Source organism: Copidosoma floridanum, unplaced genomic scaffold, assembly GCF_036245765.1.
Source record: "Copidosoma floridanum isolate Cflo_tuat_1 unplaced genomic scaffold, Cflo_Japanese_pri ptg000007l, whole genome shotgun sequence".
In the NCBI taxonomy this organism is placed as follows: domain Eukaryota; kingdom Metazoa; phylum Arthropoda; class Insecta; order Hymenoptera; family Encyrtidae; genus Copidosoma; species Copidosoma floridanum.
Window position 1 is genome coordinate 13,813,173 of NW_028321884.1, and position 72,089 is coordinate 13,885,261.

The 72,089-nt window shown below is 33.6% G+C and overlaps 2 protein-coding genes and 3 long non-coding RNA genes across 5 annotated transcripts in view; 3 read left to right on the top strand and 2 right to left on the bottom strand.

Annotated features, from left to right (window-relative positions):
- Positions 1-16,962: 16,962 nt before the first annotated feature.
- On the bottom strand, positions 16,963-48,523 carry LOC149375415 (uncharacterized). The gene is made up of 5 exons (XR_016292842.1): positions 48,342-48,523; positions 32,659-33,117; positions 32,363-32,540; positions 17,628-17,673; positions 16,963-17,413 (listed from the first exon to the last, which is right to left on the bottom strand). It is a non-coding gene; the product is annotated as an uncharacterized LOC149375415 (long non-coding RNA).
- On the top strand, positions 41,413-44,797 carry LOC149375416 (uncharacterized). Its single transcript, XM_089589101.1, has 6 exons — positions 41,413-41,626; positions 41,695-41,896; positions 41,954-42,183; positions 42,677-43,137; positions 43,684-44,059; positions 44,140-44,797. Exons 1-6 carry the CDS (start codon positions 41,556-41,558, stop codon positions 44,795-44,797), a joined length of 1,998 nt encoding a protein of 665 aa, XP_089445227.1. The 5' UTR covers positions 41,413-41,555.
- Positions 45,606-46,516, bottom strand: LOC149375417 (uncharacterized). Its single transcript, XR_016292851.1, has 2 exons — positions 46,378-46,516; positions 45,606-45,849 (listed from the first exon to the last, which is right to left on the bottom strand). It is a non-coding gene; the product is annotated as an uncharacterized LOC149375417 (long non-coding RNA).
- Positions 48,524-50,913: 2,390 nt separating the features above from the next.
- LOC149375418 (collagenase-like) lies at positions 50,914-56,825 on the top strand. The gene is made up of 11 exons (XM_089588799.1): positions 50,914-50,966; positions 51,048-51,133; positions 53,066-53,210; positions 53,301-53,402; positions 53,500-53,801; positions 54,357-54,414; positions 54,555-54,640; positions 54,723-54,858; positions 54,922-55,026; positions 55,121-55,437; positions 56,219-56,825. Exons 3-11 carry the CDS (start codon positions 53,121-53,123, stop codon positions 56,235-56,237), a joined length of 1,215 nt encoding a protein of 404 aa, XP_089444925.1. The 5' UTR covers positions 50,914-50,966; positions 51,048-51,133; positions 53,066-53,120; the 3' UTR covers positions 56,238-56,825.
- A 13,975-nt stretch (positions 56,826-70,800) lies between these two features.
- Positions 70,801-72,089, top strand: part of LOC149375419 (uncharacterized) — a 1,768-nt gene continuing 479 nt past the window's right edge. The window contains exon 1 of the long non-coding RNA XR_016292854.1: positions 70,801-70,906. This is a non-coding gene — a long non-coding RNA (uncharacterized LOC149375419). The remainder of the gene's footprint in view (positions 70,907-72,089) is intronic.

Sequence of the window (72,089 nt, forward strand, 5' to 3'; positions counted from 1 at the left end):
ATGAATATAATGTAAAATCTTTCAAAAAATTGCATAATTTAACAGCAAAAGTTTTGAATGTGGAAGTTATGGACCTTATAAAACTTATTGATGTATAACAAACGAAAAATTGAAGAACACAGGAAATATTAAATCTGATAGTTACTTTAAATGCAATAAAATAACAGAAAACTTGTCAAAACTAGGCTGTGTCCCATAATCATATCATCATTAGTCAATTGGACATGAAAAAAATATTTAAATTTAGATTTTGTACGAGAATACAGCGAATAAAGTTTTTAGTTGAATTAACAGCTAATTTGGAAAATTTTTGTTTTTGCTAATAATTGATTACATTACCTTAATTTCCAATACAGTGTTATCCTGAGAGTTAAAAAAGTAAGTAAATAGCTAGTATCTCTCTAAACATCAGAGAGGAAAAGCGTTTTGAATCAACTGCTTTTTTCACTACACCTGTTTTTTGAAAAGCTGTTTTTCGTTAGGCAACCAAATTATTCATTCCCTGGAATAGTAGTTCTACTACAAATGGAAAGATTTTTTTTTTGTACGTTGAGGCACTTAGGCTTATGAATTAATAAAAAATGATAGCAAAACAGTAATTGACTTCTTTATGAAATTAGTTTCATAATACTCAGCTTGATTTTTTTTTTTTTTTTTTTTTTTTTTTTCTAAATTGAGACACTTAGGTATATAAATTAATAAAAATGACAGCAAAACAGTAATTGACTTCTTTGTGAAATTACTTTTACAATGCATAAAGCTTCGTTTTTTTTGTTGAAGTCACGATTCTTTATAACTCCTTAATAATCGTTATATATTATAATCGATCAAGATAATTTGTCTATTAAGGCAGTGCACAATATAAAATTCAGTTTTCATTTCTTTAACGTTGCCACAAAGTGACAATAACGATATATTCTTTACAGTTCAAGAAATAAAAAAAAAAATAGTGATGGGTCCTAAAATATGGAAGGCTACAGTGGGGTCAAACGGTGTAGAAAGTAAGCAACTCTGTAATGTAAATTAATAAAAATAAGGATATAAAATTTACTTGAAAGTTATGGCCTTGTTTACTTTAAAAAATGTGTTTCACAACGAAGCGTCAAAGTAAATTTTTACACTGTTAAAACCAAAACATTTTATTTTCAATGGTCAATATCTTGAGAATTACGCGTAAAATAACGCTTTTTATAAAGAATTTCTTAATATTTAATTTCTAAAACACACTGTGCATTCATATGTTTTGAAATTATGCTAGTAACTACATCCTGTCACAGTTCTTTACCGTAACTAATTTGGTTTTAGTTTACTGAGTAAAGTAGTCTACAACGAAAATTGAAAAAATCTATCGGTTATAATTCAGTGACGCAACTTGTACATGGGTGGGTATCATTCTCATAAATAAAGAAAAAAAAGATTCTTGTACATCAGTGCAAAAAATTACACAATATTGTTAATAGAGTATACATTGTAATAATGCTTTTTTACTCAAAACAATGCACAGTTAATACAACTATTTAGCAAATATATGATAAATGTATAGTTAACACTAGGGCAGCTTTTTAGTTACAATTTTTTTCTTAGATTCAAAAATTATCAAAGATACTGATTAATGATAGTTGTTAGTTAGGAATAAAAAAGAATAGCTCCGAGTGTATAGGCAGAGCCTTGGCAAGGATACAATGAGGGGTAAAGCCCATTATTATAAACAACTAAGGTGTCTTCAATGATGTTAGTCTTACGTTTTTCTTTTTTTGCAATTCATTTTTTTATAAATAACGTATTGTACTAAAGTTTTTACAATGTGCTTTAGTGGTACATAACGTCAGGAGGGCACAAAGTACTCACATGACCGCCCAAAGGGTACTATTGTTGTATGTTGGTGCCCAAGTCGCGTATAATGTTTTTCTTACCAAGGGCGAGTGCTATTTTGTGCCCGTGGATAGACTCTGCAACCGCGTGGTAAATAACGTGGGACCAAAGTGATTACAAGGGCGCAAAGTGTGACCCGAGGGCGCAAAGCGGCAGTTGCACTTTGGGCTCATGGTAAGAAAAACATTTCTGCATAAACTACACATTACAAAATTTTAAAATACTATTTAAAAAATTACCCTTTAAATAAACAAGTGTGCTATAGTTCATTAAACTTCTTGTTGGACAAGTTTATCAAATGCCTTGCAATTAACATATGTGTATAAAATGGTAGCTTTCGTTGGATAAGTGCCATCGTCTCTGGGACTATTTTGTGGCACGAGGGACCAGCGAAGCAGGGCCCGAGGGACGTAAGGTAGCCACGGCGCGATGGCGCTTATGTGGCAAATCCTATTTTTCCTACCGAGGGCACACCAGCCTTTAAAAAACGCCCGAGGGAGAAAAAGATTATTTCATTTATAATATTAATTAACATGCTATACAAACAACATCGATAATAATATATAAGCTGTTAGATTTAAATGAAATTAAGAGAGAGAATACTCCTAGAAATATCTGTTTTTTTACCTACATCTTAAAAAGCTGTTTGTTGTCTACAGGGACTTAATGGTTATCAAAAATAACAGAAAAACAGTTATTCACTTCTTTGTCAAATTAACTTTTTTTTTTGGTTTTTTTTTGCTGAAGTCACAATTTCTTATAACTTACTTAGTAATGTATTATCATCAAAGTATAGATATGATTATGCTTGTACGAAATTAAAACAACTTGACTGTTAAGCAAGGCAGTCGCAGATCACAAACGATTCAATTAAGTCTTTAATGCATAGCCAAAAAGTGATAATATCGACGTTTTTTTCACAATTGAGGGAACCCATAAAAAAATAACAGCGATGGGTCGTAAAACTATGCGGATTGGAATAGTATCAAATGGTGAAGAAAGTGAGTAATACTAAAACGTTAATTGATAAAATTGAAGTTTTGCGTTTCTTAAAAAAATTTTCTGTGTCTACCAATGACAATATCTTGAAAAGAATGCATAAAAAAAGGATATTTTTGTTATACTTTTTGACTGTCTCAATTGATCTCGTTAGATATGTTTTTAAGGAGTTTTCAAAGTTTACTGTACATTCACATTTATATTATCTAATAAGAGAAAGCTAGTAAGTTGTAAAAAAATATTATTTGTAATTTTATAAAAGATTTTGCATGAGTAATACAGAGGAGCACAAAAAAAATTTTTCAAACACTATTTTCATTACAAATATATTTCCATGTACTTATGGACTCGCTCAGCACTAACACAAAGCTCCTTCCATCACTTCACAGTTAGTATGGTAGTTTATCACTAAAATAAAAATATCTTTATTTCTAATGAACATTATTTTTATTTACAAGAAAAAAGCGTCACGTGATGGAACAATTTAAAGCTTAGCTTCGAGATCTGTGACTGACCGCATATGGGAGGGCGTTATTCTTATAAAAGTACATATAAAATTTTTTTTAGTGTGTCAGTGTAAGATTTTACAAATTTTTAAAGTAGTAAATACCGTAACACTACTTTTTACTCAGATTAACTGCACAATCAATTAAACTATTTAGTAAAAAGTATGACATATATAATTAGAGTCAGAACAGCTTGTTAAGTATAATTGTTTTTAGATTCGAGGAACATCAATGATAGAAAACGAGAGGAGGCAAGACAGAAGGCTTTAAAGGAGTATGAGAGAAGAGTTAACCAAAAAGCTCTGAGCGAAAAAAAAGAACAAAGTGGTTTAAAACCAGGCAACACAGTAAATAACAACGAAAAAGTTGGACGCTAAGTAATCCACAAATGTATAATTAAGTCTGAAATTAAATTGACAGTTTTACAAAATAACAAGTGATTTTAACTTTGTGTGCTAGGTTTGTGAATCTTTTTTCCTTAATCAAATTAAGTTAATTATTCGTAATGTACATCATTTTGAGCACGTTGCATCAATACGATTTAAATAGTAAGTTATACTTATTAAAAGCGATGAATTTCCTTATTTTGAACAAAAAAAATACTAAACAAAAGTGTGTAGTAGTTGCTAGTTGGGAATAAGAAAAAAAAACGCTCCTGAGAAGAGTGTATGCTGCAGAGGGAATACTATGAAGGGTAAAGTCCCCTTGGCTCTAAATTAAGATAAAAATCATTCTTAGAAACAGCTACCTCATCACCAATGGTGTAAACCTTGCATTTTCATTTGTAATTCACTCATGAATTTATTTGGCCATATTTTTTCTCCATGTCAAAAAAAAACACGTTTAATGTCTATCAAAATTTCCTGAGAAATCGTGGAAACTTATGACGTATAAAAAAAATAGCATAAAGCCTAAATAAGAAAGAAAATTTCTAAATACCCACATCGTACAATAAAAGAACCAAGAGAGTGATAAAGTATCGTCGACTGCAAATGAAAATGAGGACTTCTTAACTTTTTGACTCTATTTTAATATCGATTTTAATATTTTTTTTAGTATACTTCAGAAGAAACATAGATAAAACTTGACAGGTACAGTATTCCACAGAAGATTTAAATCTTGTTCTATCTTGTTCCCTTACTATCACTTTTGATACTACTGGTATATTTCCTTTTTACTGTTAATTTTGTCGAAACTCTCATAAAATCTAACAATACCGATGTTCGTATGTCTTCTAAGTATATTATCAGGATAAATCATGGACTGTTCATGAGTCATGGCAGTTTTAAGAATCAATGGCCATTGATATCACAGTATAATTATCTTTATCGAAATCATTAATTACTCATACTCTACGAATCCAAAAAATAAATATAAGGCGACGTGTTGCATCGGTTCCTCATAGACGTGGGAATTGACAGCGAATAAACCAACGACTGCTGTTACTTTATTGAATATATTTTGTACAAGAGAAACAGTGTGTGTCTGAGTAGTGGTCCAAGCTTTTTCTCTTTATCGTCTAAACTTTATTCCTGCCAGCCCTTGACCTCACCCTTGACTCTCCTCTACTGGTCTACTGCTCCTTTACTATTTCTCCTTTCTAACCTGCTACCGTTGTGGGGCAAGATGGGCACACGACAAACAGCTATGCTATCGTACGTAATGAAAGCTGATAATGAAGTAAACGATTGTAAAATTAACTTTTTATCTGATACAGAAATCACTGTGGCAGAGTATTATAATGTAGTTAACGCAGTAAAAATTGAGTTTTATACACACTATGTTAATTATTCATAGAAAACTCGATGAGCAAATTCCTTTTACTTATTGATAGCAAAGTTTAAAGAAATGTTAAATTTTTATATCACTTCTTAGCACATGAATATAACAAAGAAGTCTGTGTTTTTGATATTCATATGTATCAGTTTTGATTTTTTGGGCAAAAGACTAGAAATCTCGGAAGGACTGCGATGGAAGGAAAGTTGATCTTAAAAAAAGGTTAACAAAGGTATTGCAAGATGTCAGAAAGTATTTTTTAAAAAGTATTTTTTTTAAATTACTAGTATAGGGTCAAAGATACCTGATAATTTTAAAAAACCATTTATTTAGGTACACAGAATATTTTTTATTCTAATTTAGAAAATCTGACAGCTACAATTAGCCATGAGTACACAAGTGCGGTTTCATGCGTCATCTGCTGCTCAAACTGGCATATATTAAATATAGCTCTACGTGTAACTTGATAAAGAGAGATTTCATGGATTATTTTCTTTGTGATAAATTTTATCGAAAATAGCTGAGCCTTATTCACTTATTCAACAATTTATTCATTGATATGTTAAGACATTCGTGTGAATTAGTTTAGAGTTTGTTTAATTTCTTTCTTGATAGACTGATCCAGAGTTCATTGTTCCAGTTTTCTCAGTGACAAGCTTCTGTGCGTGTCGTCTTTCTCGCTCTTGCCTGAGCCTCTCTGCGGCATCTCTACGTTTTCTCTCATTATTGACTTTTGAAACTGAAAAAATAGTACTTTTTATAAAAATTTATACACTCTATGGTGAATCCAATAGTGTTTTTTAAATTTCTAAACGGTGCTGTATTGTATTGCATAAATCGCCATGGGCACTAACTACATAACCTATTGCGAACCATTTAATTATCACAGTCATAAAATTATTGTAAGCAAAAAATTTAGTGCATAATAGCTTTAGTGCATATTGTAAAAAAAAAAAAAAAAAAAAGAAGTGTTTTGTTAAAGTAAAGTCAAACTACCGAGACAGTTGACCAGCTTTTATTTATTAGGAGTTTGTAAGTACTGTAATATTGTTATGCGTTTTGTAAAGAACAACAATTTTTACTATAAACTTAAAACGTGTTTATTATGTAATTATTTCTAGATTTACATTGTTATTATTTAATTACAGTATCAAACATCACCTATCAATGAATGACAAACGCACAAATTAAAAACGTTGTACTTCTCGTTTGTTAAGCTATTGTAGTAGACAAGCAATTAAAAATTTTTTGTAATACAATAATATAATTTTAGCTGTGCTAATTCATAGGATTTTATAACTATCCGTAACGAGCTAGTATAGTAAAGTATAAAGACTTATATTAAATTTCTCCTATTTGATCATTATTAATGTGAAAGTACCTACCAGCTGAAGTGTTGCCAGTTTCTGAAAGGCCTCTCTGTAATTTTAAACCTCGACCCATAACTACTAGCTGTTTCACTATCAAGTTTTATAAAACCAACTTGAATAACATAAACAAATATAAATTTATTGGTGCTTGTAGGAAATAATCGAAATTATTATTCTTTAACTTAATATTCTCACACTCAAGCCACGTTGAAAAGTTGTGAGTGATTACTAAAACTCATATCGTAGACCCCTATTGAGTCCTAACTGAGGAATGTATATGTGCACGTTTGTATATCATAACTGCATCCATTAGTGTAATGCAGAAATAACAGTGATTTAATAGCTCGCTCTTATTTGATAGGTTTCTACTATTTAACACAAAAATATCAACTGATGGAAGTATCAACTGTATTATTGCAATAGAGATGTACTTCTTGTCAAAAATAATATAAAATTGATAGAAGGTATCGGTGACAATAAATAATTTGAAATGACAATACATAATATGATATTATTAATGCGTTAAAACCAAAGTTAACAAATTGTTTTTTTATACATATAAGAATGAAATTTTTAATACTACAACCACATTGAGAAAATAGACCGATTAATTAACATTGTTTGTTTTGTATAAGATTTTTCACTGCATGTTAACAATTGACTGTAAAAATAAATGCCTAAGCATTTTTTAATCAAATAAAAGTATTTGAAATCCATAACAAACATTAAACATTTAAGTATTTTATTTTAAAACACTTATTGGATTTGGATTTACAGTGGAAAAAATTCTATCCTTGTTATGAAATAATCCAACAACTTTGGATTTAAGTTTTTTTGCAAACGTTATTCAGCCTATATTTTCGAAAAAATAGTTATGTATGTACCTAGTGGCGTGCATGTCACCAGGGTAAGTACCAGGACCAACGGACCCCTTATGCTTATCCTGGTCAGATGCACACTAGGTGGCAGCCCTATTTTTTTCGGCTCAGGGTTCAGTAATGCCCAAAATTAAAAAAAAAGACCAAAGTAGTGAAGAAGTCTAATCATCTCATTGCATTTAATGTTTAATTTACTTCAATTTGAAACACTTCTGCACGAAAGAAGTCACAAAAGTTGCCTTTCGTGTTTCGTAGACTGATAGGACATGCGATGAGCTGATGTCAACTTATGATACATGCAATTACAATGTTTCTGCAATAAAAACTGGAGTGACACGAATAAAAGAAATTTACATGTAGTATTCTCTAAAATATGTAAATAAGCAGACATGGGCCCACTTATCTCAGTAGTAACGAGTTAATAAAGTCAAATTCTGATATTTTCCAATTCCATATAAAAATACAAATGTCTACGTTATTCTTTGAAACGTTAAATCTCAAACAAAACTTTACGTGAAACTTTTCAAAATTTGACTTTATAATTCAGGATAATTTAGGAGAGAGTGAGTGACGACTGAAGAAAATCAAGAAAGAACGAGACCGAACAAAGAAAATATGTAGAGAAGAAAAAGAGAAATTCACCGTCTTCTCACCTTTCTCGGGACCAGCAAAAACTTCCCTTCTCTGACGTCTTTTTTGTCTCGCTCATCAGACGACATTCCCTACCAACGTTGCTACCTTCTTCAACTCCCCAGACGGACTGATAGTAAATTCATAATTCAATATTGATCCAAGGAATCGTCACTTCCTTCACTCCTCTTCGTTTCCTCTTCCCACCATCTCTTCTTCTTACGGGGATTCATTGTCGAGTATAATGTCACTCGAGCTCACCGAAGTATGTACGCGTGGTTTGCCGAGCTTTTAAACAATTAGCTGTTGGAATAATTGTAACGCACAGACGGCTTGACTAACCTGCGCGTTTAATTTACGAGGAAAAGGAGATACTGGAATAAGAAATGGATTGGGTGAAAAGGGTTCCTTGGTAATGAAAGTTGGGCTAGAATACTATGGATTGACTTTAAATTGATGATGAGCTGTTGACTTATCTTTCAGGTGCTTGAATCTAGAGTAATGATGAATATTTTGTTAAATTACTAATTTTTGTTATGCATCAGAAAAAGATGTTTTCTATACATTTACAAGCCCTACTTTTCTCATTGTTAATTACTTATTCTACGTCAACTTACCTTCAAGAAATCTCAGGAATGTATAAGCAAATTATTCGAGCCGTTTCCTCATTTCCTCGTTTCTCGATTAAGCATGCATTTTTTAGCTGATCGTAAAGGAAGTCGTCGGACAAGTCCACTTAACGATATTTCAGTGCACGAAATAAGACATGACTATTTAAGGTCAAAAGGTTAGTTAAAAGATTGATTAGAAGAGTCCATCGAAATTGTCTATAATCAAAAAAAGAGAACACCTAATGCGTTTGCAAGATAATTTAATGAGGAACCAAGAGCTTAAGTTTCAAAAATTCCTCAAACGAAATGAAGATTACATTGGCAAATACTTATTTTTCTCTTGTGCTTGAGTCATTCGTAATGAGTCGATTTTGTTGGTGCCTTTTATTTTGAAATACTGACAATGTATTTCAACTACAACATAACATATTTCATGTTACGCAAGATTTTTTGCATGTCACATGATACATGACACTAAAATAATTATTAAATACTCTTTTTTTTTCTATTCCAATACAACACAATACAACGTACAGTTAGTTAGTAGCATGAAAAATATCAAACAGAACAACAATAGTTACAATATATTTTAAAGACCACTATGCTATTAGAATAATAGTTCAATAATTTTATATAAGTAGCATGATGTAACCTATATGAGATCCACATTAGCCTTGATGTAACAAAATTTATTGTCAATGTGCATCTCAAGGTACCTAAGTAGAAAATTACCTTTTTTCTTTTTTTTGTATAACTTGTTAAGCATACTTTTTGTTAACAGGACAGTTTTCTTCTAATAACATCCAAAACTTTTCTCAAACGAGTGACGAAAAGCAACGAACAGGAAAAATATAAGCCGGAGAACATTGAATTTCTTCTTTACTCAAGGATAGGGCAAGTATTTTCTATGAGAAATTTCGGTACTGCTATGCATTCCACCTTCATTTTTTGACTGAGTTGATTCAGAACTTCCTTACAGCTAAGACAGCCAAGACAGGATCGGCAAGCTAAGCAGACATCGCTAAGCAGGAAAGCCGGTTCCAGTAAATACAGAAATTTGGCTCTCATACACAGGGCTGTTTTATTAGATTTCCTAAGAGAAAAACCGGACCACGTGTTGAAAAAGGAGAGCTCGCCCTAGGTGCTTCGAGAGGATTCTTTGCTGACTTGAATAATTTAACGGATTAGATATTCAAGTTTGATATCACTCTGGATGTTACTCTATGAGGATTTGAAGGGGAGCATAAAAAGAAGTGAGTCGCTGGTGTTAATCAAGTCAAGATAGTTTGTCTAACGAACGAGAGGCTTACGGTGTATCAATATATTTGCATGTAGAAAGAAGAATCTTTAGTTACTTAGGTGTATCGTTTACGCGGTTGCGTTGTTTATTTGTCGTTTTGAGATTCCGTAAAATAAATTACATTTTGAAGTTGCAATTAGCAATGTCAATCGACCATCGATTCCAGATTATGTTTTTGATTAGTTACTGGAAACAACATGATGAGAGCAGCAAAAAGTAGGGACATTGTAATTGTTTCAGTTACAATGGTGGGAGATCAGTACGTGATAAAATTACAAATCAAAAAACTACTTTACCATGTTAATGATTGTTCTTCAAAACTAAAACGATGTTACAATTTAAGCATCAACCAGAAATAGCAGTGGACAAGTAATCCTCCAGTGTGTTATACATCCAAACAAATGTTTCGTTGCATCCTCGCAAAACTATAACATACAACATGGCATACGTAGCCAAGTCCAGCTGTGTGGACCTAGAAAACCCAAATAATAGTAGCAGCTCAGTGGGGAGTGTATGCAGTAGAAAATTGTATGACACAGAGTAGATGTCACATAATTTTCCGGCTACGGGCTAGTAATCGTTCCGCGCTGGCAAACGCTTGCCAAGCGATCTGGGGCTCAGCCCCGCAAATCCTCAAGATGTCGAGGAAAATAACATACGAGAAAGACGGTGTGTTTAGTCCATGGTAAAAAAAGGCCGAGATAAATCTCGAAAGCGCACAAGAGTGAAACAGGAAAACACAGGAGGAGGTACGTCGTCGTCGTCGTTTGATGGTTTCTCTTGGCTCGCGAGTGTACCAAGAGCTTGGATTGCCCAGGAAGGGGTCTCTTTTCCCGAAAAAGACACTCAAGAGGTATTCCTTTGAAAAAGAAAGAGGAAAGTTCCACATAAGGCACTTGCAGCTTTTTGTCGTGCGTGGACTTTTTTTCCTTTTTTTTTGTAAAGCTACGTTTGTGTACAAATAAGTATAGTGTCATGATTTAAAGAGAGAAGGTCTACTAAGTACAACTTCTGAACGTCTACTGTTATTGATTTTTATTAAAAAATTTATGATTTAGTACCAGCTAACTAACAGAGCTCTTGTATATAATCTCTGTATATTTGTGATATTATCGTGGGTTTTTTTTTTTTTGTGTAAACTTAAACACTAGTCTGAAATTGTACTGTTTACTTAATTGTAAATAAAATGGAAATAAACTCAAAAAATCATTAACGGAATGGAAGTGCATGAAGTTTAGCTATAACCATACATTCCTGATTATACGTACGAGTACATCCGCAGAGTTTGAAGTAATCCAATACTAGTATATCGGTGCACTCCATCACTTTATCCAATTCTCTTGGAACCTATGTAAGCAACTCCCACGAAGCTTTTACGTCCAAGCTAATTGAGCATTCGAGCAATCATCAGAAAACAATCGGAGGGAGCTTTCACACGTGGCATATATGGAAACTGTTGCAGTAGTTCTGTTGGTTCCGGACAAACTTCACCAGCTGTGACTCCAGTGGCTTTGATACAACGTTGGCATCGATTACGTGGTATAGCTTTGTAACACACGCTGGTGGTACATTCACGCTCCCGGGAACAGAGAACCGCTGACCGAATTTCCAAAGTCGAACGGGTGCAGCCTCCTGTATCCAAAAGGCTAATTGAACTCGAAAGGACACGCGTGAGTTTGTTTGTGTGCACGCGCGTGGGCGTATACAAATTATTAATTTGACGGCTGCCGTGGTTTAGAGGAGATACTGGAGAGTTGCCATACGAGTGGGAAGGCTGTGAGGATTTCGCGTGTGACACTCGGCTGAGTTGCGCGTTTGTTGTATATATACACGCGCGTTTAGGGGAAGTCGATTGTGTGCTGCGGTTGTAGAAAGTTAATAGACTAGCCTCTTGGGGTTGCGCATTGTTAGTGCTTGCTTTTCGTGGAATTTATGTTCCACGCTACGACTGTGAATTATCATTGAAGATAAAATTTTTGTTACCAATCAGAGATATCAATTAAAAATTATACTTTCTATGGTCTAGATATAATGTGACGTAAATAAAGAACTAAATGTTACAATCGTTTGTGATAAGATTATAGGGGCTTACACCAAAAAATTGTTTCATAATCTCATGTTCAAAAGTAATAGTTGATGTAAAATATAGAATTACATGGGAGAATTACAAGATGTTTGTTTCTAAAAACATTTGCTCGATCACATGCCACATTGAAGGCACTTAAGAAATTAAAAAAAGGTATGTTTTCAGGACGTCATTTCTCGTTCAACTATTTGAAAGTACCAACATTTTTATCGATATAATTATATTTCTTTTAGAATGGGTACTAGATTACTTTGGAATTTGGTACCCCCTTGAATAACTACTGTACTTAAAAAAATTAGAACAAAAAAGTTTATAAATACTACGAACAAACTAAGATTTAAAAATAATGAAGATGTGGTGTAACATATTTGTGTTTACAACCATAAGTATACGTGTAGGAAATGAAGAGCCCATACGTACTTGATATAATCGAAAAAAAATTCCCATTCACTCATTAATCTCCAAAAAAAAAAATTCAAAAACTAGATCAAGTACACATAAGAGAAGACCCCGGATTCTTAAGATCGAGGAAAATTTCCGAGCACAGTTGTGCTTGCACGTGCCTTGAAAATCGAACAAAAACACCCCCATAGCGAAGCAGCTTGTATTAAAATAAAGTCGGTGGAATATACACGATTCATCTGCACAATCCCTAAAAAGAAAAAACAGAAAAATTATAAGCCATAGCTGACAAAACCGGATAACGCTTCCCGCAAGCTATGAACACAAGGACACGTGAAATAAAGCTTCTCGAAATAAATATGTTACCTGGTTCTTTTTTCCAAAGTATAGTTTGACCTTGTAATTCCATAAAAGATCATGGATATCGGTTCTCATCGACAACGCGATTACCTATCGTAGTCAACTTCGTGTCTTGATTGTAAATAAACGGTCTGTCACTACGCTTTTTATCACCAGTACCAATATTATAGGAGATTATCTACGTTCAAAGTATATTTCAACAAGCTAACATTACCGAAAAGTAAGCATACCTCGTAAAGTACTCCACATACGTATAGACGTGCATTCTGCAAGGACTTCATTTTCAGTCAGTGAATCTTAAAATAAATTTTCTACTAATGCACGGTATATTGGGAGGCAAAAGAGAGCCTGCACGGTAGAAATAGTCGAAAAAGCGGACACTGGAACGAGAGACACAAGGACACAGAAAATGTCTCCAGAGAGGGTGGGCGTTGGGGTGGTGAGGGGGGAGGGGTAGTAAGCCCCTAATGCGCGAGTACAGGACGACTGACGGGCGCTGCTATTCCTTCAGAAATTCAAGCGTGTGTCTATACGTGTGCAAGCGCTCTATGCACTAGTGTGGATGCCGAAGAAGAGGGAGAAAGAGCGAATTCGCGGTAAATGGCGAAAGCCCAGCAATCCCCTCCCTTCCCCCTTCCCCGAGTTGCCAGGCAGGGCAAAGTTGTAAGTAGAGCTTTCACCCGTTTGATTGCATTAGCTTATTCAGCCGAAATGCGGACGTGTTCCACGAGCTGCAGCAGCGGTATTATACATTATACGTATATACATATATATTTGCAATAGCAGTTAGCGGAGAGGGGGGGGGGGGCGAGGCTGTTTTCTATGGCTCGACGCGCCAGGGCGTCCTATTGCGGCTTTGCCTTTTCCTTTTGCCACTTTTCTTCACCACCTCGATATCTCTCTCTCTCTCTCTCGATGCTTATGTATCTCTGTTTTCCGCTTTTCCCTGCACGTAGGGTCTTTTTTCTACTACTTCTCCTCGTCAATGCATTTCGTGGGTATCCTAATTTATGTGTTTTTCTTTTTAACATTCAAGCTGCACAAGTTGATTTATTCTTTCGCTTTGATCTGTCTGTCGTCTTCTTTGACGAGGATGAAGTGATTTTCAAATGGCTGTGACGCTTTTGAGGTATAATTTTCTCTAGTGCATTATGATTTTTGCTACAAGCTCCTTTTGAGGTACGGCTGTCGAGTATAAACCGTACGGAGGGAGTTTTTCATTTACTTGTACTTGTAACAACTTATCATATTATGTGGAATATGTGGAAATTTTGCGTAAATATTCGACTCGCATTACATCACTATCGACGAATAAATGTAAGAACAAGCTCGTAATGTAAAGTAGATCCTCCGATAGCGTTGTGGGACATTTCTTACACGCGTTCTAGCTCTCGACTTTTAACGAATGGGTTTTTTGGCGCTTCTCGTTGGCACCTTGGGACGTGCGTGCCGTGCTCAGAATCAAAAACAAAACATATTCCACTCAAGCACAAACGTACGGTCATTGCACCCTTTGGACTCGAAAATTGTAGTGCCATCCATGGGAAAAAAATACAGGGTGCTCCAAAATGAGGTGACATCTTTTTAAAAGCTTAAGTTAGATGAGATTTTCTTATAACTAAAGTTAGTCTCAGGATCATTAAATAATACTCAGGTGAAAAAATTTTCATTTCCAACTTTTTTATTATAATTTTATCTTACAATTAAACGAAACAATCCATAGTATACATAATTTCAGACTTCTAACCTCAGAGCTCATCGTATAAAAAATTGAATACAAGTCAAGTATTATGTAAGGTGGATGTCACAGTACTCGCTCACTTAAGCAGACGAAATGTCCAAATAGTTGGTCACTTTTTTTCTTTTATGGGCCTTCGTTATATTTTCAATTGGGTTTATACATTAACTTTTATTGAAAGAGTAATTGCTTAGTCTCTGAATAGCTACCCGATTTATATATGTTTTGAAAATTTATAGTGAAAGTAACAGCCAGATAATCGACTATTGGGACATGACCGAGTACTGGGACATCGACCTTAAATAGTTCGCTTCAAGTCGGAATAGTAGCTTAGCTCATACTCATTATTATTTCTTTTGTTACATAAAACTGAGACATAAAAAAGTAAAATGAGTTGTTATTTTTTTCGTGATCCAAAAGCAGGAATTCTTTTTTTTTTACCAAACTAATAAAATGTGGTCTTTTTATTATAACATTTTAAAGTTGAGAAAAAACAGAATATGGAAGGTATTGAGACACGCTTTATACAACGAGTAATGAATCTCATAAATTCAGAACTAACAAAAGACGATCAAGCATAACTTCTTTCGTACGACGAAAAATGAGAATTTTCAAGAAAAATCTAACATTAGTTAATGAACATTGAATTTGTCGTGAAGAAGAATACGTAAAATTAACAAATTTATACGTGATTTTGGAATAAAAGAAGAAAAACTAGGATTTGGAAATTTTGTCGTTGTGATGAAGGCAAAATTTGGAATTAATGCTAGAGCCTGTTACAACTGTAGCTGTTAAAATGGTTCACGAGGATGCGGTAATTAATTTTTACCCGCGCGCTAGAAAGTGAGGTGAAGACAATGGTCCACATGGGGTAGCACTTGCATGTTGTTAATATTCTTGGAGCATGTACAAGAAAATGTGATTCAATATAAAGATATACTTAGTACCTGTAGAAAGGACTACTTAAGTGAACTTCATCTTTCCAAGGTTGAAAAATGTTTTAGATGAGTTAACAGTTATCATGAAAATCCGCAATTTTGGGAATGTGAAAGACTGTTTAAGATATCATCGAAAAAAATTCATCGACCAAATCAATCCATCTGTAGTGGTGACATCAATGTGTCTATTAGAAATGAATTTTAAGAGTAAAAAAATGTATAACTTATTAATACGTAAGATTACTTTCAAGATCAGATATTGATTGGGTCGTTAAATAAGTCGATATACATTTAAAAAAAAAGAAAAAGATTCTTCAAGAAGATTATAAATTCAAAAGGAAATGAAAAAGTTTTAAAAAGTGAATAATTTATTGTCAAGAATAAATCATGAGAGAATTTTAAATATTTTTTAGGTGACTGGTGAATATACTCCTTACTGGCACCTACAAGCTCGGCTTCAAGTATCGACTCTTGAAACTCGATCGAGCTGAACGGTGCTTTTAACTACTGATATTCAGTTAGGTTCAGACTCCAGCTACGAGGGTAAACATGAGGAAGAAAATCCTAGACCGATATGCTCTCAAATCTTCATTTCTTGGGCTTATCAGGTGGCTAATGGGATGGAGTATCTGTCCTGAAGAAAGGTACTTTTAATATCTTTCTAGTTTCCTTATGTGAATACATAGATTCATGTAGATTTTTCATGCTGACTTGGCCGCAAGAAACATCTTATTGGCACAAGATTACGTTGTAAAGATTTGCGACTTTGGTTTGGCCAAAACGATTTACAAAGACGGCTACTACAAGGAACAGACCCAGGATCCGATACCTATAAATTGGATGTCTATCGAGTCAATAAGAAACGGAACTTTTTTGACAAAGTCAGACATTTGATCATTCGGTGTAGTGCTTTGGGAGTTTTTCACTCTTGCAAAAGCCCTAGGCACGTATCAAAAAGTTGTGCATGGATGTACAGGTTGGAGCAGCCACCAAGCAATGTAAGGAAGAGAAGGACAGTTGCTGGTACTTTTTAATTCTGATATCTTTGTCCCTAAAAAATTACACTACACTTTTTATTGTTTTTTAAGACACAAAGTTGTGCTCTGGTGCTGGTAGGCTGAACTAACTCTAATGCCATCGTTTGCACAATTAGCTGAAATGATTAGTAAGCTTGTAAAGGATAACGTCAAGAATTACTTGATAAAACAGGACCACGCGTACGAAAATGTCAACAAACCAAATGGTTTCGAAAATGATTACCAAATGACGTTACATTGATGAATAAAGAATCGAGAATACATTAAGATAACATAAGAAACTTACTTAGACTAGCAACATATTAATTTTAAAATTTGTTTCACATCAAGAAAAAGCATATTTATGAGTAGTTACAAGTTTTTTCTTGTCAGCAAAATAAGGCAATCCCATGTATTGGTTGTATTAAAAAAAAAAAAAGAAGAAATTTTTATAACTATAAAACGCATTTTACTCGAGACAACAGCAAAAAGCAATAACAAAATTCACAAAGCTCGGTGCTTGCGTTCCCGAAAAATACTTTGAATGCTTCGTCAATTAAAATTAGTGACGTTACAAACACGGACGCAGACAACAGGTAGCACACGGGGTAGTATTACGTCTGATTAATTTCCTTGCATCATGAAGGAGTTTGTTGGCTGGGAGTTGGTAGGTATAAACGTATGGCAAAGCATAGCTGGAACTCTCATTAATCCACCAAGGAATGTCACTTGTACATGTATAAAACTGTACCTGTCACGGACACACACAGGCATCTATGTGCTATTGCTTTGTACTCCTGTACGTCTATAGCTGAGAGTGAGATGTGCCACACCCGGTGGGTCGTCGACATGCCGGTACCTTTACACCTCGGTTGAGCGAGCATTTGTTCTTGATTTCGTTCCCAGCACACATTTTTCCCTTAATTGGACCCTATGAGCATATTTTGCATTCTTTATGTGAGATGAAAAGTGACAACTAGTAAAAGCACGTATGTAGGAGCCCGTGGGTATTATTAACATTTTGCCGTAATTACAATAATATAATTATAGTTTGATGAATATTGCTCGAATAATCAAATGAAAGCCAAGTCAAAAATAATTATCAGAGTTTTTCATTGAGATTCGTATGAATATTTCCAACTTACATTAACCAAGTTGTCTTTGATTTATCACAGGAAATTGAGGACTTACCTGAAACAAAAATAAAACCATTCATTATTTTTAAAAGCTTTAGTCATAATAACAATAAAATTCCTTATACATAGATTATATTATTAATAATACATTTTACAATTCTTATGTTTTCAATATTTATACCCTCACGAAAAATACAGCCATTGTCAATATACTAGCGCGCTCTAACAGCCTTCTGTATTAAATTTCAGTACCATGTTGGAACTTTATTTAAGACCATGTTCAGCATTCACTTTAAAATCAACGACACAATGTGATGAAAATATTGTATTTTATAATAAAATATTTCGTGCTTATGACACAATATATATATTTTTTTTAGTTGGCTTCATATCCTTTGAAATAACTATTGAAATGCAAAAATACCTACATTTCATGAATTTTTCAGTAATTTTTCCGATTTCTACTGTGATATTTGTTTAAAACTGAAAGATTAAGTACTAGCCAAATACCATTTTATTTTTGTTTTATAAAATTCATAAAAGTAATAACAGCATTCTAACGTAAATAATCTATTAAAAAACAATTTCTCTTCAACAAATGAGGTATTACATTTTTTAAAATGATTATTACAATATATTACAATGAAGACTTACAAAATAAGATTTTTATTTATACTGAAAAAAGGTAAGTTACATTTTTTAATTTACAATAAATAAATACTCGTCAAAATATTAAATCTGAACGATACAATCTTTTTTAAATAAATTACAAGAATCATTCTATTCTAGAACTCAACGATAAGATGACACTTTATCGTCAATAATAGGATGTCATTATATTGAGATAGCTTAAGAAAAGAGCTTGCCACGTGTAACGAAGTATACTCGGGTTGGGTCACGAAGGATAAGATGACTCAATTATGTAGCCAAGTTGGGTCCTGGTTAAAGCCCATGCAGAGTGAAGTCTAATGATCATAGGCTTCTTACTTTCTGAATCACTTATCGTAATTTTTAAGTATGTATGCTACAAATGGATACAATGACTTTGTTGACGATTATAATCTATTATGTTGCTAATCTGTTTCTCTATAGTAGCAAACATACGCACACACAAATTATTTCCTTCCATATTAAACACTTTAGTTTGTAAAGGTGTATTTGCAATATATAAGATACTCAATTCCTCTAACTAGTCTTCTTAGGTTAAAGTAGTGATTGGATGGTTGAACATTTTGTGGGATGATTTTGCATTAAGGGTGGCGTAAGCACAGTCTTTGTATGTTTTGATGCCTATAGTCACAGAAAAATAAGTGAAAAAAATACTCTTGCAAAAATCTAGAAGGCATAGAAAAACGTCAGAACAACAAAGTTGTTGATGAATATAAGATAGTTAAAGGATTAACCATGAAGAAAAGTGAACAGATTTCAGAGAAAAAAAAATGATTGTTGCCTCAAGTTTGCAAATTAAGACTTATAAGTGGCACCATTTTCTTTAAAATTATTTACAATAGAAAAAGAAACTTTCTTGACTAATGTACAATTATATTTTGTTTATTGAAAGTCATACTTTTTTTAGATCTCAAAATAGTACAAAATAATTAGTTTTAGAAATTCTTAACCAAAATAATTTGTTAGGCTCATCACTACACTTATTTCTTACGGTTTTTCATCAGTAATATCCTTATTTCATCACTAAAATTATGCAATGGATACGTAATAGTCTCACTTTACTAGAAAACTATAAGCACACTAATCATTTCAACATGAAATAGTCTAACTAGCTTTCGATGATGATGTCAGTATGATTATAATGAAAGACTAAAATCTTAGGTCACATGACCTAAAGAGAGTTATCTGTTTAACGTGTCAAATAGTTTGATTCGACAGTAATAAATAGGAAACCAATTATAAGACATCCTTGTGGAAGTAACAGTGAAAATTGTGGTTATAACTAAAAGTTTCTATGGAACATTGTGATCTTTCCAAAAATTCATCGTACAAGATAATAGAAACGTTAAGTTTTTGTTTTTTTGTTACGCTTTGTAACGATTAAGCCATTCAAATATAATGCTAAGACAACCAACTTATTGTTTCCAAGGACTCCAGACGTTTGACCTATAAAACGTGGCCTAACATGTTGGACAACAAGTCTAAGTTTAGCAGATATGTTCAACGTCAGAAAATTTAACCCAACGTTTAATGTACTCATTTAAAAACGATTGATTACCTTACAATGGCATAATATTTAGTAAAGCTTACGTTTATGTGCACGCCACTGGAAATCTATCAACGCAATAATTTCTTTAGCAGGGGCTATTCTTAACAGTTTTCATTCGTTGTGTCATTATAGTGGGACACTGAAATCTTAGATCTAATAAATTAAAGACTGTCCACTACAAAAGGTGTGAAATGGTTTAATTTGACAGTAGTGAATCGGAGATCAATGATAAGTCATTCTTCTGGAAGGAACAGTGAAAATTATGGTTGTATCTTTAGTTACTATGATTTTTTCAAAAATTATTCTTAAACACTAATTAAATTTCTAAGTTTTTGTTATCATTTGATACTCTGTAGCGATTTCACCATTCAGATAAGATGCTAAGATGAGAAAATTTTTTTGAAGTAGCTCCAGACATTTGGCCTCTATATTATGGCCTAACGTGTTGGTTAACAAATCTAAGTTTAGTAAAAATGTATAATATCAGAGAATTTAATTTAACGTTTCATGTACTAATGCAAGAATAACTGAATACTCCACAACTACATAATCTTTATTCTAGATAGTGGCCTAACATGTTGGACAACAAGTCTAAGTTCAGCGAAAATTTATAACAGAAAATTTAACCCAATGTTATACGTACTTATTTAAAAATGGTTGATTACTTTACAACTGCATAATATTCAATAAAGCTTATATTTATGTGCATGCCACTAGAATACTATCAACATTGTCATCCTTTCAACAAAGTCTATCCTTAGTAGTTTTTGTTCGTGTCGTGACTATAGTGAGACACATAAATAATTTACGATAAGTTACTTAACTTTTTGTACTCATTAAAAGGTTTCCCTTACTTTATATTTAATATTTCATACTACAAACTAAAAATAGCTCACGAAAAGTAAAACAATTTAAAAAAATTTAGACATGCTAACTGTAGAATTTTAAGAAAAGTGTAAATACCACAGCTCAAAGTTAGGCATCTTAGGGAACGGACATTGAGCTTCTTAGTCAGAACTGTAAATTTGTAAGCAATAAGATGCGTTGATTCGTCTACTCAAACAAAACCAAAGCATATCAACCATTGAAAAATCAAAGTTTCTCATTTCACAAAAACCTTAAATAAACGCATCACATTGTTCCCACAAACTAGTCATCAGTCAAATCACAGCCAGTTCCATTTCCTGCATTCCTTTGTCTCGCTCAAACATACACATACACACACAAACTCTTTTTTTTTTCCCTCGTCGTTATCGTCTTTTTTCATCTCGGTCATCTTCTCCCTGGCTCCCCGTTCCTCCATTCTCTAATGTTCTACCTCCTTTTTTCCCTTTGTTAAACGCCAGACTATCTCGTAGACTGGTCGGCAATTACGCAGAGCTTTCCCGCTTTTTCGCCCGAGTCGTTAAACGCTTTATCCGGAAGAGCTGGTGAGCGAGTCAGTATACGTATAGTTCCTCGGAGGCGTTGGGGACACTGAGTCTGCTGACCCACCCCCTTAGCCGGATAAGAATGAAATATTTAATAGAAATCTTCGAGGTACCTCGACGAAACCCTCCTAATTCCTTTTTTTTTCGAATCATTGATTTTTCATTTGCGCTGTTTCTGGGTCGCAGCACAGTTCTTAAAAATAAGGTTGGTATATTTGAAATGATATTTTATTTTTACTTCGTTCTGGCACGATTTCGATCGTAAAATTCTTTATTTAATATCTGCGGAAATTGCAAAAGCTCACCGAGAAAAATGACACTCAAAAATTACTGATCTAAAAGTACAAGTCAATGGTGTCTCACCACGTTACAAGAAATCCCACTATTTATACCGTAACATTAGTTAAAATCACCTTGCAGCAGTAAAAAATACACCAATTTAAACTTTTCCCTTCTAAAAAAAGCTTGTAATGTTACATCATTGAACAAAAAATATTATTATTTTAAATGTAAAAAAAGTAAAACTTATCGTGCTAAGCAGTATAAGATTTTCTCTTCAATTTTCTCAAAAACAGTAAAAATACCCTCATTTACGGAAATAGCACTAATTTATAGTCCTAGAAGAGAGTTATTTCTTACTTCTAGACCATCCACATGATTGCCATTTTTATAATCTATGTAAATTAAAAAAGAAAGCACCGGCAAGCTATCAATAATTTCAACAGCTAGCATATATATACTTTGACAAATTCAGCACCACTAAAGCCCCATTAGTATGGATCCTTGCAATTAAATTTGACAGTCACTCTCAGTCGTCTGCTCAGAGGCAAACACTGTTCGATCGTCGCGTAGTCCAGAAGAAAAACAAGGACTTGAAACACACGAGCCACCCTTTGAAGTAGCTCATCCCTTGATTGCTTGAAAGCCCTTTTATTCAATGGGTGACATAAAAAAATTTCACCCTTTGACTTAAAAAAAAAAAAAACAAAAGCGCCTGGAACGAAATGATCCTAATCCTCAGGCTATGAAGGATTTTTACAACGCCAATCTGCCATTTTGGACATTAAAATTTAGAAAGGTGGGTCTTAAAAACCTTACGAATCATTCTATAACGTCAAAATTATTTTTGTTTATCAGCACAGTTTCAACACTAACTTCTAATTATTCAAAAAATTTCCGGCTTTTAGTATGAATCCGATTAATTTTCCTTATGCATCAATCAAAGCTATTCATTACCAACACACACTTATCCTAATTAGAGTTTGCTCGGAACAAATTGCACGGTACGCGCTATCCTAATTTCAATATACTCTTTAAATCGCGTCACATTGAAAATCATGTATATGCCACGCATGTGCTGTATATGTGAATCAAAAAGAGCCAAAAGAATTCACGCCCTCCACATTTATTTGAAAATTCTGGTTTTTTGTAAACTTATCGTACTCTCAGGGTTTTTATTTCGTTGGAGAGACACAGAACAGCTCGTATGAAATGGGTTTTGACAAAAATATATGCGTGATAATAAATTTTTTTATTTACATACCACGACACTCAAGAGGTCAATAAATCAGAGTCAAAAGAGGATGCACGAAAACGAAGAGCTTTGGAAAACAAATGTAATGGGCGTTTGCCTTTTTTTAAGGCCATTTTAGTGGATTTTTATACGAAACCCATGAATTTTGTAATGTTACGAAAAAAGTCTAATTTTTTGTGAACCATTTTTAAGAAAGGAATATTAACGTTAATTAATTGATATAATAGTATTTTTATCATAAATTGCATCGCGTAAAGCACGATTTTTTTTTCAAGTAGAACAAGTCAAACTTGGTCAGACAACGATATTTGTATGACTACAATGGTTAGATGCGTGAAAGAATAATTTTTTTCATACCTTAATTCAATTAGTTAGTTTTTATAGATGACTGATTGTACACTTTTGTGTGCATACAAAATGATTATATGAAGATTACGAGTAATAGGAGAAACCTGGCAAACCATGGCAGGCTGATTTATAGACTCACAATACGTTTTTCGATTATTACAGCTGTCAGACCGGAAGTATAGCTTCGTCTATCTACTTCTTCACATTCAAGCTAGACACGTCCATACCTCAGGTATCGGAATCATCTAGTCACGGTCAGCCTCCTATTCACACGGCAGAAGACAAATTCAACTTTGATCTTGCCTACGAGCTCTACCGTCTTTGCAGCCGTTACTTCGAGTGTTTCTAGTGCCATCTTTAGTCCTTGAGGGCTTACTCCTAGGAATTAAACCTTTAAGTCTTAATTGTAGATTCCGATGACTTTTTCAAAAAATTCCTTGACTTATCCATCTTAAACGATACTGTCCAGGTCTTACACTGCAAGCGTCGTTTTCCGTGCAATAGTAACCAGCTTTATTTGGCCAGCTTTACTGGCTGTCTAACATGTTGGAAAAATTCTGCGGCATTCTCAACTGCTCTAGCATTTAAGAGCAAGTCTCCTTTTTTGATGGCGACCACACTGTATTTTTCATTGACGTTCTTCATTGTGGTATCTTTTTAGTGACATAATGACCAGAAAAGATCAGCACTGCCCTTTTTTTTGCGAAAACTGAAATCTGGAAAGGGTTAAAACCAGCACAGCAGTCCTTCCATTTCCAGAGAAAGGCACCATGCTCAGGCCATCTGGCAGTCACCACTCTCCCTCAGTCCCACCAGCGAAGACCCGGCGTTGTGTAAAAAGTGTGGAAATGGAGTTAAAGTGTAGCGGATGTAGGTATACGACAAGTGCCCCAGGAAGAAGAGCCACAGGCATACGAACCCATGACCAGCACAGAAGATCCAGCATAACAAGGCTGGCGCAAACAATGCACCATATAGTCTCATCAGTGGTAGTAAACCAATATTACTCGGCCCACCACGTCTTTTTTGTTTACGAGACGTACAGCCATATTAGATGTGGTTACCTGGAATTACCCAGGCCTCATCATCCGGCTTCACTCTCCACCAGGACTCCCATGCCGATCCGGGAGATATGCCGCCGCTCGACACCAAAAACAGCCCGTACGTATACATGTGTCTATTTAGTGTGAGTATAATGCATGTATCTGAGAAGAATGTTATAACTGTCGCTTGCTTCTATACATGACTGGTGTGACTAGTTTTTGTTTTTTGACACGTTCTTCTGTCCACCACCTGGAAGGTGCCCGATATGGAGAAACTAGCAAAAATCCACGCGGGCGTTTGAATATAGTATGTGCTCTTTTACTTTTTAAAGACATGTACGTTTAGGTCAACTTGAGTGAATGCGTTAAACTTGTATCGTGTACCTATAATTTCACGCACGCATAAATACAAATAGTTTGTTTGTCAAATGTAAGAAGTAGATATACATCACCATTAAATATGACAGTCACAGCTAGACAGTACATTAACTTGATTTTAAATGGATTCCATACGAGTCGTAGTTATAAACATCCGTCACAGGAGCATGGTAGCTGCACACAGATAAGCAGCGAACTGACTGCACTCATTTTTGACATGGTTGGTGACATTTACCAATCATTGATGGATCCGCTCTGGCCTTTGCAGCTTAAAATAATGTAACGAAGCCCTCTAGAATCCACTCGTTAAACAATTGGACGATTTCCAGACAGTAAATCTATTGCTATCATTTCACAAAACTACAGTTCGAGAGTCTTGGGGCAAAAAAAAAGAGTCTGTCGAGCACCCTGGGGATTGTAAGGACGACAGAAATAATAGGAAATCGAGAGAGAAAAGTGGGAGTGAGTCTGGGGTGGGGAGGGGATTTGGAGCTGGTACGATGGTGCGGGTTCTTAAGCGTGTTGAGGCTGCCGGTACTACTGCCACCGGCACTGGCCATCGCTTCCACTGCCCCCCGAATGAGAAATAGGCGTGCGCGTGGGTCTCGCTTTTGATTTAGCTGAATATGCCTCTGGCACTGACGACTCACTCTTCCCCTCTCCGCGTATCAGCCATTAGCCAACGTATCGCCCAGAGTTGAACGGGTCTAGAGCTCCTCCCACCACCACCACCGGCATTCGGTGTATGTCGGTTCCGCGGCTCCTAATTAATGGTCACGCGCTTCCCCTCTTCCTCGACCAGCCGGCGTGCTCGAATGGCGCGAAAAATTATGCCCATTTGAATACAAATGAACCCGAGCGAGATATCTGCCCACCTCACCCCACCCCCTTTCCTCGACGTGTTTCAGAGCCCATAATTCCTCGCCGGGAAAAATCACACCAGCTTCTTTTAGGGCGTATCTATATTTTTTTTTTCTTTTTTTTTTTTTCGTTCCTTTTGTCTCTTCCTGTGTCCAGCATCGATTAATTAACGGCCAAAGTTCGAGAATTCTGTGCGTTTGACTGCTTTTGACCAGCTTTTTTTTCGTTTGGAGCAGGTGCGAGTCTGACTTTCGATCGGGGCTCTATTAATTAGACGAGTCTTTGATTCATTATCACTGGAAGAGTTCGGGGCTATGGGCATTGACGTTTTGGTTGAATGGGCCGGCTGTTAATTTTAACTCGGGGATCGCTTCCAATCGCTACGGCTTTGGCCAATTGTCTTCCAGCCAGAGCCGGACACCAGACGCCAGAGCGTGTCTTCGTTTTTTTAGACTTTTTCACTACAAATTTATAGCTCGTCCGAAGTAAAATGGAGATACAATTAATATTTTGATCAGTTCATGTGTTTACTTTACTAAATTCTTTTACTAATTAGAAGTTTTTTTTTTAATTTTTATTAATGCGGAAAACATTAAACGCGTGTCATTATTATTTGCTTAACATTAATCAAAAAATGTGATTTCTTAAGGCTTTCATTTCTTTACTCGAAAAAAAAGATTTTCTAAAAAATTTCATCAAATATATTCGTTCTTCTCATATTTATCGTTGTAACTATCGCAATTATGTTTATTATATATTAATGATTATACATTAAATTAATAGTAATTAAAATAATAACAGTTATAATAATTATACTTATGATAAATTGTCATTAATATTTATATTGTCATCACTATTGTTATTAGTTATTTGAATTGCAATTTTACGGCTATCTTGAATACGAGTGTTATTTTTTATTTTCGTCTTTTTTAATTCTTATATTATTATTATGATTATTAAACCTATTATTATCATCATCATGTTATTGAGAATTAAAAAAAAAATTACTTTTCTTATTAGTCTCTTATTTATTAAAACTGCTCTGAAAATTAAATACGAGCTTCAGTCTGTTATGCCTGACCACATATTGATATTACTACTCATTGTGTTGAAATGATCGTATGCGTATCTCAATGTATGGATTTCCATTTCGTAGGATAATAATTATTGATTCTCACTCTCTTCTCCTTGAACAATAACGAATCATATCACATAGCATATTCAAGTGGAAATTATGTATGTATCGGCACTGTAATGCAACCGATTTCGTCTAGCACTTTTCATTAGCATAATAAGCTGCGCATCGAAGCATCGCGATATCAAGTATACACTGCAATTTAAATGATGTGTGCTACACGGACACCAACAGCAATAATCTATACCTATCATTCTCTAGATAGTATTTGACGAACCGATGGTAGATACGTTATACTTCTAATTTTATAATAACGCTGTTTTTAAGAGGTAATACGCTAAATTTATCAAAAATTTATCATTGCTCGTGATTCCTGATTACTGAGCATCCCTGTTTTTATTGGTAAATCAACAAGCTTTTTTTCTTGTTATTTGTGATGTATAACGAGCTTTTACTCAAGAGAAATAAACATCCCTACTATTTTACTGTATAAATTTCAAGTCTTTTAAAGTCGTTAATGTAGGTCTTGATGGCTTTAAAAGTTTTTTTACCAACGTTAAAAGTATGTGAACCTCAATTTTGACTCTTGGTAGAAGAAAGCAATAACCGACGTACATTCTGCTTTCTCAAAATATTTGAAACTACCATTTTACAAAAGGAATATTAGTAACATTTATGTAAAACTGAGTACTCAATCAATAAAAAGATTAAATCAACTAGCAATGATGCAAATTTCTTGGTATAAAGATACCTCTCCAATAATTAAAATAATAAGACCTATTTATTTCAGTCCACGCTATCTCACACCCTTGGCAAGAAGACACAGGGGCTTTCCTCACTTACTACACCCGACAAGCGCTCGTAAATCTCGTAGTCAACGCGCATTCTGAAACGTGATTATATGGAGTAAAAAAAAAAAACAACAAAGGAGCTCGAGGTGAGGTATAAATTCTTTGACGCTCACAAAAGGCAAAGAAGAGTCAAGGACAAAAAAAAGAAGATGAGCGTGTAAAATGCAAGCAAGCACGAGGAGGCAACGGGGCGCGTCGCAGGAGCCGCCAATTTAACAAAGTGCTTGCCGACCAGTTCAGCTTGTTTAGCACAGCGAGACGTTCCGCGAGGAGCTTATGGGAAATGAGGGGACTGAGCTATACACGCTCGTGTATGTATACCTGCGTAATAATACGTACATATAAGTAACATGTATGGAGGGAGGACGCACCTTCCGAGCTTACAGCCAGAGGGGAGATGAAACTTGCACGCAACCAAGCTCAGCTCCATGCTATCATCATCACTGTAAGCCACAGAAGTATATATACACTGCAAAAAATTCGAAGTCCATGTTAGTTTTTTAGCGCAGGAGCGCGTTAATCGATTTCTCGAGACTTTTCACTACACTGCTGCAATATGTATTTTGTGGAAAAAAAAAAAAATAATTATCAGTCCGTTATTTGTTTTTAGTTTGCGATATTTTTCATACGCAACGCGAGAGGAGATCGAGGGCGGGTTGAAATCGATACTCGTGGGGCTGAGGGGGAGAAGGTTCTGTTATTACAGTTTTGTTAACGAAATTGAAAAGCGCTGGCCAGACCAGAACGCCCCAGGGGCAGTCGACCCTCGATGTTTCCCTACTACTCTTTTTGCACACGTTTTGACTGCAACGTGGATATAAAAGTTATGATTTTTATTATTCAGGCCAAGTTTTATGAAGAATATTTTATAGGAAAAAATTTAACGATAGCGAAGAGCTTCAAGGTACAGCGTTTTTTTCAGAGGCGCGATGAACATCTGCGACTTTTTTCTGGAGCTTCTGATATTGGGAATCGAGGATCGTGGATACTGGTCTGGTGGTTAGGAATCCGATCGATAGTTTTAATAAAGTGTAATTAACTTTTTGCCAATTGAGGGTGGAAAAAAGAGTTGCAGAAAAAAAGATATTGAAAAGTTGGTAAATATGGGAAAGGACGCTGCAATAAAATACGGCAAGCGATTCGGTTGGGGTGGAATTGGCGATAGATGGTACAACGAGCCACACAAAACAAAAGGGGAGTCCAGGTGGGAATTCGTCAACAAGCAGACATCCTCTACCAACAACATAGGCATTTTCTACATATTTGGGCATAGGCTGTGCATTTAGTTCCAACTCGGGTCCTGAACTCAACTGACATTCAATAAGGTCTGCTATTACAGAGTTCTTCACCTGATTTCTCCTATAAATCCACACTTTATTGTTGAAGTCTTCATGTCTACAATAATCGTTTCACATTTTTTAAGAAGAAAGCAAAACAATGAATTAATTTCAAGTGGCAATAAACTTGAAGACTTTACAAAAAAATGAAGATGACAAAGGAGATTGATTAATATCTTTCCTAACTGGGATCAGAAAAAAATCAAAAAATTAGGCACCTATTTAGTATACCTTTTCGGTGATCAACTGCTACTTTTAGGCAGGGACAAGAAAAAACCATATAAAAAAAAGCAGTATAAAGTATCGTGCAAATAATTTCAATACAAACACGAGATGCCATTTTCTCATCAGCTGATGGCTAACGATAGTACAAATGTACGAGCTGCTAAAATCTTGAGATGGGTTACTTTAAGGTCTAATAATAAGGTGAATACCTCAAGCATAGCTATCGATGCATACCAGTTTAAACTGCGAGCACCCAGACGACTAATCTATTATAATTAACGAGTACGATAATAGTGGCTCGAATGCCTCGCTTTGGGAAAAAATGTTGAAAATAATTCTCTTATTGTCGTATGATAGATCGCACGAATAAGTAATTAACGAGAAGAAATCTGTTTTTGTCAATTTAACATAAAGGACTGGAGCGGTATAGAGAATTGTGAAAGAAATAGTGGTTTTCTTAACTTAAAGTAGTGTAAGAATTGAGAATAATCTCATCGTGTCCATTCATTTATTTAAAAAAGTGGAGATATTTATTCTGGGTGAATGAAAAAAAAAGTATGTAGAAGAGGCAGTAAACTTTTTCTGATCCTCCTGCTAATAGCCAATGATATGCTAATGATACGTATTATTCGATCCAATAATTGTCCATATTTATTAATCTGTCACAGCACATCGTGGGAAATGTTCATTTAAATAAACTCTTTTTCCATGAATACAGTCTCAAGATGGAAAATTGTGTTAATTCCACGCAAACACACAATTGTAATTCTACATTTCATCCCTCAACCAATCCATCTCACGTGAAACACACACTGACACTCATCACATCCTTTTGATCAACAATTTTGACATCCTACAATGAAAATCCTCCCTATTCGTGTAGCCATTGTAAACATCCTAACCACAAGACAAGAAACAACAGAACCACTCCTCCCTATCTTCCTGTCCTCCCGAGACTACACTTGGCACGGACATGTCCTCCACCGCGCTAATTTCCCTAATTCCGTGAATAAATATTTCCGCGGACAAACACAAAGAATCACCAGCCGCGACGCTGTTAAGGTACGATGGTAGTAGTCGACGCTTTACACACACAGATGATGGGGTTTGTTCGAAGCACGACTACCTTTTATAGGGGGATGACGATATCATGCGCACGACGTTAAAATGAAAAGAGCAGGTGTAGAAGGGCAGGAATCGTCGAGCGGTACTTTTATTACTTTGAGAGAGGGAGGCTAAGCGAGGGCTCGTTTTTGTCTTGATTTTTGAGTCCCCTTATATCTATAGCAGGATTAAGAATGCTGTACCTGTTGTAAAATAAGTTTCTATAAGTTAAACTCTTATATAAATTATTCTACCTTCTGAATTTGTAATTCTGAAAAATTTACTAGTGGGTGAAATATTTCGCTATCAATCAGGTAAAGTCGTACTATTTGAGATGATTACATTTTTTACAAAGAAAATGATGGTAAACGATCAAAAACGTATTTTATAATAGAGTATTGATCTTTTCATGAGATTTCACTCAAGAGGGATGAGATTATGTTACAATTATAGAAAAGTCAATAAATCTTTAGGAGACTAAACGGAATAACTTTTTTTTTCACTTCTTCAAAAGTATAGTCTTTCCACTGTTTTGTGCAATTGTCACTCTAAGCTTCGAGGTAGTGTTCTTCCACAGATTGATATTTAGACAGGAACCCTTTCGTGGCTTTAAAATACACTAAAGGCGCGAAACAGGTATGCCAAGCAAGGAAAGAAAACAAAAAAAATCAACCTCGCAACCCTGGTCCCTTAAATCACTAAAATGCGCCATTACAATAATGAGTCCGCTGGAAACGCAACAATTAGTCACCATTAGCATAACGACGCGCAGAGTATTCAGCTAGCTGCAGTCACTCGGACCTCCAGCGGGAAAGAGAACAGAGCGCGCTCCACGGCTAATTATCGCATAAAAGCCCCCCTCCCAACCTCCCTCTGATAACGCTTATAAATCCCGATTCTTAATAAATGTAAATAGAAGCACTTGGCGCACTTTGCGGGCAAATAATAGAGCTTGGGATGAAAAGTAAAAAGCGAGCGGCGAGGAACGCCGAGGAAATGGCTGGCTGTATATTTTCTCGTGGATGCTGTACGGTATGTGTGTGCCTGTCGCCCTCTATCTTTTTTTCTGTGAAAATGGGTGAGGAAAAAAAGCCGTGCAGTGAGTTGTTTTCTTTTTTACCTCATGAATTGCGTGAGTGTAATTGTTATGAGTTGAAGCTCGGCTGGAGGTGCGGATGCGCGTGTTTTACTGCTGCCCTGCTCGTGACGTTGATGTCGTATGCGTGGACGTATGCAGTTATTCATATGGTTACACGGAGGTAGGAACAAGGGGTCGACTTGGCTCTATGCTGCGTGAATTTCGGGGAAGTTTGGTGATGATTGATTCGTCGACATTTTTGAAGAGGGGGGGCCAGCTTGGTTTTGTGAAATGGTATTAATGAAAATTTCATAGTGATAATGTACATACGAAAAAGTGAACCTCTTTCTTGAACAATGTGTTTCGGTTTGTGACATAAATTAGTACATATTACCCACTTAGGGAGGGAATGGTACTTCTATTACATTGTGAACAAAACCATATTTTTGTTCAAATCAAAATTTTCTCAAAAAATAAGCAGAAAACTCAGAGAATCTCAAGAAATACCAGGCAATATGTGTGTAATATTTTAAAAAAGAAGGAAGGCAAAATAGAAATAAGAGTTCTCATGGGTTTCCTAAAAAAGAACAATTATCGTGACGTACAAATAGTGATACGCTGGTAAATATTAAAAAACGTAACCTTATTTTTGATGGTTGTTGATACAACTTCATGGATTTAAAATTGAAAGTTTTAGGAAAAATTATAGCTTACTAGCAAAATTATTAAAAATGTGCACATGGTTATATTTAGTTTTTTGCTCAAATATAACCTCAAAATTAAAAGGAATATGCAAATCCTATAACAATAAAATAGAAAGACCAAAAATAAAAATTTTAAATAGTTTTCTAACTTAAAAACAATCGTTGTAAACGAATAGAAAGATGGCAGTCAACGTAACAATAACTTTGACTTTGAATGAATTGGATATAAATTCATGTAATAAGGATTACAGCCCATGAAAAACCCATGAAAACTCCTCAGTTAAGAACACGAATATTCTTTTTGTTCTTATGCTATTTTTATACTTTATGCACTGACTAAATGTGAATTAAGTTATAGTCTCTATCAAGTTAAGGTATAATTTTATTAATTACGACTAGCACCTAATTCTTTATACTAACGTACATAATCTTTAACTTTTGAGGTACCTACACATTTTAATGTTTTAAAAAATTTAAGAAAATAAAATTTATACTTACTGCTCTCCTCAAAGTCCTGAAAAAATCCTTCTATGATACTATGTATTTCCATTGTTATGCTCGTGGATATCCGTTAAGTAATGTTATAATTTGACACAGTTCATCACAAACAGTTCTTAGATCTTACATTGCAATTTCTGAGTTCTTGTAATTCAACAGTATCAGCTGTTTTAAAAATCTAAAAAAATTTTAATTGGTGGTTTTTAAGCATTTTGACAGTTAAATTGAGGAATTGCATTTCTTCACTGTCTTTGACAATCAAGTACGCACGAAATTAATTTTTCTTTTAAATTTACCTTTCAAAAACTCTTGAGGCCTTGTCCGTGCTTTTCACAGTTTACTCAACAAATGCAATGAGGAAAAAAATTACATCTAGCTTCAAAATCACGATTCCATCAAAGCCCCATTCCTTGGAGCAATCCAATGCTAAACGATCCCGTTGAAGGAATCACTCAAAGTTTCAATTGTACGCAGCTGATCATTTGTCTCCGATCTCAATTGAATCCAAAAGTACAAACCTGCCGTAACAGCTACGCAGAGAGCAGTACAGGTGAATGAGGTGCAGCTCTGATCCTGTCCCGTCTCTTGATTACCATTTCAAATGCTTGGTTCCCCTACAGAAAGCCGGAGGTAGAGAAACCTCGATAACATCCATTCAGCTATATCAGATGTCGCCATTCCCTTCGTCTCGCATCTCATTCGGAAGCGAAACCTCGAACCTCTTTGCTGTCATTCGAAAAGCCGCAGAGTTCATCCTGCAATTTCAATGAGTTAACGTGTACATCAATACAAGCTGGTGGCTGGTTGACTATTTTAACGAAGCAAGGGAATGCGGTGATTTTTTACAGAGTTTCAATAAACAAGTCTAGGAAGTGGACACCTACAAATATTTTCTCGCTTTTACTAATCCACTGCGTTATAGGGTTACATCTTAATAGACATACGAGTACATTACATAATTATTACGTTATGTTTTGCACGAGAGAGGTGAGATTTCAGTATTTTTATGTTGCACTAAATATATATAATGCGATATATGATGGATTCGTGTGTTTGGTTTTCAGTTAATGTAAGAATGTTATCCTACGATTCACAGTTATGTTCCAAACAATTAAAGAGATCAATCAATATTATTGCGGTTTCTTTATTTTCTCATCTATGAAAACTGCACTGTCCTATCATCTATGAATAACTGATCAAGGATTTGTTAAACACGTCGTATTCACATTACCAGTTTAGAAACCATTTTACTTTTTTTTGAAAAGTAACTTGAGAAACATACCCTTGTACTCGTAATATTCTCGTGATAGGTTAATACCAAGATCAGAATACACTTGTATTGCTATCAGGAGATAATTAATTTTCTCATCGTAGCCCTGGCTTATATTACACACCTCAAAAAAAGGACTATGTGCCTGGTAGGCCTTGCGAGCTGATCTCTCGGCACCACGGGGTTGCCCCTGACACTGCTAACGTCACTCAAGCCTGCTTTTCTCTATCAAACAAGGGGAGTTATTCTTGATAATAGAATATACGGTGTATGTGTGTACACAAACATATAGAAGCAAAGTAGAAAAGGAGACTCAAGCTCTTTTCTCGTCCCTTTTTCGCTCCTTGCGTCATCGACCTTAATAGTCTGAGAATTTCACAAGACAGGGTGGAACGGAGCTTTTATGTTTTCTTTGATCGTTCGCTGTTGTGCTTCGTGGGAGTAATATTGCAAGGTAGGGAACAAGTCGAGGGTGAAAGTGACGGCTTTTCAGGGTGAAATTTCAAATCTTATGATTGCGTTGCTTGGAGGAGGAGTTTTATGGAGACTTACTTTTCTTTTATACTTGATATTTGATCGTACCATTTTTCCACGTTACTGCCCTACGAGAGAATGTTTATCATGCTTGTTTATATAATAACAATATTAATATTAATAATGATAATAATAATAGTAACAACAATCATAACAACAATAATAATAATATCATAACAACAATGATAATGTCCATAATAATCATGATAATAACAATAATAATGATATTGTTAATGATAAAAATTATGTAAGTATTGTGTTAGTGTTATATCTATATAAAGATTTATGTATTTAAGCGCAGCAATATTTTTTTCCCTTCAAAAAATCCCAAAAAATCGTTACTTTTTGTCTATCTTGCTTCCTTTTGACGATACGGCGTATTTTTAAGTATTTTGAAGTTAAGTCATAATAACGACTCATTGAATAAATATTGGATGTGTGCATCGGTCTGCCAAGCATAAACAATTTTTTTGGTAATTGTTTATCGTATTATATTAAAAACGAAATAACTAGTCTTATTTCGTACCGCACCATTAGATGTTTCACATCAACCATACCATTTTTGCATTTGACATGGTAATGTATGTGAATAGTAGTAATAATCAATAATTTAAAAAATATATCAAAATCTAATTTAAACATACCCAAGATCTTCAAATTTCTTCCTTTTACTAATAGTTATTACAATTTTCATTAAAAATAATCATAATGTAAATTTTAAAAAATCAGCGTTAACTTTCCTGTACAACAAATTCACGTAAATGCATGTCACAAACAATCAAGTGATATCCCAATCACCGTATTACCAACTTCAAAATACAAGATTATGAGAGGAAGTAAACAATCGTATCTGTAAATCTGGAATAACGTCCATGAACCAATTGCAATTTCTATTTGAGAAATAAAGTCCTCACTTACTTTTAACTACCGATAGCATAACATTGTAAGAGCACATTTCTTTATGGACAATTGATTAACCGATAGCAAATTCACATCCAAGAAATAGTGAATAACACATTCTGGAAAATTGGATGACCATAAGTATCTCTTGAGGTGTTGAATGTCGTGAACAATTTCAAACAACTCGTACTGGAAACGTTGCGTCCTGATCCGGGTTTGGCGATCTGACGAGGGTCTGCTATAAAGGGATTATCCTGCAGAGGTATACGACGAGCTTACTTGTCATCTTAAGCCAGACGATATGGTTTTCATTTCAAACTATGAGCTGCAGATGGATGACAAGTTCTGACCTAATCTCCCGGATTCCGGGTCCCAAAAAGTTTAATTCGGATAAAATGATTGAGCAACAGAAATATGTGTGTTTGGTATACAATGCACCATTGAAAATTCATTCGGAACTATGTGGATAGTAAGGACTACCTTAATAACAGATGTTTCATCGGAAATTGTTTGCTGCTAGCCATTACTGTAACAATTGGTTTTAAGTCACAAAGTTTGGGACTTACAATTGTTGTGGACAATGTAAGGTGAATAAACGTTTCGAAAATTTATTGAAGGTAAAACTATTTATTTAACTTTTACTTTTTCGACACCAATGAACTTCGTGTTTTTGTACAAAAACTATGAAAAGGGAAATAAGAATGTTTTTGAAAAAGTTAGTATCTAGTACTGCGATAAAGTAGTTTATAATATTGTTCAAAGCTCGGTACAATTGAGATTCTTCAATTAGTTGAATATTTTCCTGGAATACATGAAACACTGGCAGGACTCAACAATTTTTTTTCAACGTAATTGTGGAAAGGTTGCATTTCACAAAATTCAACAAGGGTTCTTCATTTACAAGTGATAGTATCATCAAAACTACAGATTATGTGAAGTAATCCCTCGCCAGAATGAATTAGCTCGATTTTAATACTACATTTGAAATAAAGCTACGATTAACAGCATTGAAAGCGATACAGCTGTGCACGATCTTTCTTCCAATTTTATTGATTAAATCTGAATGAAAGGATTCAGTAAGTGCACGTACAGAATTTCGCGCGTACTGTAATTAATTCTGCGCGACTCTTGTATATCTTCTTTTGTTTCACGCGTTTTTCAATTACGGACTTATTGTTAGATTTCCGAGCAAATATTTGATTGGGGGCGTCCGACGATCTTGTCGATTGCTCGTTCGTACAATAGAGACGGATCGAATTTCCACTTTCACGCTGCAAACGAGTTTTTCAGAAGTATAAATTTTTAGTTGTTTTTTTTTATTTACCTGTTGCAAGTGTTGTTAGAGCTTACAAACGATTATTTAGCAGTAACTAAATTATCGATGCAAATGATCGCAAATTGGTGTACTACAACAAAAATATATTCCCTTTCATCAAAAATTCTCAATGATCAGAACAATTGGATTGCACAAGAGATTTCCGTGGCAATTAAAAAACCGTGTCTCCCTTGATCAATCGGACACTCGCAAAACCAGTGACTGTTTAACAGTGCCAACGCATACACCAACTTCTCGATATTCCTCGCAGTTACAGCACAACATTATTTCAATATTAGAAAAGCCATTGCGAATTTACATCCATAGGTAGGATCGGAAGGACGAAATTCCAGCAGTACAACCCTCAGGGAGAACATAACATATATACCCACGCACCTTCGTCAACCTAAGCTAATTCGACTGGCATTCCGTTCGCATATGGGATTCGGGAGGCAATGTTTGCTCGCTGCGCCCATCTCCTGTCGTCTCTCACTCTCTGCCATGGTATTTTCAATATCCGGTGGTGCCAGCATCTCTCCCCTTCTCTTCAAGCGATTCATCCCCGATGGAAGGACAGCCAAAAGGCCCACCCGGGAGGCTTAGGTGTGGTGGCCTCTCCTGACGACGGTGACGGGCGTCGATAAGGTTCAGGGAGGCAAGCTAAGCGTATGAAAATATTTGCTGATCGAAATTAAGTTAGGACACGTGCAGCAGTCGACTGGTCAACTTATCTGAGTATGCCGTGGCCGTGCACGTGTGTAAGGGTACTCTGGTAATTGCGTGGATTGTTAGGATAGGGAGGACGCTAGTCATAACGAGGGTGTGCTTGATTTTAAAATTAATGTTTAAATCAATCATTGGAAATGTGAGGTCTAGATAGAAAATACGTGTATTTGCAAGGACACTCGGATCATATACGTAGTTGTTAGATAGAATCTGATGAAAAATGTTTGATGCACCAAGAAAAATGTTTTAGACCCGCAGTTAACGTAACTCTTTCAGATACATTTGACAAGTCGATACACACCGAAAAAGTCATTTGTTGGAATGTAGCGATCCATCGAAAGAAAAAAAGGAAAAAAAGGCAAGTTAAATCGAGCGAAACAGGAAAAAAGTGCGTGCGTCCACCGAATTTCAGCATCGATAACCCAGCGTAGTTTTGTGTACTTCCAAAAAATAACGAATCGATGATTATCGCATCTGAAAAAGAAGAATTGGCGTAGGTACACTCGCGCGTGCACGAAAATCGCTGGGCTGTCGAACAAAAACCACCCGCTCAATTTTACCTCGTTTCCTGACCATTTTCCCCATCAAACTCACAACTCACTCCCATACACATACGCCCACAAATACACATGTATAATACACGTGCGTACATCCCCCTTTTCATCGCCCAGACACTTAGCCACGCGGCCAAAGATACTCGTTCGTTTGATATCGCGCATCATTCGTCATTTATACCATCAGCTCACAACCCATAGGTACCATTGAAAGGGCACGCCAATCAGTCGCAATATCCCCTCTGGTTCTATATTTTTCGTTTCGTTGCGCGTAGATGCCTAAAGCGTGGAAGTATAAATATAAAAGGATCAACCTCCCTATGTATTCGTCATATGTGAGCTTCCACGCATACAGAGGGAGCCAGAGAAGGGGAGAAAAGTGGCTTATGATAACTCTCCCAATTTATACTGGACGCGTAAGAGCAGTTGAAACAAAAAGCTTTCGGCGACTGTAATGACGAGCAAAAGCTATAGAAGAAAGAGTGGCAGGGAAGAAATTTCGACTCCTCTATCTAGACTCGGAAGAGGGGAATTAGAGATGGTACTGAAACGCGTTTTAAGCGTGCGCGCATCCATGCGGTGGTCGTGGCCAAAGTGTCCGAGTTCGTGCACGTATGTAATACACTTTCAACTCTTTTACTCATCTCCTATACAAATTCACGCAAAGGCTTAGGTACATGCGTCTCTTTAGTGCGAGCTTCATTAGAGGATAACCTGAGTATCACAAAGGACATGCCGTTGGATACAGTACATATTATTATGCTTGTCCAAATTACTGCGTATTTCAGGTACTAAAACTACTTTGCCTTCGCCATGTGGGTCTTTCTCTCTCAGCACCTGCAACATCAGACGCACTGTCGGTTGGTATACTTCTGTGGTAATTGCTGAAGGTCTGGGTATATTCAGATGAAATTTACCAAACAGCATTTGCGTGTACACACACACACGTTGATGTGTATTACAGTAGTGGTATAGTACTGGTGGCGGCCTCAGGGCATATTACTACCGCGCCACACCCAACATCGACAAATCCATCAAAGGCTTAGGCTTACTCTAAAGCAGACAGGATGCGGTAGCATTCAATCAGTGGAAAAGATGGATTATACCTTCATGCGAGAGTTGGAGAACTATGAAGCTATTAGAGGATGATTACCTTTGACAGCGACAACAGATGAAAAGTAAAATTTTATACGGTTTCATTTTTATTTTTAAGTACTTTATGTTCTAACTGTGTTGTATTTTTAAACATTTAGGTAGCTACTGTGATCAATTTTAACGATACTCCTAAATACGATGAAACTAAAAAAATTGGATAACAATCGCACTATGGCATTACGAGAAGGATATTGTACACGATTGGGATGTTATCTGTTTATGCATCTGATTTTGAATAATTTAGTTTTCTTATGAAACAGTTATTGGGCCTATGAAATAGATCATCATAGAATATTGAACCCAAGATCATTCGTTTTTACCTGAATTAAAACCGAAAGTAAAGCAAACAAAGTTTGGAATTATAGGGCATATGATGTTGCTCCACTATTTTATAAATTTTTGCGAAGTCAGGCATATAACATGACCGTATTGTATATCTCCGTAAGTTTGTAACGTCCAAAATTTTTAGGTACGACTGCTAAATAGAACTGCTATATATTTTTACCAGAGCAAAAAGTATAACTGCCACTTACGAAGACATATGAATTGACTATCTTCAAGACTTTACTCCTGATTGGGCTGAAATTTGGTTGGTAGCTTTATTTCTATAGCATGACGTGACAGTTTATAATTTAGCCAATTTTGTCAAAGAAAGAATATTTACCAGCCTAACATAGTCTAACTTTAGGTAATGAAAATCGGTATTTTGCACGTAACTTTTCAAGCTGATATTTTAGGTCCATATACAGTCGAGAAAAAGTGTAGGTCTCGAAATAATAGTTATTGATTTTCAAGTCTTAAGACTTTTAATTATTTATGAAGACCCTAAAACAAATATTTTCATGCCCACATAGTCAAAAAGATGATATTTTCCACATTCAAAATCAGTTTTTTGGGTATGTCTTAAAAATCTAAAGTCTCACACATTCCAGAATAACAAGAAAGTTGTGGATCTCAAAAAAATGAATTTTTTTAATATTAACATTTATTTCTTCAGGATCATCTTCATACATGAAGATTATTTAAAAAATCAAAGAAAACATTAAAGAACGTGAAATTGAAACATTTAATTGTTAGTTATGTATCTTTAAGTGTTCATTGAAGGTGTGTGTCTAGTTGAAAAAATGTGGATTTCATTAAAATACAACTCTTTTGTATTCTACACTTTCATTTAAGTTACAATTCTGATGGTCTAGAAGGCCATTTAGAAAATAGGTTTTTGCCCGTAATAGTCTGAAGTTAACACGATGCCACAGAATTATAGATTCTAAAGTTGTAGATCTTAAAAAAATATAAATTTTACTTATTTTCATGTATTTCGGAAAGACTTTTTCTGAAAATTGTAGGAAACAATTTAACACGTGAAAAAATCGTTTTTTTGCTACAACTAATATTTTAAATTTATGTTTAATTTATCGTGAAGACGATACATGAAACAAACTTATTCTCATATAATTACTCTTGTATTTAAGAACAAATGATAATGATAATGTGAAAAACTTGGTTTTTCAGAACAGTTATTGTCAGTCAAGTAAATCTTTGAACTTATCGCAGCGTGGTAGTTAGATACTTTTAGTCATTACGTTAATAACTAATACGTTAAGTTTCAAAATAGTGGAAAGCTATATCACGTACCTGGCATGATCATTATAGTTGCGGAAATAGTGTTTGTCACCGATAAGCTACGAGTCTTTGTCATCATAATTTATAATTCAAATTGACGGAGAAACCTTTCAAACGTTTTTAATGCTGAAGTAAATGCACTCTGAACAAACCGACATTCATAAACAAAGTGTTGACTGTGAATTCCCATTATGTACGGAAAGAGATCAAAGAAACAATAAGTTAACAATATTTTACTCAGCAAGTGTAGTATTATATTTTTTTATAAAAATTGATTAAAGCCATGTATGGTTATGTATTCTAATTAATAGAAATTAGTTTTATCCTACAACAAAAAAAAACGAATAAAAGTTACACAAAATATATTTGGCTTAACTTAAAGTATACTTGGCTAATTAGACTCTGCTAAACGCTCATTAAATATACCGCGCCTTCTTTTCGTGAAATATGGTACGGACATGTATTTAATCAATTTTCTTTAAGTATTACTTAACAAGAAGGAATGAACATTGTATAACTGGACAGTGGTATATTATCTAGGTACGTACAAAAGAATATAAGCTGCACGTAAACACATATACTTTCATTTTAACGTTTTTTACTGTATTCACATACCTTAACAATGTATTGGATGTCTAGATTCCAGAAGTATATGAACTTTTGGTGGTATTACACCTAACTACTGTCTTATTTCGAAACTTTAGAATTTTTAACAATAAAACTAACAGCTAGGTAGCTCTACATACTCCAGTTATAAAATTTCTCATACTTTGATACCGTCTTTAGTGACTATACGTAGGAAAATAATTCTATTTGAAAAGAATACTTAAAAGTTGTGAGAAGAATACTTTACCATTTAAATCAGTAAAATTTTACTAAAAGTTGGCTATAATAAAAATTTGGGAAGATTAGAATACATTACTTAGAGTAGTTTTAAAAGTTCTTTTAGGTACAAAATTTCAGAGCACCCAACCAGAACAATGAAATTGCCGTGTTAAACATTGATTTATGAATCCTAGTGTCCTCTGAAAGTTGAGCCAACTCACTGCCAAATATTCACATAAGATCCAGTAATTTCGACAAATAAGTAAAAAAAATCTAACTGGAATAAACAGCATGAACAGGAAAGATCTTCACATAGCCGTTAGTTCCGGTGACCTTATAAGAACCCGTGAAATTCTTCGAAGGTAATGTTTATTGAGTAACGAATTAATACTCTTTATTTCTTTCTCACATTATTTTACCAATATTTTAGAGATTCGTCATGCATAAACGATTGGAACATTGACTTTAAGACACCTCTTCATTTGGTTTACGATTGTGTCGATCAATTTGATCCTGTACAAGCTGACGACAAGTTGTCGATGATTGAGCTATTAATTGATTATGGAGCAGATTTAAATTCACAAAATTTTAATTCTGAATCGATACTTCACTTTGCAGTCAGACAGCAGCAGGTATTATTTTTGTGAAGAAAATAGCCGGTCAAAATTTTAACCGTTTCAAATTCATAGGTCAATGGAATAAAGCTTTTACTCGAAAACAAAATTGACCCAAATATTCGAAACAAATTTGATAGTACAGCTTTGTGGTCTGCAATATGTATGGATCACGAACACATTGTAGAGCTATTGTTAAATTACAAAGCGGATCCCAACATGGATGATTTCTCTGCCGATACACCTTTACACTTTGCTATTTCATTTCTCAAGTGTAATTCTGCAAAGAAGCTCATACAATATGGGTATAAGATTTTTAAGCAAAGGAGGTATAGTTATTGTTATGGTAAAAGCTAGGTTGAAGTTAAGACTGAATGTCACTTGGTACAAAGTTTGCTGTGTCTTTAGTGTAATTTATTTTCATTTAATGGTATTTTCATTTATTTTAACAATTACAGTCAAATTTATCACATACTTTGCTATACGTTTGTGATAGTGAGACCATCCTCAATTTTTCTCCTCATCAAAACAGATGATAAATTTAAAGTAAATATTACAGAAAATGTGTTATTTGACCACGCATATCAAAGGAGACCCATGCATTTTGTTGGGGTGAAAAGTAAAAATTATTGCAAGAGTAAAAATTATAGCGGTTTTGAATGCAAATTAGTAGAGTTCATGACATACAGTCCCAATTTTCCTTTTGTTTTTACGATGACAATTACTGTAACTCTATTTCTACATAGAACTACTTTTGTCTAACTAATTTAGCATATTGATTGATTACAACTGTTCCAGTGCAAAGAGCAATAATATCTACGAAAGTCTATTAGAAGCATGTAATAACTCATGGGACCGATGGGACCAATCTCATCAACAATTGCTAAAGCAATTTATCAAGTTTATACTGAAACGTGCGGATGCAATAGACATTCACGGTAAATTTACTCTCAAAGCTTTACGATATCATTTAATATCCCAAGGACACAAAGAGAGTCACAGAAGACCCAAAAAATGCTTGCTCTCAGCAATACTAGACCAGCGAGGTATTTTTACCACTGATGAGATTGGTGACTCTGATCTACATCTTGCTGTTCGTCATATGAATGAAGAGGCGGTTAAAAATCTTCTCCAAAAAGGAGCTGATACAAGCGTGAAAAATTTCTTTGATGAGACACCATTGCATTTAATATTGAAAAAAGAGAGATTATCCAATGTGGAAGTATGCGACCAAATTGCTAGTCTGCTTATAAAAAATGGTAAATCATTGACTTTTAAAATAAGTAAAAAATGATTATTTTCATCCCAAGATCAGAAACTATGTTTTACATGACCAAGATGATAGAATAGCTTGAAAAAATACTTAAAAATACAGGATCGGATGATATCATTAATATGGCTAAGCTAAATAACCTAACTGCATTGATTCAGAGACATTAAATTAAATTTATTATCTTGATTCATAATAAATTTAAAAATGGGAGGACAACAAGCTATAAATTTAGAACCATAAAATTTTGATTAAAAAGTGTGACACTTTGATTTTACGGCAGGGCTTGGAAAAATATGGTACATGTTTTTTTTATTCCATATTTCTATGTTTCTCTTTAAGCCTGAAAACCAGATTTTCAGTTTCTCGAGTATCAAGTCAGACTGACATTACTGATTATTATTTTTAAGTGGTAATATTGTGTCTTACGGATAAATTACAAAATACTTTTTTTTAATATTACTGAATTTTGAAGACTTAGTATCCCCTACATATTTTAACTATCAAATTTAAGTTCTGCAAATTTTTTTTCTAGGAGCTGATTTGCGTGCCCAAAACTATGTCGGCGAGACTCCTTTTTTTTTAGCTGTGAAAAGAAATATAATTAAAATATTGCACCTTATGCTAGCCAAAATTGCAGGAGTTGATGAAATGACCCTCTCCTTAAACGTAAGATACCTTCCTGGCTTACATTTCCGAAACAATAACAATAGCCTTCACTTGAATGAACTAATAGTTGCCAGTAGCTTTGGTTGTGAGCAAGTTGTCAATTACACACTAGATATCGATCATGTTGACATGACAAGAAAAAATTGCTGTCGGGATATCAACAGTGCACTGTACGCAGCTGTCAACTCACACCAACATTACATCATCAGGATGCTTCTAGAGGCTGGCTTGAAGGCCAATAGGTTTGTTACCTCATTTACTGTAACAAAATTTTCACGGTAAACTTCTTTGATTTACTCATGAGTTAATATTTAATCCACAGTCAGTATCCAAGTATTATACCTCGTTTTTCGATTGATAAATATTGTGAAAACGATTTGAGAACAGTATGCTTATTTTGGGAGTTCACAGACGTCGTAACAATCAATCAAGCCATTTTGGACGCCTTTCGCCATACGATTCGATACCCAGAGAATGATAATAAATTCCAGAACTTATTGGTATTTTTTTATGCAATCTACGTACGATTAAAAAAGTTTAATAAGAAATTCATTCCTGCACAAGGATTATGTAAATTAAATACGGAATTGGCAGCGATCCTGCTGGATTGTAACAAAAAGCTAGATGAATGGAAGAAGATCAAAGCAGGAAAAATATCTGTCTTTGATATTATAACAATTTCATTAGACTCGTATGTCAAGTTATTAAATCGTAAAGAACACCTGAATGCTTGCAAGAAATTGCGTTCATTGCTTTACAAAAAAAAACGTCTCAAATATTATGACTACGTACTCGAAATTCGCATTGATCTGGCTATCAAGAAGAGGAATTTATTAAACGCAGCAGAAAATTGTTTGGACGAAGCTTTACAAAGTGTCTTGGCGTCTTTGGACTTTCAAATATTGCCTTATCATCTGAAGCAGAACATTTTTTCTTTTATTAGCATGAGAGAACTAAAGAAAATTGCGAAAACTAATTGAATTTATGTAAAGTACTAAACAGTACACAAGACTTTTCATTCCCTAAATATCAAAAAAATTTGTACTTAAATATTAGACAATTGCTTCAAACTATTTTTATAAGCTCACAAGGAATCCTTTTGATTAAACTGTCACTTGAAAAACAGTCATTAATTTATCTTTATCATCTTCTCCAAAAGACTTTTGATTCTCTTGTTAGTTAAATTATATTTGGTATTATGTCAACTTGAATATACTTTGTTTAATATTATATAAAATACTAATACAGATTGGGTCAGTGATGAAGCAAAATACTTAATTACAAAGTGAATAGGTTTTGAATAATATATAGAAACATTACTGTTAACAAAAATTGTAAATACTATAAAATAAATATTTACTACCATCTACCAGAAGGTGTCATTTACGGAAATAATAATATGACGTTTTATCATGAATGTTGGTTCAATGGTTTTGTGCATCTAATATATTATTAGCTACGTTGTCCTATTCAACATTTATCTACGTTAAAACATAAAAAAATGATATTATTGAAACTCAATGATGTGTTATTTAAGTATTAAGATACTTTTTTTTACCTTTATCACCAAAATGAAACCTAGAATAAATTACGTGTATTTTTTTTAAATATTACTCTCGAATTAGCAAACCACTAGGAGAAGAATTAATTGCTTATGTGGAATTTTGAATTATGTGTTACAACCATCAATAAAACTCATGCAGATGCTAACGTTTCAAGACTAAAGTTGCTTACTTTTCAATCGTTTTTTTTCATTTTATATTGAGGTAAATAATAATAAAGAAGATCATTAAACGGAAAATTTATTATAAAGTTACATTTTCTTAGTATAACTTCGTATGATTTAATTTTAACGTTAATCTTTTAAGCTTTTGTATAATTTTCTTTCTTTTATTTTCAGGTTTCAAGCAACCTCGTCTATTATCATTTTGTTTTTTATTGAGAAGACTTTTCTGTGCTTCTTTTTGCTTCAACTTCTTATCAGCCTTTATTCGTGCAGCTAGACGTTTACACAGATCTCTCAGCCTCTCATCTAAAAAAAATGACTGGCTATTGTAATAAAACTCGTTCATCGGAAAAATAGTTTATCTAACTATCCTATCAGCATTAATTGTGCAGAGAAAAACTCAAACATGATAAACTTGTTCATAGTAAAAGATGGTTGAGATCATAAGTCTGAATAATATTGAAAGTTTAATAAATAATTTATGACCAGAACTTTCTAAAGATAGTGTGCAATATCTTTTGCGGACGCCAACAATAATTTCAAAATAAAAATTTAATTAAAACTTTAAGATACTCAATGTTTTCCTCATAAGCTTTAAAAATTCATACTAAACGAATATTCTCTTAGGCAATACGTATTGCTCTTTGAACAATATGGTGTCACATGTAATTAACAATGAACTTTTCCCAATATAAAAACAAAACTTTTTCCATAAACTATACAAATCAACTTCAGTTTTTACTATGAACTATCGAAATATCATACTCAATCATTTATTATTAACAAACTACAATTGTTTTCTTCCTTTAAAGTATAAAACGTCTTTGCACTTACTTTTGCGTCTCAATTTGACGTGTAAGCTTAACTTTTGACGATCCATGGATTATATTACAAATTTGCTCATAAAAAGTAACAATTTATGAAGATTCTGGCCCCGTAGCAACAAGACGTGGCAATTTCCAATAGCAACTGAATTTTATTTCGTAGCCACTTCAATAGTCATATCGTAAAACTGAAGTTTGGAACGTGTCCGCACACACGTACAACGATAAACGGTGTTGATTAAAGTAATATGAAAATAATGATTTTGTAATGGTTAGCTTGATTTTGAAATAAAGGAATTTTTAAAAAGACTTAGCAACGAAACATGAAAAAGTAGTGATAATCTGCATGTTCATAAATTTTAAAACGCCTGCTATGTTGATTTATTGAAGGTATTACGACTTTTTCGCTGCATTTTCAATAATTAATATAATGTGTTTAGTAAACACGTAAATAAACCGTACTTTTGAATATCTGCTCGAAATTAACAAAAAAAAGCTGTAACTTTCAAGGCGTAGTTTTAACTTTTATCAAAGCCTATTATATACCTACTATATTCATATCTAAAAATAGAAGTTTACTCGACACATTTCGATGGTTGTGTAAAATGTCCAAATGAAACAAGGTTATTAATTAATGGAATAATCACTGCGTGTACACGTTCTATAAAATTTTTTTGATGGTTGAAATTCGAGTACTATGGTAATGTATGAGTGTGCAAACAATTTTTCTCGAAGTCTACGTTCATCATATGATTGTAATGATAAATATTCTACTCAATAAGTTAATCATAGTGATGTCTACGTCCTTATGTCAAAAGAACATGTGAACATGTACAAAAGTCTACTTAATAAACATAAGTAAAAACTCTACAGACGAAACGGATGAACTATAACGCAAGATATTGGAATAATCAATCCTAAGAAAATTACCTGGACTTACTTTTTATTACAAGGTCTGCTACAATATAAAGTATCGAGTGAGAAAACGAGATATAACGCAGATATAAAATAGTTGTTAATCTATATATTTTCAAACTGTATCTAGCTAAGGCTCCTCTTTTAAAAAAAAAAGATGATGACAATACAAAAAGTGCACTTAGCATTTTGTCGTTGTACTTTCTATTTGAAAAAGTAAATCTTTCTAAGTGAAGCCAAGTTAAAACGAGTCTAATTGATTGGCTTCATGGAAATAGTAATATCCTATTGTTTGACTTTAGTAAGTCTGCTAATACACTATCAGTTATCAGTATGGCACGTTGAGGTTCTTTTTCTAGTATTATTAAATTTAATTACACTTTTTTTTATATGATACAAGATACATAAATGCTTGACAAGATTGAAGGCTTGGAAACGTGGACTGTTAATTAAACCAAAACGAGGATAACTACTACATCTTATGACGAAAATAATGTTATCTTATAAATGGCAATTTTCAAACGAAAAAGTTAACTCTTAACTCAATAAATTGCATTTTCAATAATGTATCAACTTTATAATATCAAAATAAATCTTTGCCTTCTGTTTCGTGTATTTAAACGACAAACTGCTAATGTTGGTCAGTTTTATCACGCAATAGAATCAGCCTTGAAAATAATTTCAGGTATGCTTGTCTAACACACCTTTACTACAGAGTAACTAAACCATAGAAATATTTTAGTCATCAAATATACAATATTAGTGTCAAATAACTGCCCAATCCCAAATACCTACAAATAGTCTAGAAAGTGAGGTTATGATACTGACATAAATCAATCATACATTAACGGTCAAATTTCAAAAAGAGGAATAAAACTGGGACGCTTACAGCGTTGAACATTAACCAGAGTCAAACAATCGCTTGACGTAAAATCTAATAGTGGAGTGTGGATACATAAAACCAACATAAATCTCATGACGCATGGACAAGGGAAATCGTGCAAATATAAATTGGAATTACAATAGTAAGCGGGTCTAGCCACCCACCTGATTACTTACTTTTAATATTGCAGCTGCAAATCAATAAACTATGATGCTTTGGCTCGGAATTGGCAGCAGGGCGATTGTGATGTCAATGGAAACTGGTCAGGGAGTCACTGGCATTCACGTGCTTGCGTGGGTTCGAAATATATCGGACGATGATAACGTGTCTGACCGTTTGCTGAAGCTCTTTATGTACCTCATCTAGACAAGATATTTTATGTTTGTAAGGCGTACATATAATTTTTTTTTTTTTTGTACTTAAGCTTATACATTTTTCAACATACATACCTATTACCTTGATTTTGAAAGATATGTGGACACCAGTATAAAAACTTGAAGGTTATTTGTGGTTATTTGTTCAAAATTGAATAATGGGAAAAATGATAATCTGAATATCAGAATATTATTACCTGATGACGTGTAAGAACTTGTAGGATTACAAATAAAATTTCTTCAACTGACAGTATTAGTCTCGTACATTCGAAAAAAAAAAAAAAAATAAAACCTATCGCTCCCACATCGAACAGTAAAACATGTGCGCTCGCTGATAACGTTGCAGCAGTTCTGAAACGAAAAGAGTAAATTGAAATTTAACGGCTGATGGTACTTTCCAAATTCCTGTACATTGGAGTATGTTGGAATGAATGTGAATCGATATCACTTAACTAGACTAAAAGAAAAAAGTAATTTACAGTTTTAAAGTTTTTTTACTTAGTTAACCGTTGGATTTGTTTTTGAAAATGTACATGATTTGAGATACGTAAAGTCATATTCAATTTCGTACCTGTCACCAGTAATATAAATAATTTTCGTATGACTTGGAAAAATTATTAATAAAAAAAATCAGAAACTGTAAGTATTTTTTTTTTAAGTTTTTGCGCTTTACAGATTTTCTTAGTTCCCAACAGTCGGCACAGCATAACAAAAAAAATGTATGTAGTGGTCTTTAAATAAGTTGTATTCTTGTTCTAAAAGTATAAACATAATTCCGTAATAGTGAGTAAAAATATCATAATATAAGCTAGAAAAGTTCAAATTAAAAACGAACAAAAACGAGACTACAGGTTAACTTCATGATATTGACCATTACAGAAATCACTAGTTACTAAAAAACATTTGATAACATTCTTAATTACAAACGTTAAACCCCCTAATTATTTTATGCACCAAATGAGATCTTGTACAAACAATGATGGCGATATTATAAAAAGGTACCTTGACACTTTATTCAAAAAATTCTTAAAATAGCAATTGAATCGTGTATTGTATTAGAATACGAAGCAAGTACTAAACATACTTAAAAAATAAGGAATGATTCGATTTGTAAGAATTATTATTTTAAATATCTTTTTTAGTTATGGAATGTACAAAATTTCTCAGTTATGCTACATTTTTATAAATAAACCTCATGGCTTAAAACTAATGAGATTTAAGATTTGCCAGAGAAACGGTAATCAAAGAAAAAAACTGATTTTTACCTATCAAACGTTACTAAATTGAAAAATGGATGGTATAAATTTAGAATTGTGAAATCTTTATCTTACAATTAAAATGAGATGAAGTCACAAGCTTTAAGTTATCCAACTACAACTAAACAGAAAACTTTTCTGTCATTAAAATCTTTAAAAATTTTTGTAACGATACAATCTAATCTTATTAAATAAAAGAACTATATCATAGTCTCATTGTTTGGCCATCTTTTCCAAAAAAAAATTTTTAAGGCTCAGATTTTTCAACTCTTTAACGAAATCTTTATTTAATATAATTCTGAAAACAGTGGATCGTTCAAGTGTACTACTACCAGGACTGAACCATTTCCTTATGTTCCAGCTTCAGAATTAATGTTACAGCTTGTTAAAGAATGGAATGTTGTAGTAGTTTCTGATAAATAACAGCAAACTATTTGTCTTTGCTTAAAAATATCCCAAGCTGCGATATACTTTATCAAGCTATTATAAAAGCCCATTTGTTCGGAAAATTACTAACTCTTTTAGCCTCGTCTTATAACGAAAGTTTGAGCTTTGCCCAGATTCGTAAGTGCCCCCTCCTCTCATCTTTTCGAGAGCGAGTCGGCCTCCGAAATTCTCCGTTATTTTCCTTCTTCTTTCTCCTCTTATGCCTCTTTTGTCTTCTAGGGGAGTGGTCCTCACGGACCTGTCCCATGCGGGGAGGTTAGTTTTTAGTCGGTAGGCACACCGGGTGAATCCAACACTACCACCAGATTAGCTGGGGTTTCTATGAAGATTTTCCCCTCCCCGCTCCATCAAACAAAAAAAAAAAAAAAAAAAAAAAAAAAAAAATAACGAAAGTACTCTCCAACTACAAACTACTACATTAACATTAGCTTCAGTAGCTAAAGGCTCCCAGATTTTCCGTTTTCGGGAGTTCGCCGCATGCGGGTAGGGGGGCTCTCTCGCTCCAGCTAGGTGATTGATCACTGCGCATGCGGCGAACTCCCGAAAATCTGGGAGCCGAGATTTCGACTTTCATAAAAGCGCATGTGGTTAGGAATACCGTAACAATTAATTATCAGTTGTTAATATGAAGCAGTTTTTTTTATTATTTTGCCTCCTTTTGCAAATTTTCTTTGCACTTGCGACAAAAAAAGCTGTACACAATTCTAGAAAATATAAATACTATGTAAGTACTCGTTGCCGTTAATAACTTTGAAAAATTTTTTGAAAACTAACAAATCTTATGGATCAAATTGTGGCTACGTAGGCCCAACTATTTTACAGATATGAATTCAGGTGTTCAGCTATTCTCATTTCAGAAAAATTCTTACTCACCACGGCCACTTGCACGTGGTAAGTATATCATACCTATATTACACTGTAAGGTATATTTCGATTTTCGAGTTATAGTTTCAGCTGAGAATTACAGTAAACGACTTGAATGTCAAAAGCTTAAGGGCGAATTCAAAAAATAACTAAATGTCAATATAGCTCAGTAAGTAAAATACACCAAACATTAATTAGATACTTGAATAAATTTTTGTATTCTTAAATCTATAGTCTATGTATTCATATTAACGTCAAATAACAAAAATTAAAGTAAGTCAGGTAAAAACAATTAAAAGCAAATGTAGACTTCAAAATATTAATGAAACTTTTTTTATAAAAGCTATTGTGACAAGGTTGCTTAAGCTTACCTGAAATTCGAAACGTTATCTTATACATAATCTTAAAACCTATCTTACATCATCATCAATTTTTTTATACTTTTCTATTGTAACTTCATAATCTAAGCTAATTTAATCATCACGCACCTATACGTATCAATGTGTACAAGTAACTACTCTTTATAATGAAATAGAATATTTTTGATTTTTATAAAACACTCGGACAAAAAAAGATTTTTTTTCAAGTTTCCAGATGCTTCATTACAGAGATATTAAAAAATGCGTACAGATATAGTCATGACAAAATATGTGTACATATATATAGCAATGAGCAGACGATGCTCTAAATTACACTTTTTTTATCATGTCTTCTTAATAAGAAAATATCTTAATAAAATCCGCAGCAAACTTACATCTTTCTTATACTTAGTTAAAAACGTTATAACAACTAAATGTCACGAATGTTTTGTTAAGAACGTTGCCTACTTTTTTTTTTTTTTGTAGCTAACTACGTTATTGACATCGAGTCGATGGCTGGCAACCTCGCACATTAATTGTAATATATATATATATATAAATTATGTGTAATCTACATTAAAAGTTGTCTCTCTCAGCTTTTAGTGTATGCACCTACATATATATATATATATATATATATATATATATACATGTACTGTCTTTGTGTTTTTACGATGCCTAAATAAAAATATCACTGGAAAGTTAAGTAGATATGCTCCGAAAAGTAGGTACTTCATGGAATCAGACACATCCTTTGACTTCTTAAAAATACCGCAAAGTGACACTACAGCTCCGAGTTGTAGCTTTTGATGGCTGTAGATGCAACGTTGCCACATGTTTTTGATTTATGTTATTTTTATTATTCTGTCACAAATATTTCCGTAACATTAATTATAACAACAGTTGAAACTTTGCACAACTGTTTCTCACACTTCATTCTCTCTGCACCTCAAATTTTGTTGTCCTGTGTGATTTCCATCATACTTTTTAATCAAAAATTTACAGCTGTCTCATAAAAACACCTGTTAACCATTGCATTTTCATTGTCACATTTCTCAATAATTAGTATTATAACGTATAGTTGAAGAAAAACCTGTGTATTCTCGACGGTCTTAATATTCAGACACTCGATCTTCATCGACTTCTGTGATTATTTTCAATAAGAAAGCAAAGTCCTTAATATGTACAGTGATAATAGTCAGTTATAATACCACTTCAGGTAAAAAGTCTACTCTGGGAGAAACGACACTACATGTTATAAACTTGCTAAAAACTCATTAACATGTTATCAGCCCATTTACCCATGTAAGTTGACGAGTTTCTAGCCAGCTTATATAGTAATTTTCTACCAAGGTCGTTTACAAAATAAACCATGTCAAAGAGGCTCCCCTAAAACGTAGTTTTCTTTAAATATTTCGGAGCAGCTTCTTAGTCAAAACTCTGCACAGCGGTAAAATGCATATTTATTAACCATAAATTTTAATTTAATCCGTTCATAAAGTACTTTGATACATATGTCGAGCCTCGTTAAACATACATTTTGAGATTCTACAGAATTGTATAAATAGTCTCAGACGTTCTATAAATATTATATTTTTAGGCCGTATAAGCCCACCAGATATGAAGCTATCATTGGTGACGTAGCGTATGGTCTAATGTATGGTACCTCCCATAGGATCCAACAGATTTTCCCATACCCAAAATACGACAGTCAATTTTACAGACATAACATAGCTTTGCTACAGGTACAAATATTCCGTTCAATTTAATAAATACGGACATTAGAGGTTTACATGATTCTCGTCATTCTTATCATTATTTTTTTATTTTTACAGTTGAAATTTCCTGTCCAACAAGTACAACCTGTTGAGTTAGCAGCAAAATTACCAAGTGATGAGCACGGACAGTCTGTAACTATATTAGGTTTTTTTAACAAGGTAATTATAGTTTCAACGAAATTTAAATTTCATAATGCAATTTTAACAATCTCAGGCAAAAGTAAAATTAACATTTAAAAAAAAACATTATTTTCAGGATAGTAATCCGTACTATCCCTATTTAGTACTTGATGACGCAATAGTAGAACCATACACTGACTGCAGACTAAAATTAAAAAGGTATGGTGGTACAGTTCGACCGGAAGAATATTGCGTCAAAACAGAAGGGCACTACCCATGTGCCGAAGAAGGGGCTCCTTTACTAATGGATGGTAAACTCATAGCAATTGCAACATGTTTTGTTGGTGCGAATACATGTCGATCTACGGCTATTCCAAAGCCTTATCTCAACATATTTGAATACCGCAACTGGATCATCAAAACGACTAAGTTACCACGGTAAAAACCGAGATACCTATTATTTATGACCTTTAATTCTTACTCCTAAGTCGCTTTTTTAAGTACTGAGTCTCACGTTTCTGAAAAACTAATTACATAATCTTGTTCATTACAATCTCTACATTCATACTACTGTAAAAAAACATTGTGTTTTGATAAAATTACGATGGTAAATACATTTCTACTTTTGTGTAACATTGCATACATTAAAAGCTGTGGCCTACTCTTTATAAATGAAAACAAAAATTTCCTTGATAGGTTTGAGTCAGAGTAAAAATGAAAGTTCTATCTTACTGGGCTAATGGTACAACAAAAAGTGCAAAAATTGAAATCTACGCAATATGAAAATTTAGTCTTATTTAAAGAAATATCTATTTGCAACATCCTTTTGTTTTCAGATATTAACATAGCTTTAGTAAAAGCAGTTAGTATAACTTAGAATAAATAATTTAAGAACCAAAAGGCTTGTAAATTGTACTGTAAATATTCTAAAGATTGTTGATGAAATACATCTTTTACAATTAACAATAAGATTCATGAAAGAAATTTTTTCAGTGATACATTTCCATCCCTCAACCGAAAAACAGTAGCACAAGGGCAAGCTTCTTTCCATGTGAGTAACTAATGAAAATTTTGAGGTCTCCATAGTGCACCGCCATTACTACTGTAATAAAATGAATCGACGGTGGTAATAAAAGGGAACTAGTCATTTCGATGAACTGGAAATAAAAGTGTAAAGTAATGCTATTTCAGGTCCAAATTCTGGTTGATCGTAAGTTTATATGCTCAGGAGCAGCTGTAACACATGTATACGTTATTTCAACAGCTGAATGTTCTAAGTAAGTTCATTTTCATTATATGCTCAACATTTTATTCTTAATAAAAGTAAAATAATCTTTAAATTTATGTCGATTCTTGAAGATGGCCGAGAAACAGATACCTGATTCTTGCTGATGCGGTAGAAAAAGAAGCAGGATTAATTTATACCGTTGATAATATTATCATACATCTTGGATATGAGCCGATTTCTCGTAGAAATAATATAGCTTTGATAAAAGTACGCTCATGAAAAAATTATTGTCTTATTGTCACTTTAATGATTTTTTTTTTCCTCAATTAGCTGGCATTTCCAATCGCCGAACAGATACTGCCCATTCGATTAGCCAAATACACAGGAAAACATGAAATTTTGAGCCCTGTAACCATCTTTGGATTTGCACCAGAGGTAATTGAATACATATATCTAAATGTTCAATGAATTATCTTTGAATATTCATGTACATACTTAATAAAATAATAAAATCCATCTAATTCGTCAGGGAGATGTGACGCAAAATGACACACGTTTTCTACTATTCGACAATAATATAGTTATTACGGACCAAACGAGTTGCCATCGAAATTTAAGGAGAGACGGTCGCTACTTTAATTTCGAAATAATTTGTGTCAATACGCGCGATAGATATCCTTGTATGGCTTCTGGAAGTCCTTTGATATACAAAGATACGCTTTTTGCAATTTTTTCAACGTTCGAAGGTCAAAATTGGTGTCAACCAAGCATTAAAGAACTTCCTCTCTCATTTATCAGAACAGAACCATACTACGATTGGATCTACGAGAATAGTGATCTTAATCGGTAAGTTGTTAGACATTGTATGGTTTGAAATAAACAACTAATATGCAGAAATATACTAATTCTTATCTACATGATTGATAATGTGGGATTCATCAAACTAATTACTGATGACAATTATGGACATTGTCGAATTTGGACTGGTCAAAAGATAAATTTTGTTTGGACCCGAGAACGTCAGCCCAAAGAATCACTTTATCCAATTTTCTATTTAAGAATCATTTGTTTCAAATGCCCTACTAAGTCCAAATTTCTGTATTTAATGCACCCAGCTTCGGACCTATTGGAACCTACAGCTCCATACATTTGTGCTAGGCAAAACATTATGAATAGCAGTACGGATAGCTGGTTAAAAAGCAACGTTACTTGTTTTCGGTTTGAACAATAGCTGTAATCTTGCATATTTCGAATGCAAAATCATTGGAATATTGTCGCACGGAGCTATTTTTATACTACTACAGAACTAAAAAATAGCAACGAATACAGATGTTACTGTAAATTGGCTAATCCAGTTGTTCATAGTCTAGATTGATTTTGAGCCTAGGCTACAAGCAGAATAATTATTTCAAAATATAAAGATGTATTTATACATAGATTAGGAGACGATGTCTCAGCCCTGACTTAGCACATTTTTGTTCAGCCCAAATTCGACACTTCCCACAATTGTAAATCTCCACTTTTTTTTAAATGATCCATTTGAGGAGAAATTTTGTTTTACTGTTTGGTTTACGAACAAAAATGGATTCTTATGATTTTTAGTAAGTTTTCATTTTTTATTTTTTAGTTATAATCTTCAAGGATAATTGAATGAATTAGTCGAATGAAATTAACCAGTTTATGGTGCATATAATCTCCTACCAAAAAGTTTTTCGTCTGCAAAATAATTACCACTAAATGATAAAGGTAACACGGGTATCATCAATAAATGTAGATATAGATGTGATATCACCAATTTATGTTTGGATCCGTTATTATTAGTTTGTGAATCCTAAACGAAAAGGAAAATAAAGTGCAATGCGTTAACACTATTCAAGCATCTTCATCCACAAAGTTTTGTTCTTAGAAATTCTAAACAGGTGTTAAAAGAAAATTAGAACTCGTTAACAACGGTTAACTGAGAAATTAAAAAAAAATCTTTCAAAGCGTTCAGTTTCTTTAATTTACAACTATTACGATCTAATAGCGTAAAAATTTGTGCTGTGTAAGGCTTATGAAATAAAATTTGTAAAAGATCATCTTAAACAAAACGTGTCAACTGCAGACGTTAAGAAGTTACTGGTCATACGTGCATTGAGAATTGAAGTTGTCAGTTTCCGTATATGTTAATATTTCTGGAACAAAATTATAGCATTTACATTTTTTACATGCCTGCAGTTTCAAGATTTAAAAAAGAAGCGATAAAGATAATATTAAGATTGTATAAAAAAACAATTTTTTTTGATTTGTGTAATTTTTTGACAATAAAATATTATTTCAATTTAAAAAAAATTTTTTTCAATTGCTCCTTTTACATTTATAAAAATTTATCTCTAGTACTTTTGCCATCTTATTTTAAATACTTTCAGTCTTACACTTTTAGAGTTTTGGCGTTGTTTGAGAACGTCACGTTTACACATATTCCCGATCGGAAATTTCATCTAGGCTACCCACCTAAAAAATAGATGACAGAATTCTATATGAAATTATTTCGAGAAAGCCATACGGCATTCTACGCATAGAGATATAAGAATAAAGTGCGTTGAACCCCCACAACCCTGTCCTGAGCTGTGTCCCACAGTGTGAGAGAGAACGATGCAAAAATTCCTTGCATGTCTCTAGCTAACTCCTGTGATTGGAAAGAAACCCACAGAGAATCTTTACACCGGTCTCTCTCGCACCAATAAAAACATTGACAGACGGGGTTACGTGGGTTTAGTGCTCTCTGTTCTTTTATCTCTATAATTCCACGTGGTCTTACATATATGGCTTTACATAAGGAGTTCTGAATTGGTGATGCCATACGTAATACCGTATAGAAAAACGTATAAAATTACGAATTCAAAAAAACAAAAAAAAAAATTTGTCATCTAGAAATAACTGCAGAATACTTTGATCTACCATACTTTCAAGTTCCAAGTAAATTTGTTATTATTTGCATGAACTAGGCAACGTCCTTAAGGACGATCTAAATGATAAAACTATCATTGATGGAACTATCATTTTTGTACCAATGGGATTTGGAGGTCGTGTAAGTGATGTTTTGTTAAGTATTAGCAAGTAGGGAATTAAAAAAATTGTAAATTTCATTAAGCTTAAGGAAAATTTAATTTGTAGGACTACTATTTGTTGCATCATATACATCGTCAAAAGAAAAAGTTTTATAAAGTAAAAGTTACTCCAGTCTAAGAATCGATATTAAAAGAGTGGTAAGTTGGGTCAAAGAGTGTAAAGTTCTATCACGTTTTCTCATCTTTATCCTGAAGTTACTTTATTAAGTGATAATATTGTGTAAATAGTAGGAGGTTTAATAAACTTTCAAAGTGTAATCTATAAGAAGTCAACAAAAATTTATTTATAGTAAGGACTCAAAAATGTACATAAAAAATTTTTTTACAAAATGATTCTACAATGTTAATGACTAGATAAACTTTTTCCATGAAAAAAAAAAAAGAAAAAATAAATATTTATTTATATTTATTTTCACTGTGTCCTTTTCAAAACATTGTAAAAAATTTGGGAATAAATTACTATTCCAATATTTTTGACATCGTTTTATAAAAGCATTTGTAAAGTTGATGTCATAGTCCATCATTAATATTGTTTGGTTAACTCAATTCTAGGATCAGCAACACAAACCAAAACTTTCAATTGCTGTAGCTTTGATCTATATGTCTTAATTCCTGCTGTACATTTCAATTTAATACATCCCTTGGTTAGGTAATATTAAATAGTTTTATTAACCTTAAACTTACACTAATTTTTTTTGAAACTTTGATTGGGGTGTACCTAAATCACATCGTTCTTTTCGTCTTAACCAACAGAAATCAAGAATATGGCGGAGCCATTCAGCACAGGGTAAACGGATATGCCACTTATTGCTTTTACGCTGTTTAACTGGAGGTCAACTATACTTCGTGAACCGTGAAATGCAAATATTTGCGATTATTTATTGCAGAAGAATGCAAATCTCAACAACGTTCTATTTTCTAAATACAGTAGTAAATAGCTATAAAGCAAAAAAACTAATAAACAAAAGTATACATCCGTATCACAATGAGATGACCAACACAGAGTGATGCCACGAAAAAATAATTCAAAAAGAGGGTATATGCAGGCAGGACTACAAAATTGATGCTCCTTCCAAATTCTTTTTTTGCATTTCCACCGGTCACACTTTTTTCCCCGTCCACATGTACATGTGCGAACATACGCGCTCAGTCACTGCCAAAGCTGTAAAAATGAGTTTTAACAAAATACCGTAGACACATATATGTCATGGAAGCGCACAAAAGGCCGGGAAAAATCTATGAGCCCATAAAAGGCCTCGTTTTTTACTCTTCCTCTATATATAATGGGTGCATGCATGCACACGTGTACACATACCTGTCCTAGAACCTATTGCTGTGCCGTCCATCCAATGCTCGTCTGGCGTGGCTTTTGCATCATTGGTCCTGTAGACCCCGATACTATAACTTCTATCACGGTTGCGCTGGGGAGGGCTTGATGTTTTTTTTTTTTTTCAGCTAAACGAATTTTTTTTGCGAGAAAGGCTGAACTAGATGGAAATAAAATATCTTGGTATCAATAACACAGACCATTTCATTTTGCTCAATGGTATGAATATTTTCTTTTTGTTTCTTGGATGTAAAAACTTTAAATTTGTTTTTTTATAGTAATAGCTTTACATTTTTTCGTAATAAAATCAGTACAATCGAAAATGTCAATATATACCCATGTACTCTCAGACAAGAGGTTGAAAACGTAAGAGACAGAAATCTGAACCTTTCAAGAAATGTTACAAATGAAAAAAAAATAAACGTAGTTGGCTACCAAAACATTTAGAAACCAAAATAAAATTTTTAAGTAGGATTCCCATATAAAAAGTTTTGTTGTAAAACTACTAGATTTCAGGATTAAAAAAAAAAGATCAACTTGATTACCTACACAGAATTATACTGATAGTCTTACATTCACTGTTGGCTACTTAAATAAACACAAAAAAATTTACTAGTACCCAAACCAAGTGTAGACCTTCAGTGACTGAGCTACTAACCCTTTTAACTTTCATTCCGTACGAGTCTCACGAGATTTCATGCAATGCACAAAGCAAGCCATAACATACAGCTCCAGGGCACTCGCTGTGGTACAAGAAACTTTGGTACCGTCTTTTATAACACACTCGGACTCGAAGTAGAGCTTTTCAAGCTCTTCTCGGGCACACTTTCTGACAATGCACTCTTTGACGAAAAATTGGGCCTTCCATTAAGCCTGGAACTTCTTACGTGCAAAAGAAAAGGCAACTATATGCTTCCATTATTTGGGTGTCCTTTTGAGGAATTGAAATCATGTTTTTCTTGAAATGCTACGAAATGATGCATTGCACGGCTTTTTGTATCTCATACATATTTGACGACTACTCTCTGTGACTCTTGCATTATAAAAAAGAAATACAGTTTACAGATAAAAAAATTTGTCACAAACCATGGGTTTTTAACATCAAATATGTAGTTTATGGTAGATCCTATTAAGTAGAAAAAGTACAATCCATTGAAAACAAGTTGTGTAAGGTCATTAGAAAACCAAAATGTTACCTGGCAAAACATGGCAAATCACCTGTTGCCTCATAACCAATTTGATGTAAGTATGGAATGTAGTAATATATTGAGTGCAATTCAAAAAGCAGTAAAACGCTATTCTGAACTTAAAGTAATGCCTGAGAATTGGTATTAAGTAAAAGAGTATAACTAGTAAAATGTGTGTCGTCATTTTAAACAAAGCTAGGTAACAAAAATAAAATAGTGCATCATCTTGGTTTCAATAAACTCCTTGATATTGGTATCAAATAAAAAAAGGCATGACAATTTATGTACAAAACGATATATGACGTTATTCCAAAACCAAGATAATCGAGAAGATAATAGTTGTCATACACTAAGATATCACCTATTTCTTCATAACATCCTTGATGTAGAGATAAAAAATTTGATAAAAACGTACATGAAAAAAGTTAAGTTAAAAGTTAACTTTTTGCTGCATTCTAGCTTTTATGAGTCCAATAATGCTTTGGCTTCTTACCTATACCTCCAAAACGTTTTTAACATAGGTATAGAGAAAGTGTTACAAATATTAAATGATAAGGATTTGTTTTCTTAAGTTTTGTGTTTTTGACAAAACTTTAAAGCATAGTGCTCTAACGAAAGAACTAAAAAAACACAAAGTTTGAATTAAATTCAATTACTTTACACAACAAATTTGTAATTATTATAACTGACTCTACTGACAGTAGAATAATTTATAGTATTGAAAATATAGCTTAAGACAAAAAATAGCTCTGCATGCGAGGATGGAATTAATCAGAGCCTACAGTGTGATGAATCTGCAACTCAATTGTTACAGCATCTGTCCAGTTCACTAAGCTTTGAGGTTGAACACAAAATTTTTCTTATTTTAAGTTATTTAGGCACTGAGGATGCTTAGAAAGTATAATTTAGGTAAAAATGCCCAAGTCACAAGATGCTTACTCAGAAACAAACGTTGAATTGCTAGTTGGCTCAACTAGTCACCATACATTCAATGAATTGCGATGTTCAGCTTGGCACGACCAAACAACTGTCCTACACACATGCAACATAAAATAAAAAAAAATAAAAAACAACTAACAAGCATCGAAATTGCAATCACGCGTGGTATCGTAAAATTGAGCTTTCAAAGCGGTATTGAATCGGAGAGAACTCTGGTTAAAGTACGAGAGAGCGAAGATAAGAATCGAGGCGAACCGCCCCCTCTTTTTTTCATCCGATCGTACCGGCCTCTCGTAAAATTCGTACGCTGGCATTCCCACCGAAAGCACCACCATTTGGTCCTCGCGAAGGAGGGAGGAGGCTGGGCTTTCCGATCGACTTTTACTACATTCCCTTGGTCGCGTTGCGGCTAAAGCGCCCGGTTTACGAGCTCGATGATACTTTGACGGCACGAAATTCCTCTCCCCGCGCGTGATTACCCGATTTTAAGGAATACCAGGGACTCACCGGTGTTCGTTGGTTGGTTGTGAGAATTTCCATCGGGTTCATCGTTTCAAATGTATTTTTCCGTTCCAAAGCCACGATACAGTTCGCGGAATATTTCGATAAACTTTGAAAAAAAGCATCCGATGGATGGGCTCCCTAAATTGAAACCAGTGGAAATGTTCCCTACTTTGGTAGTCAACGTCTTTTTCACTCAAAAAAGGTAAAAATTTTTACTAATTTCGTAGTGAATTCTTTTTTTACTTATTTTAGGCGAAATATTTACTATTGTACCAATTAAATAACTTCTAAAAATGGTCAATTACTTCACCATTCTGTGAAATGATAAATATATTTCACTGTATGACCGTTGTACAATACAATCGTCATAACTGCTAACTACATTTTTTGACATTTACTGATTTCAACTGATTTTCAGTGATTTAGACCCATAAAAGAGTAGCTGTTTATCAGTGAACTGTCACTACTGGTTTTTATATTCTGCCTTTTTTTGTACATTTTCACTGGTTTTTGCAGTGAAAAATTTTTACAACTTCAAAGAGTGAAAACTATTTCACTATTTTATGAAGTGATTGTTCACTATTTGCATGTGACCTGATCGTAGATCAATCAAATAGTGAAAAATACACTGTTAACCAATGAAATACCACTAGTTCAAAGTAAGACAAAAAACAGGGGATCACAGAAATCCGCGTGATCTCACGTTGATTCCACGAAAATGCAATAACACTCACTTCGTGAGAACAAAGAGTAAAACCCTGCACCCAAAACTCAAGGTGTGCAAAGAAAAAACAAATCGTCAATTGAGGGTCAAGCAGTTTCACGTGCGCTGGGAAGGAGGAGAGATTGAGCCAGACGGACGGCGAGCTCCAGGTGAGCAGGCGTGTGATGCAAGGATATTTGGTCCATCGCGGGAACGATTTACAAGTATGGCGGCCCCTGCAATTTCTTTTTCACAGCCTACTGCAGGAAATGCCTATTTTTAGCAGTCGCTCCTCCCCTATGATTTGGGATACTCCACGTGGTCCTGATTCTTTCGTTTCCATCGACTGTTTAAATGTGTTTATTTTATGTTTAGCCATTTGGTGTTAAACTCAGTTTTTTTTTTTTTTTAATTAACAAGCTCATTATTTCATTTTCGTGCAAAATCTACCTTAAAAGAAGCAGTCAACGTTTTTTTTTTTTTTTTTTTTTAATAACGCTTGAATCTTTCAGAGTTTTAAGATATAATTTTTTTGGTGCCCACAGCTCTTACTGCTCCTCAGTTGGCAACTATTGATATTGATCTGAATTAGTTTTTTTTTTTTTTTGGCATTTATCATGACAAGAGACAGTAATAGCAAGAAACACGGTAATTAATGTACATTGCATTTAATAAAGGCAGGCAAACTTTGTTTTGATTACAGAGGCAAAATATCGATTGTTGCTTATCTTTCATTACAGAGGACATTAAATCATTGAAAAATATTAATGAAGTTTTGGCTTGATTTGGATAATATTAAATCGATGAATGTTTGATAATGTTCGATATGTGGTTACTTACACTTGATTGCAAGTACAAGCAGATAGTGTATTTAATTGTGTACATTATTATTAATGGGAAATTTCATTATGGTAAGCATTTTAGATTATATCTAAAAGCGAGTGTTGCGACAGGAGAGTTAATTAAATCTTTTGATTAACTTTTCCGAACTATTTGCATTGGTTTGCAAGCAACGAAATGATATTGCTTCAATGTTTATTAAAAACCGGAAAGTTAATACATTAGTACGCGTTCAGTAATAAAATAAAAGCTACGGTATATCTAAAAAAATAATGTGTTATGGAAAAATGAAATAAAATATTATTAAAATTTTCCTTGATACTAAACAGAAAATAATTTTGTAAAAGAACTCTTAAAAAGTTCAAATTGAACAAATGAGTTTAATTGGTTAGAAGTGCATAGATATATGAGACGTTTATAACAAAATTGCATTGATGGACAAATAATACTAGTTAATTATGTTCAATCACGATTTTTCATAAAAATATTCCTTAGGCTTTTTTGTTTTTCACGCGTCAAAAATTAATAAAATATGTGATATTCTTTGAAAATTCTGACCTAAAAATTAAAATCCATAGGAAACAAAAAGTAACAAATTATTAAATAATGCAAATTTTTAACTCTCCAAGAGGTATTTACTTTTTAATGGAACGAAAAAATTTGATAAGCAATTCCTTAGAAATTCATAGTGCCTCCTTGTTCCGTAGCATATTTTTATTTTTGTACGTTGTTATTCGCTCATAAGAATAAATCCAAAAATTTAGAACTTCTAAAATACTAATCCTACTTGGAAATGCTTATAAGATTCCATGCTATGGTAAGTTATTGTCGATTTTGCTTTTTTCACGAACAATAAAAATAATCTACTCAAGAGAAGTTCGGTACTGAACATTAGTGTTAAAAATTCTAAATAAATTCTTTATTGTTCAGTCACTTGACCACATACATTTTGTTCAAGATTGTGCGAAACTAATTATCCGAAGAAACTTCCCTTAATTTTTTAAAACTAATCCAATGAGTATTCCTCGAGTACTAGCGAGTTCATCGTAACTTTGTGATAAATGCTTTTTACACAAGAACCTATTTGAACAAACTTTGTTGAGAATCCCTTCGACCGATCGATGTATCTGAAAGGAGAACCTTTTAAATCGATGCCACCCTTTAATCGAGAAACAAAGTGCCAAAAAACAGTCGAAGAACTTCTTAAATATACCTTCCCTTTTACACTCAAAACATAACGACCAAAAAAGAGGCGTTAGTGAGAGACGTTGAAAAGTTATACAAGTGGCGATGATAATCACCCATCGATTTACTGCAGGAGAGGATAATTGCCATACAGAAGTGTAACAGCCTTATTCCCGACGTATCGCCCTTGCGTGTTCCTAATTGCTTACGAATCGTGTGGTAGCAGGTGCTGCCCAAATGTATCGAACTGTAGGGGTTGCATTCTAATTTTTTCGCGCTGCTTTGGCAAACGTTAAGTGGTCATTTTTCAAACGCATTTGTAAATAAATGCTTGTAAAGAACTGTTTTAGTAAATAATAATATTGTAAAAATAGAAAATCAGCGGCTACAGTGCTGGGTTTTTCTATATAAAATTAACTTCACTTTGAGAAAAAATTTTTTGAAAGTAAGCGTATTTTCTCATAATTTTTGCTAACAAGAAATTTTCCTACAAATCGTTTAATCCTAAAAATTTGGTAATGAACCAGGCGAATATTTTGTAAAATGAAATCAGATAGAAAATTACAACAGTGAAAAGTGATACCCTTTTTCTTTCAAATTTTTTCGAACAATTTATCTTATCACCACATAATGACGGCGAGGTACGCGGTGTAGTTTTCATATGATGCATTAGTTTTATCTTCAACTTTTTTTACTCTTGCATGCGCCATGTCTAATTTAATTCTACTGCAGTTAACATCGCTCGATTCGTAGATAGGAGTTTATTTTCCATATAAATGATAAAAAAAAATTTGTGAAACAAAAGTATCAGTAATATCTCAATATAAAATACATTAGTGTTTCATTTTAATTAACAAAAAAAAATGATAAGTTCTATCAGTAATAAATCTGTATTTTATTTAAAAAAATGATTTCACCAATATCCGACTCTCTCAATAAATAATTATTAATGTGGGAAATATATACCTATCACCATGGCCTTTAGCGAACAAATCAAGACGCGTGACTGTAAGATATTAGCAAATAAAAGGAATGTGATAAGATGTGACCATGATTTTTGCGTAATAAGAATTTTTTTGCGTATCATACGCCAAAATATCAGTGGAAACACTTACTTCTAGAAATAGACACCAAATTTTCCTTAATACAGGTAACTTCATGCTTGAAGTCTTAGATTATAAGCTATTGCAGGAATAAACAGTATCGGATAAACTTCAAAGAAATACTGTGACTCATTTCTTAGATAATATAGTGATGTCATCAGATTTTGGTGCGGATCCTTCTAAAAAAGGATTATCACTTACAATAAAGATGCCAATTGTTTCTGAAAAAAAAATATTTTAGATCTTGAGGCAAGAACTGAGACAATGAAAAACATATTTATAAAGTTTTAGATGGTCCGTTTATTTAAAAATCAAGTAAATTTTACTTTTCTTTGGATATACATTTAAGTCTTTGAACATGCTCATAGTTCAACATCACTTACTCTGAAAATAACAGGTGTTTTAAATAACCAGTATGGCACAACGAAGATTTTTACTCAAATGCAGGTACGCGAAGGTACTTCCTAAGCACATAAAAGACCTCTACAATAAGTGTTCAAGTGTCAATTTCCGTTGCAAACCGATACATGCCGATTTCAACAAAAGTACCTTACATTTCTGTCAGAAACTTCTGAACTTCGAAATTAGCGACATTAACACACATATTAGATTTTTGCAAAACTCAATTTCCCGTTTAAAAGATCACATCGCGTCATTAAAATTAGACTACAATATTCGTGAACGACATTATAAATTTGTCAACATCAAACAAAACACCATCTACAGAAGATCTAATCATACTTTACATAAAAAATTTAAAAAAATCTTACCGGAAACAAACACCACAACCAGTAATAATGATTCAATACACAATTTAACGAATATAGCCATTCCTAAAGATGTCGCCGAAATTGCATCACTTGGACCGAATTTCAATCTCCCATCATCTTTTCGTGAACGCGATTTTTTATGTATTATGAAAAACCTAGAAGTTGGTCTCTCACACCTCGATACGAACGATCGAGTAAAGACCGAAATCCGTGACAAATTATCTCAATATTTAGTTAATGCTTGTAAACAAAAGCCAGCTATTTATAGAAAGGACCGCCAATATTCAAAAAATTTAAAATCAACAAAAAATTTTCTAAACAAAAATCCCGATATATTTTTCACCTCTGCTGACAAAGGCAACGTTACGGTTTGTCTCAAAAAAAGTGACTGTACGGAAAGAATGCATAATTTACTGTCTGATAAATCGACGTATAAAATTATTTCAAAAAACCCATTAAACTCTCTACAAAAGAGAACCTCTAACATTTTAAAGAATCTCAACTCTAACGGCTTCCTTTCTAGAACATACCATCCCAACGCTTTGTCGCTCACAGATACAACTCTAGCTAAATGTTATGGCTTGCCGAAAATTCACAAGGTCGATGCCCCTTTACGTCCTATCGTCTCTCTTATCAATAGCCCTACATATTTTCTAGCAAAAGTAATTTACGATGAACTCAAGAAGTCAGTCAACGTTCCAATATCACACATTAATAATAGCTTTGAATTGAAAAACAAACTAAAAAATATAAAACCCACTACTAATTATAGACTAATGTCTTTAGATGTCAGCTCCCTATTTACTAATATTCCTCTAGAGTTGGTACTACGGAGCATCGATCGACGTATTGTGACCATAATGAATAAATGTCGAATCCCGGTTGATGAAATTCGACAATGTACAGAATTTTTGTTCAATAATACTTTTTTTAGTTTTGACAACATTTTTTATCAACAAATTTTCGGCACGCCAATGGGTTCTCCTATTTCACCTTTGTTTGCTGACCTTGTAATGGACGACCTGGAAAATGATTGTCTCTCCATCTTAAAAAATAACTATAATATTATTCCATCTTTTTATTTTCGTTACGTGGATGATGTATTACTTTTTATTAATGTTGACCATATTGACCAAATCTTAAATATTTTTAATTCATATCATCCCAAACTACAATTTACATATGAAATGGAGATTGACAAGAAACTCAACTTTTTAGACTTGACGATAATAAGAAATTCTAATTATTTTAATTTTGACTGGTTTGAAAAACCTACTTCTTCCGGACGAATCTTAAATTATTTTTCTGGTCATCCAGTTAGCTATAAGAGAAATATTGTTTTTAATTTGGTTGATAGGGCGATCTTACTTGCCAGTACACGTTTTCACGGTGTGAATATTGCTAGGGTGAAAAACCTGTTGATAAAAAACAATTACCCTTTTAACTTTATTAATAAAAACATAAAGGTCAGATTAAAAAGACACAAATATAGTAATCATAACAGAAGCACTACAAACACCTACCCTCTCTGCAAAATTGGCATACCATATATTGACAATAATTTTGAAAAAATTTCAACCATGTTAAAACCCTACAATATTCACATTTACCCTCTTATTAACAATAAACTGCAGCATATCGTCCGCTTAGGAAAAGATACAACGAATAAACATAAACAGACAAATGTAGTATATAAGTTTTATTGTAAAAATTGTCCTGCGTCATATGTGGGTGAAACAAAGCGAGCGGCGGAGGTCCGCATCAGTGAACATATGAAAAGTAAAAACTCCGATTCCGTTGTTTGTGCACACCAAATCAATTTTGACCATGAATTCGATTGGGATAACTTTAAAATCCTTGACAAAGAATCCAATTACAAAAAAAGAATTATTTCCGAAATGCTTTATATAAAACTCGACAAACACAACATCAATAGAAAGGAGGATGTGCTTTCCTTTAATAGAGCATACCTTCCTTTACTACGAAAGTTTAAATGTCCCGATCGAGTTCATCGCCCTTTACCGTCTACCTTTGCGGCTCCGCCTATATAAGCGCTGGCTTGTGGTTGTAATTTATTGTCAGTCGACAGCACGACAGGTGACGAGTAAGTCAACCAAACTTACGAATTTTCGCGTACCAGCGGTAACAATTTACAAAAAATTTATTGTATTTTTGTGTTTGAGCCTTCCAGATCACTCATTGTGTGTTTTTAATTTTAATTTTGTAGCCTGATGAGGCTGACGCATATTGTCAGCGAAACGTTGCGCATCAATAAATCAACGCAGGAAAATTTAAATACACTTTACTTGTATTTATTTATTTTCTTACATTTCGCCCCCAACGGATCACTGATCACTTTGAATGTACAATGTAGTGTGTTAAACATTTTTTTGAACATTAAAAATTTGCAGTTTTCATCTCCAGGACGGAAAGTACGACTTCAACACCTGAAGGACACGATAATCGTACATTTTTGCTAAAGATAAGAAGACCATTTTTTTAAAACTGGTTGTTTAAAATCTGATTTCTCGTGCCTGCATAAAGTGCGTTAAATACTTACTTTGCAGATGGAGAATATATTTTGCGCATTTTAATGTTAAAAACTATACGTTATTTAAGAACACGCTTGGCTCGAGCGACCATGTCCACTCCTATTCGAGGCTCACCAATATCGCTCATTCGTTATCTTTGAGGTAATCTTATACTTGTACATTTACATCATGGTGTTATCACGCCAATGGATGCATGATTTTTTATTAAAAATGCATCATAATGTCATGGGTTTTTTTTTCTTTTTTTTTGTAACAAAGTTGGCATGCGTTTGAGAGAGAAAATAATATGATACGTTTCGAGTGCGCAAAGTTGGTAATTTTTACACGAGTATCACCTTGGGTATCTGAGCAAAACGAGTGTTGAAAAAATCCGTTTTTATCAAGAAAGCTTGTTCATAAGTTCCAAAACTTTCATCGATTACGTTGTATTATTTGTTTTGTTTGGTTCAAAGAGTAAATAGATATAAAAGAATTTTGCTTAGAAAATTGTAAAAGTCGAAATAAGCTAAGATTTAAAAGGGACTTATATATTATTATGCTCCAGAATAATCTCGAGAAAATAAATATTTTCTAATCATCTGCTGCAGTCTCCATGACGTCTGGCATTATTGGCCCCAATTTCAATACATTACTTCGTTTTTATTGTTGAAGCATAAAGCCTTACCATAACACTTTCCAATTTTTCGCTCGACAGATACTATGTAAGTCTGTAGCAATTGAGCTTCCGCATTAATCTTTTTGTGCTCATGATAAAGAGAAAATAAAACTTATCAATGTGAGTTACTTCAAAATTAATGCACTCTACTTCTTACTAAATAGATAGATGTTTGATCTTTTACTCCAATGTCATGATATAATAATCGATACTTTTAGGACAGTTTTTCAACTTAAATACCTTTGTGGCAGAAAGTTTTTCCAGTCGTTTTAATTTTTTCTAGTCATACTTCTCGTACTTTGCTGATTTAGAAAATTGAAGATGAGAAAATTTGAGTCCATCAAAAATTTTTTAGGGTAAGGTCAAGCTGTGGTAGAATATTCATTATCCAGTTGATAAACTTTCTAAAAATGTACTGGCTACAAAGTGACAAGTAAACGTACGTGATAAGTATATCATCTGCCAAGAGAATGAAGCCTCTTATCACAGCCGAGTAGCAAACAAAAAAGTGACCACGTAGTCTGTTAGAACCAATTGATTTTTGTACAAAAAGTCACTTGCAATCGGTTTCGAAAAATTTGCTTTGTTACTTTCAAAAAGCTGATAATAGTGGAATCGACAATACGTTTTACGATAGTAGAAAATATACAATCTACTACAGCCACTTACATTTTTGCCATTTTACTTTTATACTATTAATGACCATTTTGTTGAACACTTCAACAATTTTTTTTCTCTGGAAAAATGTTTTGAGCAGCGTCGTAGAAAATATGAAAAACCAATTGCTCAGAAATAGGTTTTAAGTAAAGTTCAACTTCGACATTTTTCAAGTATTTTTAATAACTTTTGCGACCGTGCCCAAATTGTTCCTGAAGAGGGCCAAATGTTAACGGCCGAAACGTCATATAAGTAGATTACGTAACACATCTCTTACCAATAGTGACATATCCAATGAATAGAAATTCCATGATAATGTCTCAACAAACGAATTTTGAAACTTGTTCTTATTATAAAAACATTTAACGTAAGAAATGAGTTTTTTCATTAATCTTTGGACACTAATTAACGCTAACAAGCGAACGAAGCTTTACATCACGTAAATAAAAAAATTTTTCGTTACAATCGTATGTATCGCACAATGATAGAGCAATAGTGGGGAATAATCGTTACTGATAGCTAAAGTTAAAATGTGTACATATAAATGTCTTAAAGGTGACGTGCAAAGGCATCTTTGAAGACATCCATCGCAAAAGAATCTCTGCAGTCAACTGCAGCTAACCGTATAAAAACTCATACCGTGTTAGAGGCACCCAGCATTTGTTGGTTAGGCTCAACGAAAGAGACACGTTACAAAGTTAATTATAATCCACAAAGTGATGATGGAGAACTTATATTTTCTTTTCTTTTTACTGGTTCTTGTGTTGACCATCTTAGCCCATCGTAAGTTATATTATATGAACTATTTTAGATTTGATACTGTATAATAGATTTATTCATACTAATGCCGGCCTAATAATCTTTTTCCATTGTTCAAAAAAATTCATGTTTGATATTGATAACGTATATTATTTAGAAATGCTGATTTGCAGTAATTATTTACTTCATATTTTTCGAGTGATATTAAAGCATCAAAGGATGATCAGTAGATAGATAACAGTATACCTCTTCTCTTTGTTCCTCTGTCATGTAATTTTTCACCATCTTTTATACATTGCTGATCTATTGGGATCTTAAAATAAACTATACATGTCTATTAACATATAATAACTCAGTAACTAATAATTCCAATTCGATACATTTTTTGTATATTTGAAAGATTTTACACAGCCCTATACGCCTATACTATTAATTTTTCATTTTCCATATCCAACTTACCTTTATCCTTTCCCATATTTATCCGGGGTTATACCTGTGGAGTGACAAAAAGTCAGCGAAATCCCGTGGGAGAAATATAAGGTACACCTGCCTCAGAATGGCCCTGGTATATTGCCTGGGTTACTTCTTAACATCCAAGTCATACTTTTTAGAGGTTTAAATGTGCTCAAATATCTCTATAAACCTTATATTTATATTATTATTAATTGTGAAAAAATGATTAATTTAATTTTGGGGGAAGAAGTTGCTTAGCTACAACTCATCTTACAACTAACAATGCCCAAAGTGACCTGATAAATCTAATTATTAAACGAAATGCGCTCTCACCAACCAATATGTCAGTTCTATATAACAACTGGGTATTTATTTCATGCGTTCGATTTAACATTTTGTTTTGTCTATTAACCTCAATGTATTTTAAAACTTTTTTTTTTATTTTATATGTGCATTAGATTGAAATCTGAACAGCTGTTGGATTTTTTATTTTGTATTATAAATTTGAATAGTTTTTTGACAAAATTTATTTATTTTCAAGTTATTTTCTCTCAAGCTTAAAAAATAACTGCGCTTTGTTACATTTTTCATTCATTAAAACTAATATGCTTATACAAAATTCATAATGTGAAATGTTACCCTAAAATGAGGTATTTCAAGCATATCCGTATATTTTAAGTATTTATTTAAAAAAGTGTGTATTTTTTAATTGCACTAACAAAAAGAAATTATGATTTGTGAAGACTTTTTTTCT

Coding starts and splice junctions, on each gene's coding strand:
- LOC149375416 (XM_089589101.1), top strand. CDS start 41,556: ATGAACAGGAAAGATCTTCACATAGCCGTTAGTTCCGGTGACCTTATA. Junction 41,897..41,953: donor TTGCAGTCAGACAGCAGCAG/GTATTATTTTTG, acceptor TCAAATTCATAG/GTCAATGGAATAAAGCTTTT. Junction 43,138..43,683: donor TAGTCTGCTTATAAAAAATG/GTAAATCATTGA, acceptor TTTTTTTTCTAG/GAGCTGATTTGCGTGCCCAA.
- LOC149375418 (XM_089588799.1), top strand. CDS start 53,121: ATGTATGGTACCTCCCATAGGATCCAACAGATTTTCCCATACCCAAAA. Junction 54,641..54,722: donor TCAACAGCTGAATGTTCTAA/GTAAGTTCATTT, acceptor CGATTCTTGAAG/ATGGCCGAGAAACAGATACC. Junction 54,859..54,921: donor ATAATATAGCTTTGATAAAA/GTACGCTCATGA, acceptor TTCCTCAATTAG/CTGGCATTTCCAATCGCCGA.